The sequence below is a fragment of the Anomalospiza imberbis genome, chromosome 1 (assembly GCF_031753505.1).
Source record: "Anomalospiza imberbis isolate Cuckoo-Finch-1a 21T00152 chromosome 1, ASM3175350v1, whole genome shotgun sequence".
Lineage (NCBI taxonomy): Eukaryota > Metazoa > Chordata > Aves > Passeriformes > Viduidae > Anomalospiza > Anomalospiza imberbis.
In genome coordinates, this window is record NC_089681.1 from 129,274,619 (window position 1) to 129,346,707 (window position 72,089).

The window sequence follows — 72,089 nt, forward strand, 5'->3', positions numbered from 1 at the left end:
CCAGGACTTGCCTTTGATTTAGCAGGTGAACTTGGGGGCAGATCCGGTTTAAAATGTATAGACGGGTACCTTATTCCTCACCACAGCCTCAGGAGGGGTGTTCATGTACTCCCTATACTACTCAGAGAGGCTTTAGAAACTAATTGTAGCTCCTCCTTGACCAGTTTGGCTGCCCTCATGCCTGTAGCTGTCTTCCAGCTCTGAAGGTCAAGGATAGCTCTGAGAAAAACAAACAAAGGGAATGTTTTGTTGGCTTGTAGTTTAAAATAATTGCTTTGCTTAGACCTTGTAACAACCTCTATCATTAACTTATGGGAGTGGGCTTTTTTCATTAAATTCAAACATGTGCTCACACACTGCCTGGGAAATTCATGACAACCCACTGAGATGGTATGACCTTGTTCTGAGACGAATAATTTTTCAACAGAAATTACAGTGGCACTGAGTGAGCTGTGCTGAGGTCACACACATGGTGTTACTCATCATGATAACAGCATCAAAATCCTTATCGTTACATCTTTGTGTTCATAAATATTTTAGCAATGATTTGAGGCATTTTGCACTCAGTTTTTCCACACATTCAGAAACAAAGATTGCTAGTAACAAGCCAGTGAAGCAAAGGGCATTGAAGCTGCCATTCCCCATCTGGTATATGCAGTTCTTGATTTTGTCCAGTTCCCTGAGTGTCCCAAGAAATGGGACTTAAGACTTCTATGTTAAAGTCACTGTGAGATTGGGCTCAAGTGGGCTCCTTTGGAGACAAAGATCTATCACACAGCATTCATAAACTACTTAAAAATACACTTCATAAACCTTTCTATATAAGAAGGCCCTAATTATAACCTGCTTACCTTAGAGCAGGGGTGATGAGAAAAGCCAAAAAGACATCAGAAAATATCTTTTGACTTTCTGTTAGGGAGGGGAGAAATCAAGAACAACACATCAAGAGCAAGAGCATGCCAACATGCAAGAATAGGATGTGGGGAAAATGTTACTTGACTAAGATCATCTAGTAACCTTTGTGTGCTAGCTTTATTTCTAATTTGTCAAGCAAGAAGTTGAAGCTTTTCTACTTTCAACTACTGTTCTAGTTTTCGCTAGGATAAAGTTAATTTTCTTCCTAGTTGCTGGTATAATGCTATGGTTTAAATTTAGTATGAGAATGATGTTGATAACACATTGATGATTCAGTTGTCACCGAGCAGTTTTTACACTTAGTCATGGACTTTGCAGCTTCCCTCACTATCACACCAGGTAGTAGACTGGGGAGCACAAGAAATTGGAAGGAGACACAACCAGGCCAGCTGATCCAAACTGGCCAATGGGATTTTCCGTGTTATATGGCATCATGCCAAACATACAAACTAGGGGCAAAGTGGTAAGAGGCTGATGCTCAGGAACTGCTGGGTATCAATTGCTGGGTGGTGAGCAATCACTTGTTTACTACATTCTAATTCTATTATTGTTATTATCTCATAACAGTTCTATCAAACTGTCTTTATCTCAACACAAAAATTTTACTCTTTTTCCCCCAATTCTGTACCCCAACCCACTGGGAGCAGGGGAAAACGAGTGAGTGACTGTGTGGTCTTTAGCTACCTGCTGTGATAGGCTTACCAAGAAAGTTGCTTGCCTAAAAACAAACAGAGAAACAAACACAACCTGAGATTTCTTCTCAGCTCTAGTCATCTTCATTTTCTTGTTCATTTTCACAGCAAAACACTCATGATTGTTGGTAGATATTTCATTTGGCAGTAAATTTAATATTTGCATGGTCACAAGTCACATCCAGTCACATTAAGCATTATGTGATACACCACATGTCTGTAGAGCTGACAATTAAACAGAGACGGAAAAAGGGTGGCATACAAGTGAGCTAGGATAAGACTGCAGCAAGGAGCTTTGGTGGCACATACCTGCGGTGCTGCTGCTGTTCTTCACAGTGCCTACCCATAACAGGGCTTTACTTTACTACTCTACAGTACTGAAGTGATGACTTTTGGGGGAAGTTTTGTTAAGGATGCCAGCTTGGCGTCACTGTTCCTTACGGGAATCTCTCTTTTAAATGGCTGGTGTACAAGTCAGGAATAACTTTGGTCTTGCACCTTAAAACTGATGTGAATATACAGCAGTAATTTAACTAGAGGAGAAAAACCCAGTAGAATATAATACACCTGAGGCATTCAGTTAAAACCAATTAACAGATCTTAGCTGCCACTTTGTTGTCACATGCTTTAAATTGCTTGCCAACAATCTGCAGCCTACTTGCATGACTGCTTGTGGAACAGTTTTGAACAGAGAGAATACCCATTAAAACTCCAGCGAAAAAACCAAAGCACTCAAAACCGAGGAGCACTGAAAACCCTAAGAGCACTGAATATACCATTTGTTAGGAAACATTTGCATTTTATCTTTAAATTCTGCAGATAAAACCACTCCTCAGTTGCAGTTTGCTAAGAGCTTTGAGCTAAGAGTTTATTCTTCTTGGGTGACTGCTCAAGCACATGCTTTTCTCTGTTACAGGTTTTAGTCTTGCTAGATTTCAGTGGAGTAGCCATTAAAGATCCTCCCATTTTATTAGCAATAAAGGAATGGATTAAGTAAAATATTTCATTTTTATAGCAGAGAAATGAAATGCAGGAAAAAAGAAGGGGTGCAGAGGCTATGATCCTGATTGTGAGTTCCATAGGCTGTACTGTGGGTCTTGAATGGCACTATAAAACTCTGTAAGACTCTATTTCTTAGAGTTTTCCATATCTACAACCACGATAGCTGCTTTAATCTCTGATTAAGGAACAGGATCTACAGAGCATCCTACTCTACCAGTAGCAAAGTAGGCATATCATTCGATGACAGAAAAGCATCAGCAGCATATTTGGGTCAACTTCCCACTATTTCTTATTAAGCCTTTTATAAAATAAAGCTCAAAGACCTTATTAATATCAACAAGGTGTGTTATAGTCACTCTTAATGGCAGGGATTAACCTTGTCATGGTTTGCTGCTTTCGTTACAGTGCTAACAGTGAGTTAGGCTTATCATTCTGTTCCCTATACTGTATCTTTACTGACTGCAGCAAATAGCTGATTTGGTCTTATTCACTGAAGTGAAATGATATTTCAGGATTTTAACTTTCAGGATATTATGAATTTCTTCTGCAAAGCATGGATCTAAGCCTTGAGATACTGTGGCTAATCAATTATATTAATTTCTTGTTGAAGCAGTGAAATAAATTTTCTGACCTCATGTATTTCTCTAGTTGTGAACCAGCTAGGAGAATTGTGGGGACATAACAGACTTTTTAGTTAAAAAATGAAAGCAAAACTTGAATGTTGAGCTAATGCTGAGCTATAAATTCAGGGGAAGATTCTAATCTCATCTGAGAAAGGCACAGAAGATTTATTTCAGTATCCTTGAAATCCCTATTAGTGGTATTCAGTATCTCTGTTAGTGGACTGTGCTGTATTAAAATTGGGAGAGCACGAAAAGGACTGGAGCAGACAGTGTTTTGGAAAAGTTCTACTGTTCCAGAGAAACAAACTCACCCCAACATTTATCTACAGATTTTAATGATTGAAAGAATGCCCCTGTTTATTCCAGACATTAATAAGTTTGTCAGTATGGAGTTGGTCAGCTGAAGCACACTATAACACTTTAAAATACAGCTACAGCTTCCCAGAAAAGAGACTATGCTCCCTTAAAATTTAAGAGATTAAAGTATTTGTGTATCTGTTATTATTTTATGCTTTTCACCTGTGAATCTTTCTTCATGCCAGGGGAACATCTTGAGCCTGATTTCTGCCTCCATTAGAATAAATGGCAAGTTTTCAGAGGACAGGTGAAAAGACCTCAGAAACTCAGATAATACATGCCTTTTTTAAGTAGACTGGATAACTAGAGAGAAGAACCTGCCACAGCAGTGTATCTTAACGACTCTAATGCACATTATGTTGGAAAGTAGGACAATTAACAGTTTAACATAATGACAGAACATGCATCCCGGTCTCAAGGATGGCTCAAAAGATTCACTTCAAAGTCAGGCAGAATCCACATCTGGGAAGAGGTAATGCCTTTGTCTGCAGCTTTCCTGAAGTGAGTGTTCAAATAATTTTTTTTTCTTAACAGCTGGGAAAAACCTCAGGAGACTTGCTGCGTTTGAACCAAATCTCAAGGTGAACTGTTTCAATGCAGCTAGTAAATGCTGCCATAAATGCATGGAGGGGATTAATGTGTCTTTTTATAAAGGGGGCAGGAGAGGTAAAAAGGTGTTCCCACTGCTGGAGTTCTTCAGTGGAGTCTGCCAGAATGCCTTGAGGTGCTTAAGACCTCCAAACATGCCCACAAAGTAACCCTCCATCTTGTGGGCTCACCCCAGGATCCTTTTCTACCAGGCATGAGTACCTCTGCATTTCTATTAACTTACAAATTACTTTACTTACAAATTATTTGGGCACAGGGTTTCCAAATTGAAGCCTGAGTATCAAAGGCAGAGTTATGATTCCATATGGCGGACAAAATCCTATCTCCGTGTTCATGTGTGAGGTGTATGGAGATACAGATTGTTGCCTTTAACTCAACTTGGAAATGAAACTTGAGATCATTTTAGTAGGGAGGTAATATAAAAGGTAATCTTTATTTGAAGGCCTTCAGAAGCAGTTATGGAAAGATATCCACAGAAGCCCATCACCCCCAGGGGTGAGTATATTTTTATAGGAAATTAGGAATTTTAGGAAACTAGTGTAATTGATAAAAAGTACCAGTCAGGAGGACAACTGGTGATGCAATTTTCTCACAGGTCAAGCTCCTTCTCTGGAGTCCCCCCTTCAGCACTAGCTGTACTTTGTCCATGAAATGTATCTCAAAGAGTTGTTCTCAGCTTTTGCTTAGGAAGAACTAAGATAGGACAGGGGCCTTGTACCCCCCAGGGCTTGGAGCTCTGGGATTTGTTTTGTCTTTCTGCTTAGGGAAAGGCCATGGAAAGTACTGGGAAAACTAGCTACTAATACAATAGGTGAAAGAGTTACAAATATATATGTGAAGAATACAGAGAACATAGAGAAAACAGGCAAAACCTAAACAGCATCAGGATGACCAGCTGGAGTTCATGCGGTTCATGCTCTGAGCAGTGCAGAGGTCCACACACAGTCAGAAATGTGCTCTCAGATGAGGAGGGTATGCTCCTGGACGTTCACAGGAGCTCCAGAGAGGTGTCTCCTGTGGCTGAAGATCTGACAGCTGTGGCTGGATGAATTAATGGCTCTGGTCCTGGCCGTGCAGATGAAAGAGCTGCAGCCCAGTTGATGGAGTCTGCAGTGGTTATACTGGTTTGCCAGGAGGCTCAAAACCACTGGTACCAATTTCTGAGCATGCTCCAAGAAACATCTGGATCTTCCAGAGAACTGATTGCCTTCAAAGTTACACACTACCTTCAAGTGCTTTGTTTTGGTAATCCTAATTACATTTATCTACTGGCTATGGTTTTATATATGGTTTTATGGTTTTGTTTTGCCAGGTTTTTTTTCCTTTGCTGTTCCAATTTGAACCACTTTAGTGGAGTAAAGATGTGAAACTCAGATCTGCTTGCTCCAGCTGAGATGGAAAAACATCCAGGGAATAGAGGGTGTTTCTTGCAGTTCTTGTGCTTTCAACTCCAGCTATACCTTATTAATACTCAAAATGTTTTCATCTATGCTGGGACAAGTGCCAAAAGTTAGAGTTGGCCTAAATACAAGGAAACAGCAGATAAACTGCCTGCTCAGCTCTCTCATACATAAGCAAATTGTATCAGTGGACCTGGTCCTATTTTCTCATTTGTGGACATTTTTTTATGCAGATTCATCCTGTTTGGACACCACAGACAGGAAGAAAACCTAATGTGCCTTTGAAATTTAACACACTGCACTTCAAGAGGGATATGGAGGAACGGCTTAAATCCCTTGCAGAAACAAAGGTATTTAAAATCCTGGTCACCATGGACACAGAGAAAAGTGGCATGATTTCCCTTTTGTTTATGTTTCAGCTATGCTGTAAGTTTGGGACCATGGTGTTGAGGCAAAGAGGAACACCAGGGCAGGTAGCTGCCAGTAAACCATGACGATGGTGATCCCCATGTCTCCTCTGGAGGAAGGTCTGAGGTTGCAGGATCATTTAAGAGGGCAGTTTGAGTCCCAAGTCTGCATTCTCCCTGAAGATTCAGGTTTCTAGTTTGAAACCCCTTTCCTCTCTGAACACAAATGAGGAACTAAACTAGAAGTGAGTAATCAGAGATGTCCCCAGTGAGGACAAAGTTATTTTAATGTAGTCCAGAACACTGTGAAAAAAAATTGAAAGCATGTATGAGCTGTGTGTTGAATATATCAATAGAAATTTTAGGAGAAATTACCATTGTGTTGGGATGTAGCTGACCCAAGTAAAGGGGACTAATGGAGCAGAGAAACCAGCACATCTTGAGTAGTTGCAAAATCTTTCTGCACTGGTTTTGGATTGGCTTGGTTAAGGGGTTGCTGCTAATTGAGCTACTTTTGTTCAGCACTTCCCTTGAACAGATTTCTACATATTTTCCTCCAAAGAATTCGCATATAGATCTGCTGAAGGTGCCAGGAGAGCTATAGCCTCAGTGGCATTGTGGCAAGTGATGACCCCCAAGTCACAGATGCACTGCTGCACTGCCTTCTCTCAGTCCTGCTGCCAAGCAGCCCTGAGGGCAGAGCCTGCGATCTGCCTGAATAAAACCAAAGCACCAAAGTGTATCAGCAGCCAGGACTAACAAGGGTGAAAGGAAACCTTTTGCTTTTCCTTCATGAATAGCAGGTAGACTTAGAAAGTATCCTTCAATGCATGTCTACACCAGGACTAGCTTCCCTGGAGACCTGCAGGGAGGAGGACAGGCAAGACCTTCTCTCAGTGATTGATTAAGTTCAGGTTGGCAAGTTGGAGGGTGAGTGATGGTGCTGTCTTGTCTGGAGGGCTCGAGAGCTGGTTCCTCAGCATGGGTTCCCTGGGAGACCCAGCAGGCAGCTGGGCTGAGTCATCCCCGCTCCCACCTGGTGTGCCTGCTATCAGGCAAATCTGCATCTTTTATGGTTTCAAAGCCCAAAACTTGGCATCACAGCAAAACTAAGAGACCTGAAGTCCCAGTTCATGTTTAGCTTAGTCTACAGATGATTATAGCTCCAATTTCTGTTACTTTATTGTGCTGCTGAGCTTGCCCAGACCTGCTGACAATGAGACCAAGCAGCCAGGCATTGCTTCTGTGACCACTCTCACACTGTGGTCATGATGTTTGACATCATGCACATTCCCATTTTGTCTGTGTCCCTAACCTTTTAAAATGAGGTTAGATATTACTTCATAGAGTGAAGCTATTTCATCACAATAATGACTAAGATTTTCCTGTTTATCCTTGCCTTATTGAAAATTCTGAAGAAATCTCTACTATGACATTTTTTTACCAGGGAAGCAGTAAGTACAGCTTTATTTCTTTTTCTTCTGAGTAATTAACATGATTACATGAATACTCTTCTATGCGTATATAGTAAGTCTTATGTGCAATCCCACTTCTTACTTCTAGTAGTCAAAAATTACTATAAATTAAATAATTATGTGTGTCCCCCACATTACAGTGACTGCATCTTGAGAATTTCTCTGTGCAGCCTCAGTACTGCTGCACAGAAAGAGAAAATGAGGCACAGAGAAATCAAATGGCTTGCAGATTTAGACAGAGCCAGGCATGAATCCCAAATCTACCAAGTCCTAGTTAAATGCCTTGGCTGCAAAATAGGTCTTCTTTTATGGACATTACAGCAGTGATTTGCAGTGGAGCTTCCAGAATCTACTTATGCCATCCCATAAGATTTGAGAACCTAACTCCTTTAGTACCTTTGAAAATACATTTGAAAGTATGTTCTTATGCTTTTTTTGTAAAAATTATTGTCTTCTCTATTTCCCATTCAAGATTATACCTGTAATTAAAGGTGCATTTAAAGTGTAAAAATCTGTTTTTTTCTGACTTGCAAAAAATCTTGTAAGTTCCAACATTTTACAGTTTAGTAGACTATATTCAGCTGTCTTTCCCTGCCACCACATTGTGTAATAACTTTTGTTAAGTCCCGTATCCCATCTCATTCTTATATAAATAACAGTGTCACCTCCCCAAATGTTGTGTTGAAAAATCTATGGTGTGAGTATTTAAAGAAAGGAGTTGGGATCATTGAGAAATATGTCTATTATTTACCCTGCCAGTGTTCCAGCAGAGAGATGCTGAAAGTAACTGCTGTGCTACATAGCTGAAAGGAAATGGAGGGAACAAGTCATCCAGCAAGTCTAGATACTGCAAAAATCAGATAGGAATTGGCTGGTTTGTGTTTTCCCTTTTGGATTGAGAGCACATTATTTTCTGGGTTGCAGTAGGTGGAAGAAATGTTACTGGGGAAACACAGCAGACCCTGTAACCTCTGTGAATTTCAGGGCAAACTGCCAGGGCCCAGATCCTTCTCCCCCTCTACGCACAGTCCAAGCCAGTTTAGTAGAACCTCAGCAAATGTTACAGCCTTTCCTGCTTGCTTTGCACTGCTAATATATTTGTGCGTTGAAAAACCTTGCATCTTGAAAATATCCTTCAGGGAGGGGAGTGGGAAATCCATATTCCTCTGTTTGGCAAAATCTCTTTGATGTCTTCTCTCCTCTCCTGTCATGCTTCTGTCTGTGTGAGGATAAATGCACTGCAACTGGGAGAGTGAGATAAACAGCGTAAGGAGAAATCATTATAAACCTCATGCTTCAGCAGTGCATTCTCGGAAATGTGCCAGTCATAAAACCTGACCAGGCCTGAAAAATAAAAATCTCTCAAATAATAATACAGGATCTCCATGGACCATTTTCTTATGCCTCTTCCCCAAGCATGGAGCATTAAAAGATTGAAAACTCCTTTTTGCTTCATTCCATACAGCCTGAAAAACCACACAACATACTGCACATGCATTTGCAATAACAAAATGCGGAATAAAAGAATTTTCCTTCTTGGGACTGTCTACAAAATGAACCTTGTCCCTGCAAAATTAAATACAAATAAAAGGAATAGGGAACAACCATGGTATAAGCCTATGTATTCTTCCCACTGCTCTTCTGAACGATAAGCTGGAAAAGTGCTGTAAACAGATACCTTCTCCTGTGTTCTGTGGGCTGGTGAAGATGCATATGTACATTTATATGGAATTGAAGTGCAAGTCATATCATTTATGTGGGGAGTAAGCCTCTTACAGGCAGGCCCAAAAGCTTCCTTTCGTTTCTGAGAAAATTTCAAGTGCACAGTTGTTGCGGGTGGTTGCGTCACACAATAAATGTGAAAACAATGTAAGAAACTTTTGGCCACCCAAGACGTCACGACCATTGTTCTGCTGGGCTTCTGGCCTCATTGGAGCTGACACACAGCATAATGAGTAACAGGACTCCTCCCTGCGGTGCCCCTGTAGGCAACTTACAGGACTTGTTTGTGAATCATTCTTCCTCACTCTTATTAACAGCAACTGCTATAAAGGTTTTCTGACTGTAGTTATCTCCTGGAGGAAACCTTGCTGATGCAGGGCTGTACTCATTATGCTGTGCAGGCTGACTTCATCAAACCTCACCTTTTGCTTTGATGCATGAATCTCAAGCATGAGAGGGATGTGCTTTTTTTCCCACAGATTATTCAGTGGGCTGTTAGGGAAACCACATTTTATAAATGGGGATTGCCCTGTTAGAAAAAAAAACAATTAACACGATGAGGATTTAGGAGCATTCCCTTGCCAGCTGTCTTTAAAATAATTCCAAAGTCATAAAGTAGATGGCTCTATCATGAGCAGTCTGCCCTGGCACTCAGGCCCTGACTTATGCTGTCTTGCCTGACCGAGATTACCGCTGTGCAGGACGTGAGGTGTGCAAGGCAGAAAGCAAGACTTGCTCCAACCTGCACCCTCCTGAATGGCTCACAGCAAAGAGGAGGCTGGTGAAACCTCTCCTCCACACCTCTCCCTCCTGCCTCCTCTGGCAATGAGCCCCAGGGCTTGGGGAGCTCTCTGCCAGCTCCCCTGTCTTTCACCTGGTGGTAATTTTCACCTGGCTGCTTGAGCACTTTTTAACAGCCAGTGAAATAAAAGGATTAAAATTGATTTAATATATTGTCATATTTCTTCTAAAAGAGGAAATGTAAAGCAGTGAGGTTTTTTTATTACAACATTTTTATCTATTTATTTATCCTATAGGTAGGGTTTAATTACTCCCTAATTATGTTTGCCCCAGTTTCTTCCTTCAGATGAACACTATTCACATCACATATTTATGGATTTGCTACTCATGACATGACCAGTCTGGCATTTTCATTATCCTTCAACTTGATCTCTCCTCCTAAATCAAGGTTGCTGCCATTAATAGTTTTTTTACTGCCACGGTTAACTTCAGTTCAGGATTAAGACTGCATTTTTCTCCACTTGATATGACCACCTAAGGAAAAAAGGTCTGTACTGAGGAGATTATCCGTTAAAATGACCTTTCAGGGCCCTCATTCTTTTAGAAATTGTTTCTGCTAAATTTATTTATTATTTTCTGCCCACATTTGAATCTCTGAAATTATATTATTTTTTGTCCTCATCCTTTTGCTTCACTGCTAACTGTGTTTATTGATACTGCACTTCTTGGGTCATTGCCCCAATAAGTACTGAGCTGTAATATTACTTGCAGACATTATTTAGCATTCAGAGACTTCACCTGCACTCATCAATCCTGCTTCACCAACCAATTTGATTTCATGTTTTAGGTAAGGCTCTGAGAGATATGCTAAAATACAGTCAAGTACTCAGTATCTCTGGTACATTTTGCCTCTTTTCTTAAAACCATAAAATGTTCTTTCAGTAGGCATCACTTTATATATTCAAGCACAGAAGCATCTCACTTCATTACGTGTTTTTCATCTCTCCTAGCTCTTGCCAGCTTCACAGGCCTGAGTAGGTGGCTAACAATTAATTTCCATTGTGCTGGAAGCTCCATCTTCTGTCCCCCCTCAGTTACCCATCTCTGCTGATCATACACTATTGGACTTGCTCAAGTTTACTTTGAGACACCCAGGGACTTTTTCAAATTAATGGTTCAAAAGCACAGTAAATTTGTTTTTTAACTTTTTGCCAGGTAGAGGGTATTGTTTGTGTAAGGACTGCCAGAGGTTCCTCTTAAACTGTTAGTTAAGATGGTCATATATTGATTTATTACTTGATTCACACTCTATCATCAAATTTCATTTGGAAAGAACAGAGAAATTATTATTCTGTCTCACTTAACAAGGAATATAAAATTACCTTCTGGCACAGATGCAATTACTTGGCATTTGATATGTTTCCCTTTAAATAATGAGATAAAGAGTATTAGAATAGTTCAGGATTATTCTTGATTATTAATCAAATCTGAATGTGAAATACTTCAAAAGGTCACTGCAAGAAATTTGCTTCCATTTTAAAAACATACTTATCCACCTATCTACTGTGTCCATCCTGACTGTGCAAATACTTTAGACTGAAGTTAAAAGAAGGCCATTTTCTAAATTAACTATGAAAAACCTTATACATCCTTAGAATGCAGAGACCGCCACCAAACTCTGCTGTGAAATGCTGCTCTTCTCAACCTGTTTTTTGTGAACAAAGAAGTGGTGGGGTATGTGATGTTTGGAGGCCATTTTGGACATGATCATGAAATGATAGAAGGTTTGATTCTTGGAGAAGTGCAGAGAGGGTCAGAGAACTGCTGCCTTAGACTTCTGGAGGGCAGAATTTGGGCTATGTAGGAGCCTGGTTGACAGAGTCCCTTGGGAGACAGTCCTGAAGGGCAAAGGAGTCCAGGAAGGCTGGACATTCTTCGTGAAAGAAACCCTAAAGGCACAGGAGCTGCCTGTCCCCATATGCCTAGAGACAAGCTGGCAAGAAAGAAGACCAACCTTACTCAGAGTTGGCTGGAAATCAGGAAAAAAAGGAGAGTCTATGACCTCTGGAAGAAGGAGCAGAAAACTCAGAAGGACTACAAGGATGCAGTGAGGTTATGCAGGGAGAAAATTAGAGGGGCCAAAGCCCAACTAGTATTTGATTTGGCTATTGCTATAAAAGTCAATATAAATGTCTGTACCAATACATCAGCAACAAAAGGTGGGCTAAGGAGAATCCCCATCCTTTATTGGATGTGGGGGGAAACATAGTGACAAAGGATGGGGAAGAGGCTGAGGCACTTAATGCCTTCTTTCCCCAGTCATTAATGATAAGAACAGCTGTTCCCTGGGTACCCAGTCCCCTGAGCTGGAAGACAGGGACAGGAAGCAGAATTAAACCCCCACAATCCAAGGGCAAATGGTCAATGACTTACTACACCATTTAGAAGCACACAAGGCTGTGGGGCTGGGTAGGATCTAATCAAAATGATTCCACAATTTTATGTTTCTAGCACTTATTTTTCTTTTGTCCTAAGGAACTTTTGTTTTCAAGATTAGCTTTGTAAGATTAAATTTTAAATTGAAAGACTTATCTAATTAAAAATATTCCCTGCAGAAACTAATTTTGAAATAAACATGGACAATCACTGAGGTAAAAATCTATGTCAAATCAACTTAATTAAAAAAATTCTACCAAGATAGAGCCAGGAATCAACATTTATGACCTGATTCATACAGTGTAGACACAGTCCTCTTGGATGTTTGTGTCCTGATTTTGGGAACCCCAGAACTAAAAAGCCTAAGTAAAAGTTCATAAAAACAGAAAAGAGATGCATATAGTAGTAGCAGGGTTGGGAGGACTAACGTGAAGACTGCAGAAGAAAGCAGAAGAAGCTGTGGAATCTGTGGAATTAAAGGTCAAGCCAGTCTAAGTACACAAGCCTTTTGCATGAGCTAGGAAAAGAATTCCAATTTGGAATAACTTTTTAGGGCATAATAACTTGCATAATGTCTAAATGGTACATCATTGTATAATAACTAAATGCTAAGGGAGTGATGAGTCAGTGCAACAAATACCTGACCATGGTGGTACATGTAGGGTCCTGTTTCTCCTCGATAGCCACCCTAAGTGAGATAAGACCCACCTTTGCTGGCTCTGAACCATGTTATCCACCTTCTTGTGTTCTGTAGAGTCTTTATTTCCTGGGGTACAGCAGTGAACAAGCATGCAGCTCAGGTTCTAGAGCAGCAGAGTCTGACCTCCTATGGGCCTGAAAGCAAAGTAATATGCTGATGGACCACAGTTATCTCCAAATGAAGGCTGCTTGGGTACGTTCTCACTTGTAAAGCAGGTGAATTTTGTGAGCCAGGCAATCTGCCTGTGAATAATGGAAAATTAGGAGCACACAGTTATGTCATGTCTGCAGCACACAATGCCTTAGGACAGGATTCAGCTTGCTGATTATAGCATTGACATTTGACGTGTCACACTGCAACACAAAATAACTCACAGAATCAGGCTAGATGTAAAAGGAAAGAAAAAGAACTCAAAAAAGCTAGCTTTATTTTCTGACTCCACTATATATACAAAAGCAAAAATGACGGTGGATTGGAGGGTGAAACTGACACATCTCCAACCACACTGGTCAAACTAACAGTCCATCAATTCTCTCTACCCACAAAGAAGAATGCAAAAGAATCATTATTTACAGGAACATGCATGAGAAAACTCAGTTGAAATATGTAAATATCAGAAGGCATAGGAACTTTTAGAAGAACTTTAAAACTCTCAAACAGGGCAACATCAATGTCTGTAGACGATATTTGATATACACACTAACTCTCATGAGACCTGATAGAGATCAACCCAAAACAGTCAGTGCAGTCTAAAGGATGCAGTCCATTCTAAAATAGCACCTAAATTATGAGGAAGTTACTGAGAGGTGATCAGTTTTGTAAAAAGTCATCCAAAATAAAGATGATGGACCACAACTTCTAATGCAGCAGCATGATATGGTGTGTAATGTCTGCTACCCCCACACAGGTGTCCTGGGTTACTCTGAGCATCCCACTTGGTACCATTTATATAGGTTTTGGTACAGATTTTTGCTACAATGGCTCATCAGCTGAGCAACTCCTTAGAGGCTGTTGACTGTCCTGACCAAATCTCTGTGGAGCATAGTTAGAGCTTGTTTTCTAGATGACATGTACATGGCTACCTGCACATACCTGATAATTTTTGTCCTAAGCTGTGATCTAAATCCTACCCTTGGTAACTGCATGGTGCTCTGTAAAGCACAGCATCCATTCCATATCTCCCTGGTCTAGGGAGAAACACTGGGTGGACATCCTTAAGGCAGTGAAAGTGACTTTCCTATATTTTAATTTTTGTTGCAAAGACCAAATCTTTAAAAAGTCTCTGGACTTGACTTTGTCTCTCTGTGTAAGCAAAGCCCATGTTCTTAATTCCACACATCTGTGACCCTGGTAAACTGATTTCTTTTGTAATGGAAGGGGACATTCCTTTTGATCAGAGGAGCATAAGGTGCCATTAATGAGTCATTACCTGTAGGTGTCATGATTCAAATGTAAATGACTTTTTACTTATAATCAGACAAATCCTGTGGCTTGAAGGTGAACACTCATATCTGAGGGTATGCTGAAGCAATTTATCGAAATTTATGCACCTGTAGGGTTGCACTAAGAACATGGCTTCACTAAAACTAACCTTCTTTACAGAACAATGTTGTGCTGTGGTTGGTGTAAATAAGAAAGACACTGTGAATTTAATCTCATCTTAGAAAAGATGAACTTACTCTAGCTGACATATCCAGCTGTGCAGAGAGCAATATGGAGTGATCTGTGTTAACTTTACTAATATGTGAGTTTTAGAATAGAAGCTGTGCTAAATATAAATTATTCCTCTGCTTCTAAGTAGTTGAATAGTACAGAAGGCAGAGAGGAAACAAAAGGGGAGCATGAATTATTTCCCTGGCTACTATAAAATAGGATTGAAAATGGTACATTTCAGTACCATTAATTCTTATTCATACCAATACCAGGCTTTTGGCTTTCTTAGGCAGCATTTCCACAATATGGAAATTTCCATAGTGTATCAGGTGCCAGGAAGGAAAATTATGACCATGCCAGAACCATTTCCTCATTCCTGTAGCACAGAGCTCCTAGTAGTCTAGTGCTGTTACTCCACTTGAGTGATGGATGTCACCAGCTGGATCTTTACTAAAAGCACAGGGATCTCTTCTTTAGAAACTGAGAGTCTGCAAAAAAGTACAGTCAGACACTGGGGAAGAGACTGTCCCATGTTCACCAAAGCTTTAGGGAGAAGTGGAATCCTATTTTCCTGAACTATTGTCCACTCAGTGACTGTAATGCAGGCCTCTACAGTTGTTTTGCCTTCCAGCTGCTATCCTATGTCACAAAAAATCAAAGACCAATACACAAGCAATCAAACAAATAAATATTCTGTATCATTAACTGCATATAGTATCATATGTTCTCAGTGCTGTAGTTGCTTAAGGACACTTTCTAACCAAGGTATCAATGGTGGACATGGAACATGCTGCTTCCACTAGAATTTCTCCTTTTCTACAGGGCTAAACCACTGTTGACATCTCATTAATTCACCCAGCTCTGACTGTGCTGTATCAATGTGTGTAGCTAACCTTTGTGTTCAGACAGTTTGCTTTCTGAAAACATTTTCTTGTGCTCAGCACCATGCTTCTTCTTGCTGTTTTTTTTCCATTGCATCACTTTTTTCCCCTTCAGACCGAAATGTGGGAGACCATTTTCCTTTGGAACATATGGCAGTGTTCAGCTGCTGAAACAGCAGGGGAGGTTATAAATCTGGACAGGGAACTGCTCTTCATCCTTAGTAGCTGAATGCTTTGTGGCCATTGCAGGCAATGCTTTCTCTAACCCTGTGACCTTGTCTGGTCTCACACACAGACCTTTCACATGGAGTGGAGAGCAGCATTGTGTTAAAACAGCTCGGAGCCTGCTTTTACTGAGTAGCTTTTTTAGACAAGTGCCAAATAGTTATATTAATTTGTGATTTTTCAAGTGTGTCATTACTTTTTTGGACTTCTTCACCTCTACAAACACAGAAACAAAAGAAGAATAAAGCCAAAATCTTGTCTGAATACAATATCTAACTACAAGGATTTATTCCAAAATTTTTAGCACTAAAGCAACTTGAGCCCTCATTTAAAAATACCTTGTTGCATTCCTTACCATAGCCAAGTATATAATTCCATTTTCCTTCAAAACATGGCTACCAAAACCAAAAAGGTTGAGTCACATTTTCAATGCCTAGAAATGTTACAGATGTAACTCCTGTTTTTTCACAGCAAGAATGGGCAGAAATTTATAAATTACATTTTCAGTACAACTTTCAGAGTTAACTCTGGAAGAATCTAAATTCCTGGACACCAGAGGTTTGATATTTAAAGAGTTTAGATAAGTTCATTCTGTGCTCTTTATAGTAAGTACGTGCCCATGGACAACAGTTCTCATTAAATTATTCAGATTTCCCTGGAATAGGTGAAAATGAACTGATTTCCTTAATTTTTGTTGCTTTTATAACAGATACAGAATATAAAGTGAAATACCCAATACAAGAGGGTCATTTTTCTCTGTTTTTTTCCTTTAGAAAAAAATACTTAGATTAAAAAGTTTCCTCTTTCTCGATTAAGTTTTCTTTTTTATCAAAACAAAAGGACTTCTGACTTCACTTTCCCATTTGCAGCACCTCTGAATCTTGTTATAGAGCATCTGTCCTTAGATTTTTTTTTTGTGCTTTAATGAGAAGGGTGACACTATCCACCATATCAAGGTAGAGAGATCATGGTGGGATAATTTTAAAGATGAAATCTTGAGCTTCCCTGGAAAGATTAGGGAAATATTTTAATTTGGGTTTATTTCTGCTGTAGTCTGAAAAGGGACAACTATTATAATTCTCATAGTATGTAGAGATACTCCATATCTCTAGTACTTCTATTATGAATTTCTTGCAGTAGTCTTTGGTTACAGAAATGAAAGCTATTCCATGAAAAGAGATTAAATTCTTTGCTGTGCTGAAGTCTCAGCAGCATCAGTCAGGGTACATCATAGTGCTCCTTCTTGTCTATGGCCATCCTGTCTGCCAGTGGCTCTGCTTTAGAAGGCAATGTGGATTATTACAAATTCCCATGGCCTGGCAGCTACAGAAATCTTTTGGGACCAAGAAATGTGGACTCAGTGAGGCTGAGAGCAGTTTATCTGTCATTTACTATGTGCCAAATAGTAGGTGAAAGACCCTAACAAAGTATTTTTCCTCTTCAGCCATAGTGAGGAAGTCTACTGAGACTCTGTTTCACTAGGGGGTGAATGGAGCAGACAGAAGTATTAAATCTTTTTTGTTTCCTATATGAAGTAAAATTTTCAGGTAGTGGCTCTGGATTAGTATCTGGAGGTTCCTTCATTCTGATACAGTCAATGGAAAGAGGGAAGCACCTAATCTGATATAATCTAACAGTATCTTTACCTACATGTCTTCAGAAAAATTTTTGATTCCTGTCATCTTTACAGACAGTGCAAGTAGTTAAACTATGCAGTCTGACACATTAGTTACCTAAATTTCATTAAGTTGGAGGTCTGAATGAGTAAAATGGAAAATTCTACACAAGAGTGGTGAATTTCTAAGTACTGTACATGGTTCTGTAAGCAGGTCACTAGTGCTTAACAGATCAAATCCAAGTTGAGTCAGTGGAGAGATGTATGTATGGATATGATGGTGATGGTGAGAAGCTCAGGAATTACATGGCTGTGTCTTGAAGAAAAGCTGTTTCATACTTGCTTTTTGGTTCATCAAATATCTTCTTGATTAGATACATCTCCTGTGCCACAAGATTGTCTGCTGCAGCTCCTGCTAACAAACCCAGATCTGAGCATCATTGTGATTCATGGGAGATGGATGTATTCTTGTACCCTATTTTCTTTTTCTCCTATCAGAATTACTTTCTTTCCAGCTGTTACCTTTTTTGGTATAATTGTCACTACAGTGATTTCTAATTTTTTGTTGCAATACCTAGATGACCTAGATGACTTTTCAGTTAAGTTCTCACTCTTTTGTTAATACTTTCCCCCGCAGCCCTCTGGAGTTACAAGGCTAGCCCAGATCTGAGAGAGCTTTGGGGGAAAATATTACAGGGTTAAGGCAAAAGATTCCAAAAGAGGCTCTTACTCTTGATATTGTCCAAGATGTTTATTCCACAGGAGGAAGAGGGAAAGAGGGAAAGAGCGTGGGCAAGAGTGGGTAAGAGAGGAAAGGGAGCAGGCAAGAGTGGGCAAGAGAGAGAAAAAGGGAAAGAGTGGGCAAGAGAGCGAACAATGGAGGAGCAGGGCATTATCTACCCTCCTGTTCAGGAAGAGACAATTGGCTCCCTGCCAATTGGGTCCAGAAAGGAAGAAAGTGTTAGACTAACAAGGTTACAGCTCCAGAACCATTCCCCAGAATGATGCAACACTCTTTCTTCTGGTTTGGGTTGTTGTCTTTTTTTCTTTTTTTTTTTTTTTAATTCAGTTCTTAAAGTAGAGTGCTTTCATATTGCTTTTGTTGTGTTTTGGTTTTAGGGGTTTTTTTTCCCAAAAACCCTTTGTTGGAGGTTTGCAATAAGTATCACTGTGGGGTTGCTTGGATTATAGGATTTGGTGTGTCTCATCAGATGGATAAGGATGTCAGTTGAACCAGGATGATCCCTGTGGTGCCTCAGAATTTATGCTGATGATTGATATGGTTGATTTATATCATCCCACATATTGCCAAGTATATCAAGCATGTTTAATATTATTACAAGATTATTTCATGAAATATACTGAATTCTCATGGACAAATATCATACCAAACATATCTCTGTGTTGGAAGGATAATTGTGGGTTTTTGCAAGACAATGCAAAGGTCAGTATAAATAAGTATCAGATTTTACTATGTCATAATTTCCAATCAGCATATGGCTTGTATCTTTTCATAAATGTATGCCATTGGATATGCAATTATCTAATGGTTATATTGATGTTTGAGCTAAATGATTTATGATGATGTTATGTATGACAGAAATCATGCCAAATTTTTGTTTGTTGTTTTTGGATGAAAGTGCCATCCAAAGACTTTACAAGGCAGTGTTGTATGGTGTTCATTTCCCTCAGGATGATGAGCTCATCATGCAGTAGGACAGATGATACCCTTATTTCCAGCTGCAGATTGAAATAATCTTTGTTAGCATTTGCTGCTTCTTCAGTGGCATGCTGCATGTCTACGCAGAAAATTGAATCATCTCGCATATAAAATGTTACCAGATAAAGAATTTCACATTAAAACTGATTTCACATGAAGCATGGTCAAAGGATAAGTATTCCATTTATTTATCAGGATTTCAGCAGGCCTCTGTCCTCCATGAGTTATTGTGAATTACTAATGAACGTACTCCTGATTTTTCTGACAGTTGGGATATTGTTCCTTTTCAGTTCTTTGTCCCAAAGTTGTCCCTTTGTCAACAACTAATCTTGTTACCTGGTAGAATGTTTCAATTTCACAACCATTCTTAGTTCACCTTTTTTTCTTGCAGAGTCCTACGCTTTCAAATCTATAGACTTGAGAGTCCAAGCTCAACTGTTTTCACTTTAGCTGCCTAAACCATGCACATTTGAACTTTTGGATTGCTCCTGTACATGTGGCTCTAGATCTCCCACCCAATGACAATGGTTGGTAAGTTGCCTTGTCAGGAAACAAGAAAATTAAATATTTAAATGTTTCTCAAGTGTAGATGTTCAGGAAAAAAGTGGCTGTTAAATCTCTCCCAGATTTAACAGATTTAACTGATGCTGCCTTCACTGAACAGGGAGTGATGGTGCTTTTGCCTTTATGGATCCCAAGGATAATAATTTAGCTCTGGATGTGTTCAGTCTGAAAAAAGTTAATGTGCAAATAGAATACTTGTATGACATTCAAAATCTGCTGGAAACCTTGTTAGAAATAAAAAAAATTGGAGCCCCCTTCTAAGCACAGTAGGGCTGTAAGATTGCTGGCTGCTAAATCATGGAAAAGAAGAAGAAATGAGAAACTCTTTGGAGGATAAACCTGTTTAAGAAGGATTAAATATATAAACTGATTCATTCAAATGGGCATATCTACCAGCTCTGCATGTGCTCATTCTATGTCTGTTAACTATTTCTCGCTGTAAGAGACGTATGTGCTGTGCATAGGCAGTGATAATGTTAGCTCTGCATTTTGTATGCCATATTCCCTGCTCCCAGGAACTACATCTACATTGAACCTGAGACTCCATAGGTAGTACTTTTGCTGTACCTGGCTGGTCCTGAGAATAATCCAGGTTTTAGGATAATCCCCGAAACCTCCCTCCCATCTGCTGTCATTGTCCTGTTATTTAGCCTGCAAATCGATGCTCTTAAATCCTCTTTCATCAGTGACAGATGATGCCAGCTTCTAATTGAGATGCTTGGCTGACACTGTGAAATGGAGTTTTATGGTGGTTAAAGGGCTGGCCCCATGACTTCAGTCTGTCCAGTCTGCAGGCTAATGTCCTCTTGGTGAATATTCCTCTGGCATGTCCCAAACCAAGCCCCACAGACACTCTTGAAGATGAAAAAATGAGACTGTGCATTTGCCCTTGCTACTATGTAATTACCCTCAAAGTGCATGAAATGTGCCTGAAATCCTTTTCACATCATATATTAAACATCAGCAATGAAGGCCAAAGGTCGAGGGGCAGCTGAAACTACCAGTGGATGTAGATCATTAATAGATTGGCTGTTTCTGGAATTCAGATTCAGGTTAGTGTCTGAGGAAATGGATGACTCCTGACTGACCTTGTGTCCCAGAATGTTATGGAGACCAGGCTGACATGATTAATGAGAAAAAGAAGCACAACACTTGATCTTTTTTTTTTTTTTTTCCAGAAACTGGGAGTATTCAAACAAGTTAGGATATATAAGGTTATTTCTTGTCCCTCATGAAAGCAGATTTAAAAACTGTTGAAATGAGTTCCCTAAGGCTATTATCCATTGCATACTTGGGGAAAGGAACTGGATGTAGGCAGGATTTTAGGTATTGCTCTCTTGAAGCACAAAGGCCCTCCTCATTCTTGAGGGAGAGGAACTAGAGGGAAAGATGGTAGGGAAGGTAGTCTTCACATGCCTTCTTTCATGTGCAGACTGCCAGGAGGGAGGTCTGACTATTGATTTTGATGGAGGACACATCATGTCTTGCTCATGGCGTTCATCACTTCCTAGACATCCCTCTGCCCCTGCTCAGTCCCCTTCTATCCACCTCATTGCAATGGTCTGGAGGCAATTCACTCAGTCAAGTCATGAGGAGTCACTTTAGCCTCATCCTGTTTTCTTATTTTATGCCAGTGTTCCACCACCACCTCCGAGTTGCAGTTTCCTTCTAATGTTCCTGCTGATGTTCAACCATGTCTTCTATAACTGTGGCAAAAGTGAATGCAAAGTTTATTTAAAGTCTGCTATTCCCCAACAATGATTTTGACACTCATTTTTCTAGATTACTCCATAAAAAACAAGGCAAAGAAGAACATAGCTCTTTAATCTAAATAGATTCTCCAGATTTGCATCAATGAAGTTGAGTGGAGAAGCAAATTCTAGAACATTATTTTTTGAACCAGTACAGAGACAGAAACCTTAGGCTGTGAGGCCCTGATTCAAGAAAATATTAAGCACCTGCTTAACTTTGAGCACTGATTTCAGTGTATTTAAAGTTAAACAAGTGCTTAAGCTTTTTCCTCTATAGAGATTCTTCTCTGCATAAGGGCCTAAGAGAAAATAGATAACTATAAAGAGCAACTGTAATGAGCCTGCATATGGGCCAAAGAGAAGGGGATTATTAATGCTTTCAGGTTCAGTGAGGACTAGGGTTTAAATATCAACCTCCTACAGTGAGACATGAAAGAGTCTCATAAATGTGTTAAATCGCATCAGGTCCTTTTAATATCATTATATTTAATAGAAGTATCTTTGCACTATAATAATCAGTGAGGACAGTAGGTGGACCAGTGAGGCTGCTCAGGAAGCAGAATATATTTCTTCTGCTGGAGTTATCCTCCTTTCTGCTGAACTCTGGAGATTAGGTCTCCAATAAACAATAAGCTTCTGATTCCTTTAATCTCTGGGAAAATCTTGGAATTGTCTTGAGGATGGTAAAAACACAGCTTCATGACACAACTGCTGAGCTAGGAAATTAAGAATGAGGTTCACTGAACCACAGTGGTAGAAATGAGTGTGGGAAAAGCTCTTGTGCAACCTCTGTTTTATTGGCAATGCTTCCAATAATTGGTAAAGCAGACCACAAAACCGCCAATCAGAATAAAAGTTAGTGTAAAACTGAAACTAGGGCTTTTATCAGAACGACCTTTCAACAGTCTTTATTGTTGCTCCCTCTCTCTTCCTAACCCTCTTGCTGGGGACAGAGAAAAAACACATCTCATTTTGGTTGTTGATCACTCCAGAGGGCAAAACCTAGTTGTTGATTTAATTGAAGCATTTAATTCTAAACATAGCTTATGATATGTAAATGCTGCAAAGATCATTTGTTGAAACAAGACCATTGGGGAACCTTGACCCCAAACCTCAACATCTTTTATTATAATCATGTTATGATGCCTGAACATCATAGCAGTATCTTATACAGTGTGGCTAGAATTTGTGTGAAGTTTGAGGACAGTCAACAGCAGCTTTTATGTTTTACAGGTTATATGGGATTTTTTAATTTTAAATAGGTCAAGGACAAAAGCACTCTGTGCAGGAAATATAAAGGCAGAATTTCAAATAGCTTTGTATTGTATTTTACAGATTCAAAATCTAACTGATGAACAGTTACAAACCTAATTTGTGTTTTCTTGTCTTGCAGAAAGTTTAATAAAAATGATTGCTGGGTATTTGGTATGAAGATCTACCATACTGTCATGCTTCAAATGAAATTGCTTTTTTTGGAAGAGGGAAAATAAGCTTTATGCAGTTTTGCAAAATATAATAGGAAATCATAAGTCTATTTGAGACATTTGAAAATTGTATTGCCTGTATAATATTAACTTGTGTTATTGTTTCTATTAGGCAACAAAGACTGGCCCGTGTGAATAAAATATAATCAATTACATTAATACATATTATGACACATTTTCAAGCAAAAAATACATCTTTACCTCTACTGTAATTATCTTCTTTGATTCCAGAAACTTTCAGGTCCTGATCATTCTACAAAACATATAATTAACCCCTTGAACTTGCTACTGCAGGGTACCACGGTATTTCATTCAGGAAAGCAAGGAGTCAAATTAACAGAAGGAAAATGTTAATCACCTGAAACACATAGCTATGAGATCTGGCTCTGAAATTCCCTGAACTGTCCATTGTGAGAAGCTGGAAGGACATATTTAGAGAAGGATCCCTTTATGCCTGGTCCATTTTTCTGCTCCTTCCATAGTGTCTGTGTCTTTGACTATTCAAAGAGAGGTGGGAGATGCTGAATCCCTAGGAATATTCAAGGCTAGGTTGGATGGGGCTCTGAGTGACCTGATCTAGTTGATGATGACCCTGTTCCTTCCAGGGGGTTGGATTAAATGACCTTTAAAGATCCCTTCCAACCCAGACTACTCTATGGTTTTATATAGGCCATGGATCTGTCAGTAAGACACAGGATGCATTCAGAGTCTTTTGCCGCTGCATTCACTTTTCTTCATATTTCACTTGCAAGTGGTGTAATGGAATTATTTCTCATTTCACTGACAGACATCATAGAGCTAGATGCAGAGGAGAGATGTGTAAGACATCCTTCCATCCCATCAGCACATCCCATCTAGAGTTTAGATGATGAGAACTAAAAGAATTCTAGAGTTCTAGAGTTTAGATAATGTGTGTCTGAGCACTTTCAAACCTCTGGTCCTCTATTCTGGAAAGATGTAGAAGTGAACTCTGGCTTGGAGTGAAATACAACATTGAGTTGTTGCATCTTCAGGATGTAAGTTTCTCCTTACACAAGGCTCTCAGAGATATGCTGTAAGCTGGCCATCATTTGTTAGGGAAGCAGCTAATCCCTGGCACAGTCCATTCTGACAGGAGAGCCACAAGCTAGTGTTATAACCTGGAAAGGGATCACATCTCTCCAGGCAAAAAACTCCAATGACACACACACACACACAAAAAGCAAACAAAAAAACCTCCCAAAAAACTCCAACCAACCCAGTCTTAGCCCTTACCGAAAGGTTTATCTGTCACATGTATGTTAATTTAGACTTCATAGCTTGTTCTACTTGAGGACAGAGTATGAGAAGAGGAGACTGTGTGACAAAGCGTATCTGTTTTCTCCCTTTTACTGCAGACAGTGTTGGTTCATTGACCCTATAGAGGAACACATAGTGCATTGTGCAAAAATTCTGTGAAAGGCAATGAACATTGTTTTGGAGCGGGAAACATCATCCATCAGGCCAAATACAGGAAAGGATTTTCCCTTGTCATGCCTAGGTTCATGCTGACTAAAATAGTTAGCATTTACAAACAGTAGTAAAGAACAGAAGGCAAATCCAATAAGAAGCCTTTATTCCTTCCTAGGCAGTCTCTAGGCAGATAATATAAAAAATTACCAAATTTCATAGGATTTCCATGCAGGTTTTATTGAAGACAAAAGACAGATACAAAACAGTTGTCTAATGCCTCCTCAGTACTAAGCTAAAGTGATGTTTTGCAATAAAGTGATGTTTTGTAACAGGAGCACAATCCTATTAGGTAAATAGAGAATTAGACATCTGGACACCTGAATTTCTTATATAGGTCTGAGAGTACAGTTTTATCAATGATTGATACTGGAGAAGAAATAAGAATGAAGTGCAAACCACAATGCCAACTGCTCTTTTATGCACAGCACCCACTGTTTGCATGTTTTGCATGCTCACCCCTTTAAAGACCTGACAGGATCCAGCGCAACAGAAATACGATGAGCACATCAATAAAGTAGGGAGATGATACCTTTTGACAGATGGACTGAGTAGGGACCTCTAGATTCCATCAAAGGGAAATGTACAAAGACAGCAGGAGAGAGGTGAGCAATGCCCTTGCAGAAAGACTGTCTAGGTCAAGAGCTGCATTTTTAAAATTATTTTTATTATTCTATTATTAAGGGTTTTTTTCTTTTTTTTTTTTTTCTTTTTTTTTCTTTTTTTTTCTTTTTTTTTACGAACAAAGTATCTTTCTTAAGACTGCATTATGAGCACAATGTCAAACATGGTAGGGTGCCTATCTACAATCAGGGCCAAGAACCCTTAATAAAACTAGGTCAGCCTCAAGGGTTATATCAAGTAACATCCCCTGGCTAAGTTGCCCTTTAAAACTTTACAGTAAAATATTTTCTATTATTCCCCATTTTTTTCTATTTTGTGATAGATCCCCTCCCTCCTCCAGCACCAGCACAACTCTTTCAGTCTGTACTGTGTGTGTTCTGTGGAGAGTGGCATCAGAAACAGAGAAAAACTCAGAGGACAATAGCTGTCTGCTAGGAAACAATACAAAGCATCTTATTTTCATTTTCATTTTTAGAGTCTGTGCTCCAAATTGTCTCTTTTCCTTGAAACAGGAAAAAGCATATAATCTAAACAGCACTGGCTGAATGTGAATTTTTTGCAATACTCTTTCAAAACAAAATAATCCCTATTCATATTTAATGACACCTTTCCCCACATAGCCAATGAAAATCAGTTGGGGAGTTGCTTATCCTAAAGGAATACAAACAATTAAAAAAGTAATAAATTAGGCATATTCCCCCAGGATCAGGGCATATTATCAGTCAATAAGCAGGATTAATTTAGATTTCAATATGTTATGTTCTCCATAATCTTTGCTTGTGGTGAATATCAGAGAGTATTTTGCCCCACAAGCTCAGTCTGCAATAAGTAGACTTTATCGATGTTCATCTAGTCTCTGAGAATGATTCAATTTTCTCAGTACTTTAATAATGAAATTATTTTTTATCTGTTTATGTATCTAAAAGGTAATCCTCCCATTTTGAGTAGATGATTGTGTTCCCAGTTTTAAGAAAAATTAAATACGCAATAGGATGAATCACTTTAAGATATTGCACCATGCTGGTGCTTCTCAGCATTCATATCTGGGAGAGAATAAATATTTCCTTCACTTGATTATTAAAAGCTTTTTAGATAAGGTTTTCCTAAGACTTCTAGGACATTTCCCAGAAAAATATATTTCCTCAGATTTAGCTTCTTTGGTTTTTCCAAACCAGAGATTCTCATTTGAATGGATTACAATGATTGGTTCATTCCTATCACTGTGCTCTAATTTCACTGTATTGAGGTGACAGTCTATTTTATTTATGCTTTATGGTTCCCAAAGGATGAAGAAATCTCTCCAGGTTCTCATGGGAAGTCAAAGTCAGAAAAGGCAGTAGAGGCCAGACAGAGAGAAAAACTATCTGTAGCCTTTGTCTCAGTAAATCTGGCGTTTCCATTGCTTCTAAGAGGTGTGGCTTTGCATTAGGCTACCAGCACAAACCTCTTTGGGTTTGTCTGGACTTGTCTTGGCCCACCTGGAGATTTGTTTCAGCATGTAACAGCAGTTACCTATTGGGGGGTGGGATGTTACATACTTGGCTGTAGCTTTTGCTTAGCTTGGAACAACTCTGAGTTTTAATACCTGTTAGCACAGGCAAAGGCAGATGCAGAGGACCTGAGGGCTATAAATTGCGGCTAGCTAGTGTTCAGCAAATAAGTGTAACCTTGGATATAATGTAAATCAGTCTCAGGGGTAACCATAAGAACCTAGAAATGTCCCGTGTATGTAAAATGCACCATATATAGAGAGTACTTGGAGAAACAACATGGATTGATGACAGAAGATCAAAGTGCACAGCATGTCAGCAAACATAAAAATGCCACCTAGCAAATCTCAGAGATGGGGGAAGAAGCGTTCAACGCCAACATCATATTCCCTCTAGCAAAGGATTTGGGATACTTAAGACTCACGTTAATCCTCTCTGTGCCCTGCACAAATGGACACCATCAGTTTTTGGACATCAAGTGTCAGTGGAAGGCTGAGGGTAAGACCAGAGAAGGGGATAAATAATATAAAATTTGTGCCTACATCACTTTAATTGTAATATGCAACTTGAACTGTGTCATATCACTGTAGCTGCACTAACAAAAATACCCTGTAAGACTGTTAAGACTGTAAATACACCAATATTGAATTGCTGGCTTTGTGTATATTGTCTATTCCTTTTGCCCCTCACAACCATTTTTTTTAACCTCACAGTGTTGGGATAACACTATATGGTTTGAATTTTCTGTATATAATTATAAATTAATACTGGTACTAACCAAGAAATCCCAGAAAATCCCAGTGCACATTCTGGCTTATTAGTGCACATCCATGAGTTTCCCATTCCTGAGGTAAATCCTCTCTTACCTTCTTGAATACACAAGCTACACTCATGCTTCAATCAGAGGACATTAAAGCCACAAATAGCTTTGTGTATACAAGGGTCTGCACAGAAGACAAAATATAATGGTGGCCATTCCAACGCACAGCAAGATTACAATATTGGACATACTGGGAGATATAATTTAGTCTCAGACACATCAAGGTGGTTACATGTACAATAGTGTGCTACTTCACATGCAGGGCAATTTTTAACTCACTCTTCTTTGTAAACAGGCTCTGACAAGGTAGGAAATTCTGCCCCTGCTGTGCTGATCTGCAACTGTCTTCTTGCTCCTTATAAATCTCTTTTCCTGTCTATTTTCAAAATGTTATCTTAACTAGGATTAATAAAGATACTCTGGGGAGCTACTTATCTCTCATAGGAATTATGTTTATAATAATAATAATAGAAAAGCTTTAATCTCAGAAGAACAATGGAGGGGGAGGGAAGTTAGAAAGAAAAGATGCACATGTAAGAGAATTGACAGGTAGGAGGTGGGCACTGGAAATCATGGGTGGACCCCCACCAAAACCTGAGATCCAAATAGCCCTGAACATTGAGAACATCTGAAGCCAGATCAAAAAGTTTTGATCTGAACCCCTACGTTTCTCTCTGAATTAGGGATGGATAAGCTGGCTCTGATAAAAGAAGATCCATCCTGAGACTTTTTGAAATTCAAAAGAGCTCAGTTTACCTTTTAAATTAAGTTCTGAGCAGCTTTCCTACTTCTTGCATTCAGTCAGAAGATGGGAAAATATCAAAACACAGCATGAAAGATATGTCTGCCCAGTCTGAATGAAGGTGTACTGAAAATCTCCTCAGGGAGATTGATCCTCTGAGATTTCCAGAGCATAGAAGCCTGGATGTGCTTCAGAAAAGGAGATGAAGTTTTAGGCAATTGACTGAACGAAATCACAACATCAGACCAATTGAGGTTCACTATGGCTTGCTGTTTAACTGGTATATTATTAAATTTATTTTAGATATATAGGATTCTCTTCTTTGTAACCAAAGACCTTCAAAGTTCACTGGCTTTGGTGGCTACATCTGTACTAGGTAATGAAGCACATCCTGCCTTTTCTCTGGCCAATTGAAAGGGCATGGCTCATGCCTATAGCAATGAACTCTCCTGCCTTCCAAACCTCAATGCCTGCATCCAAACTGACTGAACATGGTCCTTGGCCCATGTTCACTTGTGAGCCATACTGAGGATCTGCTGGAATGTGCCAAAGGCATGACCAAAACATCCAGATACTGTGATTGTATTTAGCAGTATGGATAATCATGGGATAACAGCAGGTCTGTGTCCTGGTGCTTTTAATGTCAGTAATGAAGACTGAGCCATCTTGATGCTGGTTATCTGCTGCTGGGACTGCAGTCTCCCTTCCTTGTAAGGTGTAGTGCCCAATTTTGCTTATCATCAGTCTTTCCTGCAACTCTTCTTGCTAAGTTTCAATATGATGTTCTTTATGAATGAGCTCATTTTTGTCTCTAGTCAGAGATCAGATGTCCTTGTTTAGCCCACTTGATTTTGGCCCTGTTCGTTATTAAACATTCAGTAACATTCACTTTTGTGGAGGTGTGTGTATGTATTGTCAAAGTTCTCTTGATGTTTTGAGAAATTAAGATTGGAAATTGCCATTAGTTTGTCTGGCAGTGATGTATCTCTAAGCAATATAGATCAGAGAAAGCATGTAAAGATAATTAGTATAGTTGCCTTATTAATTCAATGTTGACCTTTAAAGCTTTGGAAGGCAGCCACTGCTGGTGCACTATTACACCCAGCTCAGGTACAGTGTATATCACTGACACATATTAAATCTGTGTTGAAAAGAGACCTGGATGAACAGACCTAAGTCTTGTGTCCCGATTTCACCTTGGAAAGAAGCCTAAACCGATAGATCAAAGTCACCTTGCAGATGACACCAAGTTAGACGTGAATGCTGTTCTGCTTGAGGACAGGGAGGTTCTAAGGAGGGATCTGGACAGTCTGGATAGTTCGAAATGCAATGAGGCCTGCAGCAATTAGTTTCTGTTTCAAGAGGTCTGTGCCTGACTCTGGTGTAAGATATATGTCCAGCATTCAGGCTTTCCATGTGTTCCCACATTGGTATGCTGATCACTTAATCTTTTCAGGAAGGCATTGTTATCCCAAGAATCCCATACTGTTTCAGAGCCACCAATGTCCTCAAATGACATCCAATTACAATCTACTTTAACTGTATCCCGTGATAAGTGAGAAACCAAAGAAGAATGATAAGGACCCTCTGATGACTGACTGTTTTCAGAACAAGGGATGAAGCTTTTTCATTGAGTACAATAAGCTGAAATGGTTAAGCCTGAAGGTGATTAATACAAGGACATCATTTGCTGGAGATGAAAATATTTGGATAGAGCATGGCTTCATGGCTAAGGAACTATTTCCTTCCATACAATAGGAATTGTCCTTATGTGTATGTATTTTTCATTTAGATAGATGTTTGTGTGAGCATCTGTGTCTGTGTTGAGGAGCACAAGAAAAAAAATCCAAGCATGCAAATGAAAAAAATGTGTTATTTTATGAAGAAAAGGGGTCTGCTCTCTTTTGGTTACATATTTGTTAGTTTAATCTTTATAATAAAGTTTTTCGTATTTTTTAAATGTGTAGCAAACTGAAACATAGGTAGAAATAACATATTTGGGTTACAGGGAAAAAAAAAACTGGCCTGACTTTAAAGGCACACATTTCATAACACCACATGTGCAAAGCATTATAATAATTGCACTGTGCACATTTGTAACAGAAAAAGTGAACAATGAATATTAAAAACACATTCCTAAAGCTGGCCCAGAAGCTTGGAGACTGGTACTAGAGCCAAGACTGGACTTCTTCATGCAGAGCTGGTGTGCTTTGGTGGCAGCTAAAGTGATGGGCTTGGGTGCAGGTGAGGGCACTGGGGAGGAGCGTGCAAGGCTGGTCCATTTGCTATTGCTTTTTTCCCTGGCTTTCTACCCCACAGAAAGTATTTCACTGAGAAAAATCTGGCTGGAGCCCTCAATGGCTGCTGTTCAATACTGCTGTAGAGCCAGAAAGTGAAGGAAAAGGGGTGGATGTGGAAGCAAAACAGCAAGGAACAAATGGTCTGAAGGCCATACTGGGAACATCCGGCCCATTGTCATGGTGAGGAGACACTCAGGTTTCCCCATATACACTCCTGGCAAGATGGACAATATAAGTACTCACACAGAAGTTGTGTGGTCCTGGTTAATTGATGATAAATCCCATTTAATTAGTGGGTTATGCAGCATGTTGAAGTTGTTTTATGAGGAAAAACAGTGGGATATCATTCACTTGAAACAGTCATGCAGACAAGTGGAGAATGCAGTAGCCACCTCTCAAGGATTGGTTCGTCTTTCCAGTAAGGAGCAACTCCAGAATGGTTTGAAGATTCCGATATTGCTCCATTAAGCAAAAAGCAGGAGATCATGTTTTTCATTTTATAGCAGCAGGAGACAAGCCATGAAAAGCTGCAGAACTCAGATGCCTTTCACAAGCTCAGGAGGATAAACTTCCTCTAAGACTAAAAATAGGACACATGTCAAGATGTCCCAGCTATGAATGCAGGAGCTTTGCCATGAGATGGCAGCTGTGCAATCAGCGCCCAAGTTTTTATTCGGTCCTATAGAAGGAGGAACATGGAACACTTGGTCTACAGGTCCAAATGGTAATCATTTAACAGGGGAATGCTCTTCTTTCCCCTTTTCTCTCTTTAACTTGAGTTCATTCATCCATCCAAATAATTTTAGTTATTAGAACCTTTTTCTCCCCTTCCTTTTCCTTCTTTTTGCACCTTAGAATTTTTCTCTTTGGTTGCCTACAAAAATTACCAGTTGTGATGTTGTTGCTGTTGTGCCTACCACACTCACTGTCACTATTCCTCTGCTGCCTTTTACTTCTGCTGTAATCCATCTGTGTCATAGACTGAGAGTGTAAGGTTTTCAGAGGAAAAGCATTCTCATATAATGACAACCCGACCTATGATTAGTGTTCAAAAGTGCTATGATAATACTTCTATTATTACCATTACTAATTTATCTGTGGTTAAATCTTTAACAAGTACTATTTAAGATGAGGTCACATATCAAATGAATGTTTTGGACTTAAAAAAAATAACATCCTCATTTTCACAAGACAGATTTAAAAACCATGCTATTAAAAATAATAAGTAATTAGACTTCTGAGGCAATGCAAAATAGATGTGCTTTTTTTTCTGAAAAGTGGGGATTTGCCAGCAATTCTACAACATTAAGAGCAGAACTTAGAGGAAAAACAAATATTAAGAGATTAGTAATAAAATCATAAGAAATGAAAACATTGGATATTTATAAGCTAACAGTCACAAAAATCAGACATAATAAATTTCAATAGTAAACATGCCAGTCATCCAAAAAATATTCATAATCCCATTTTCTTTTCTTTTCTTCTTTGACACACTTCTCTAATTAAATGAATATAGCAAAACTGTGGCTTGCTTAGCCCAATCATGTAATATCTTCAAAGACAATTAACACCATGCAGAAAGGCCCTTTGATGTGAAATTAGAGAATATTAATGTATTAAAAATTGTGTATTTGGATTTTGGTTAACAAACCCAATAAAGAGACATTCTGAGGTGGAGAGTTAGAATTTTTACTCCTTAAACAGAGGAGTCATTGTTTGCCTTCACCCAAGCAATAGGTCACTGTGCATTACAATTTCCAGACAGTTACATTGACAAAGTACTACAATGCTATGTTAGCCATCTTCCTTATTAAGAAGTCACATATCAAAAACTCACAGTGATCTAGATATTATGACAGCTAATGAGACATATGAAAAATTAACAGTTCTGATGTATGATTCAAAAACTACTGTGATGCTCTTGAATTGTTGCAAAGAGCAAGAAAGCCAGAGGAGCTGAAGGAATGTGCTAATTAAGGAATATTTTTGGAATGTAAACTCAGGTAGGTTTCCAAGAGGCTGTGGGAAGAAGAAATCTGATGCTAGCTATCAGGGAAGAGGGAGTCATACTTCATGTAAATCTTAAACCTGCACTCCCAAGGGCCAGAGATAAGGATAAAGCAAAAGAAAAGCAAGAGAGGTGGGAAGGCATCCATCTTGGACAGAGAATGCACCCTTGAGAGGTGCTGGAGTTTTCAATTTCTGCCTTTCTTTCCTTCCCTCACATCTTCCATTAATGCTATAAATCTGCTTTGCAATACGGTATTAAAGAGACACAGACCTACTTAGCTGCTGCCTTGGTTATTGAGGCTGACTGCAGCCTCAGAAAATATGATCTGAAATACAACCTCCTGTAGAGGCTTGACATGATCTATTGCCACCTGTCATAGCTAAGTAACATCTCAGAGAAATAGTGAATGGCAGTTTGAAGAAGAGATTAATCACACTATTTGAAGCTGTTGGAAGAGTGTTGCTTTTCAAGGATCCACCAAACTTAAGAATGGTCCAACCCAGTAAGTGGAAACCAAGGAGGCCTGCATGGATGAACAAGGAGCTCCTGATGAAACTCAAACATAAAAAGAAATTTTATAAGTGATGGAACCAGAGTTGGATTTCCAAGCAGGAACATAGAGATACTGTCTAAGTGTGTTGGTATGAGGCCAGGAAAGCCAAAGCTCACCTGGAGTTGAGTTGAGACAAGTGATATGAATGTCAAGAAGAAGCACTTCTTTTTTACTGTGAGGATGATGAAACAGTGGAACAGGTTTCTGAGAGGGGTTGGGATGTGTCCATCTCTGGGCATCTCCAAAACCCAAGTGGACATAATCCTGATTAACTTGCTCTATCTGACCCTACTCTGAGCAGAGGGGCTCAACCAGATGATCTGCAGAGATCCCTGCTGGACTCAATGATTTTGTGATTCTGTCATTGTGTTTACTTCACTTTTCTTTTTAGTATTTTTGATCAATAGTTTAAATGTTTTGTTTGTGTAATGCTAATTGATTTGGCTTCAAATTTGTCATTGTGATTTGGCTTCAAATTTGTGCCAGTGAAAATTCAGGTTAATCTAACAGGCAATATGTGCACATAAATTGAGGTATCCATGATGCTAGCCAAGTTTTGATATTGGCATGTGTCCCATTAAAGTATGAATTAAAAATCAGTATCAATTTTGGTACTATCAGGTTCCAAGTGAAATGGAATGCGCTGTCCCAAGTTGACAATTTCAGGGCCTCTCCAACAGAAGCAAACTTCAGTTAGAGCTACCCCTTATGTCCTCATAACATCTAAAATGTTTGTCTTCTATACATCTTGGATGTGGATAAGTAGGTGAGGTGGACATCATGAAAGGTAGAAAAATTCACCTTTTATTTGCCACCACTTGTTCTCATGCATCTGAAGTGTTGTGGTTCTATCTGTTGGTCTGGAAGTGCAGGTGTTGTGTGAGGGTGACACATGGAGCTATAAAGCTTTTACCAGAAGCTTCTACGGCAAGCAGACAGTATCAAGGAAGTAGTGCAGCTTGATATGGGGTACTGGAAATTTGCCACAGTACAGATTTGCAGGAACCAGGAAAAAATCAAAGAAGCACTGGGCAGGGAGCTTAAAATGCAATGACCAATCATCTTCTTAACCTAGTTTTCATAATGTCCTGAACAGATTTGCAAGGAGGACTTCCAGTACAGTCCTGTTGTAAACATGAAGCTGTAGAAGCCTTGGAAAGCACATTATCTTGCACTAATAGAAAGGTATGTTGATGCAGCCATGAAGTATTAAAATAATTAAAGCATCTACATGAAGTGTCACAAGATGCTGTATAAAATCTCTTCAGCTGTATCAAATGGTTTTCTTTTAACGAAAGGAAGCAAACACATTTATATAGCCTTGGGGAACAGTTTGCAGAATGTTGATGTCAGAGGGTTCACATAGCAGGTATCTAGGATTTACCTAACAGTAAATGACAACTTGCTAACAAGTCTGTCTTCATTTGCATACATAAAGTCAGGGGAAAAAAAGTTAGTTGTACAAATTTTAAGGCATGCTTAGTTTGAAAAGAGTCTTAGATGTTTTAGCAATATAATTATGTGAAAAATTAGCTTGACAATACAATTCAATGTTGCTATCCTTTTTAGAATAGCTGATTTCTTTACAAGGTCAGATAATGTAATCTGTCTCTATTCAGTTGTTGGATAACCTTGAAACCTCATTTGTGACATGAGGGATGCATGCTAACTTTAGTTAAACTCCCTGATTACTATTCTACACAAATTATTTTAATCTTAAGGCATAAGCCTTTTCCTCCTCCAAAAGACAGAATTAGTTAATAAATTCTATAGGGAATAACACAGTGCATGAATTATTATTTACCATGAAGTGTTACAGTTCATAAAATCATATAAAAATGCATATCATACATATATTCACCTCTGTACTATGAGATACAGGGCTAGATTAAGATTTTACTGTGGTTTTATTTTGGGTATGAAACTCCATTTTAGGGGAGTTACTCCAGGTTTACTCCCAGTAAAAACAGTGATACAAGTTCAAATCATAATGCAGATATAGATTTATTGATAATTGTGATTTTATTGATTTGGATGCTTAGAATTGATTTTGCTGTTCTTGTTGTTTTTGTTTGAGTGTTTTTGTTTTTGTGGTTTTTTTCTGTTTTTGTGTGTGTGTGTGTGTGTGAGAACATTTCTTAGAAGAGTAACAAAAACTAGTCATAGGATTTCTATGAGTAAATGTATCTCTTACCATCAATAAATGTAATTTGTCCGAAAGGTGTGCAGAAAACACTTTCTGTCACACTGCCATGTAGAGCACATTGCAACCACAGTGAATAGAACAGAAAAAAACCCCTGAATTGCTCAGAAACAAGTCACTTATAGCTCAATTCATGCTTCACTATAGCATTAAAAATCTTGTCGTGGAACATCTGAAAGCAAAATAAGTGGATTTACCAGAATAATTATATTATTGGGAAAGGTGAAGGGTTAAAATCAGATTGTTTAGACATGTGACAATAACCATACTTCTGTGAAAATACACAAGTAAGGACTAATTTGGGCTGCCAAAAATTCTAGCCAGAAATAGAATTCCTTACTTTATTTTAATTCTGTGTGACAAGAACTGGTGAAATTATTACACAGGCTGGTAAAATACAGGGAACAGTTTGATATGGTCATGAAGCATGCAAGCCTGATGCATGTACTGCAAAATACTGCTAGGAATTGAAGAGATGTGCAAAACAACTAGAAAACACCTTTAATTTCAAAAATAATGTGAATTTTTTGAGGTATAAAATTTCCATTTCTAAAGTTGCAGATTTTATAATTTTGCAGGAAATAATAACTCTTTCTATCTGTGTTGTTATCTGAATAAGGCCACAGCTTTACTCTCGACAAATTTGATTTTTATGAAATGAAAAGTGTGCTGCTTTTATGGCTTCATGTTGCATTGTTCACCTGCTAGTGAACCCTATCATATCAGAGAAGTGATGGAGAGCACGGACTGGTTTTAAAGGAAAGACCCTCATCCTAGGAATAATTCTTCTCCTTCTTTAATATTTATATTCCTGTAGTGCTCAAAGTCTTTGTTGCCTGAGATACAAACACAGTGATACAAGTTGACTCTTTTCGATGTGCTTGCAATCAAAGAATCACAAAAATGAAATAAGCAGGGAGACAGAGAAAGAATATTTTAAAAAGTATAATAGCTTGCAGAGCTTACAAAAATGCTGCTCTTTACTCTCAGTTCTGACTTCATACTTTAAGGGGTCGCTGCAGCAGATGGAGGAGACATCTTTAGCAGCCTAAGCAAGGATAAGACTATAGGAAATCAGAGAATTAAGACTGATCTGGAAAGAATTGAGGCCACATAGCATAAAATCTGGATTTCGCATTGTGATTATTATTCCAAGTTAGCTGTCAGTTTAATAGGCAATAAATCTAATTGATCAACATATGGAATGCTTCCCATATGGAAAAAGATTATTTCAGATTAGATAACAAGTTGATAAGAGAATACCACACTATAAGTCCAGAAACAAAGGGATTACTGTATAATTTACAGCTAGTTTTGCACAGCTGTCTTAGAGAAAAATGACCGAGGAGAGCAGGAGGAAGCAAACCAAATATCTGCTGACATATAAATGTGAGAACTAAAAAGCATAAGAAATTAGGTTAACCTTCAAGTCAGCATGCAATATAAAGTCAAATCTGTACAGATGCATTCATTTTGGTAGTAGTGAAACTAGGAGAGGATTTTTTTAAGGTAAACTACTAGATTTTGCAAAGGAAGAACTAGATGGAATGTGAAAGAGGCTTTTTCAGAGGTGGTCTCAGTCTGGGGCCCGCAAAGAACTTTGAAATTGTTTGCAAAAGGTACCTGTGGAAACCAAGCTCATAAATACTCTGTAGCAATCCACACGTGTTAATTTTCACTGGGGTTTCCACTTCTCCAAGTAAATTAGTAAGGGGTCCACAAATCAAAAAAGTTGAAAACCATTGGGCTGAGGACTAATCTCTGTCCTCAGATATGCACTCAGTTCCCATCACAGGCCCTGGGAATGGCTCTTGTGGCTGAAGAATTGGCCCTATTCATCCAACAGTCATTAAGAACGAAAAGTTGTCCCTGGTTGAATACTGAGCAGGCATAGGTACATGTCAGATAATGGAGACCCTCAGCGTACACAGAGGCTGTAATTCACCCATGGGGTCCTGGTGAGTGCATGTGCTTTAACTGCACAGCAGTTTGAACTCAGCCCACAGCCATCTGGTGCTATTTAAAATATATACTTTTGAACTTTCACCTTTTAATCTTTCTGGTTTGAAAACATACACCAGTTCAAAGGTTACCTCTCTTAAACCTTGAGCAATTCCCTTTTAGTAACAACACTGAAGGTTTATTATCATTACTTTTACTGGTGTTAATGAAAGGGCAATTCTCTACTGTGATTTGTACACACATTTTGAAATAAACCAAAACACAGTTGTTATACATTTAAAAATACATTTTCCATAAGTGCCATGATTTTTAGGTGCCTCCATTCTGGGAATTTCAAATGAATGGCTTTCTTAGGAGTCTAATTATCAGATGGGCTCAGTACTTACAACCTCTCCACTGCCCCCAGAGTACCAGAATCAGAGGCGCTCAGGAATGAAATGAATGATTTAAAACTTTGGCCATACATGGTTATGCAGATGCATGCAAATCACTCTTGAGACTATGTTCTATTCTGTCTACGATAGCAGAAAAGCATAAACTCACCCCAGATATGTTTTCCACCCCTCTCCATGGCACCCAAACACCTTTATCGAGTCAAGAGAGCCTGTAGGTAAGCATGGTGCACTGATAGCCGGTTTTCTCAGTGCTCATGCATTAGCCTAACACCAGTTTCATCTCTTCTTTTCAGCTGATTACTTGTATGGAATGTCACACAGATATTTTAATGTTCCATGGAGATTTGTGTTAGGCAAACTGAAGCATTCACACTAAGGACCCCATTATCTGGACCTGTTCTGTATGGAATTTGAAACTTCTATTTTAAAAGAATGCAATTAATACTATTACTTGAAGAGAAATGGTTTCCTGAAGAAGTCTAAGAAATGGAGATGTAACTGGCTCTGTAGGTAACATTTGAAATAGCTCAGACCTTGCCTTCATATGTTCTTCTCAGTCTTAGGTTTACATTTCCAGAACTGCAATACCTGTTACTGATTATTTAACAGGGCTCCAGATTCCCTGGGACTAAGGGCAAAGCATGAGAAGCATACCTCTCATTTGTTCTCAGTTTGGAGCCTAAGGTTTGAGTTTTTCTATCAGGATAGATGAATTCATATTTCTATCCTACTTAATTCTCAAACACATTTCAACATCAACTTAAAAATTATATTGAATAACATGGGATGGAGTCTGTAAGTTTTACCATTGCACAGCAGATTTTAAACATCACACAGAATATGAGAGGAAATGATTCTCTCCCTTACATTAAAAAAAAGTAAAAATTGGAACTCCTAAAAAGGATTTACACATATTGCTTCAGGCTGCTAGCCACTCGCTTAGAGGTGGGTGGTGTTTGTTCAATAGCTGAAATACTTTTTGACTTGACTTTCTGTTTTTCTTGTTTCCCAGGTGATTGGTTCTGGTGTTTTTAGAACTGTCTACTACATCCTGAACATTTTCCATGCGTCACTGACTGGGAACATTTTAAGCTGGCGTCAAAGATAGAGTCTGTGGGGAAGTCTGCACACAAATAATACTTCTTCATTGTTCTTGCTCAGCAGCAATCATGCCTTTTGCAGGCTGTTATACCCAGTGAAGCAGAAGAGTAAACTAAAAATAATCAGTCTGATAATTTTTTTCCTAAGCAATCCATATTCTCATTTTCAGAGCCAATGTACCTCTGGATGGCAGAAAGTGTTCAACTCCATTAGCACCAGCCATCCAGTAGAGCCCAGCATGGCAGGCGTGTGATAGCAGCCATGTAAGGAAGCCTAGGAGAGGCCACACAGGAAGATTATAAATGAGAACCACAGTTGGAGATGAATGGTGAAGTACAATGAAATGGGCTAGACGATGCTGAATGTCCTTTGGCATAAGGAAACAATCTAATTTCTGTAAGCTTTTATTCAGGAAAAATGCCTTGACATCAGCATATGCAGACCACAATCTGCAAGAGTGGCATAAAAAATAACTCCAAATCTTGAAGTAGTCTCCTAAACAGATTCTTGTGAAACAAGGGTCACCTTTGAAAGTGCGGTGACTCACAGCTCCCATCAGAGACGAACCTTCAGCACCTTATTTTATCAGATTTATCTGCGAAGTAGGAGGAGAAGGTGCACAGTAAGGTTTTGTTACAGTGTTTCAGCTTACATTTAGGGTCATTAAAACTGTGCAGGGTGTCTTCAGGGGCCAGAAGGGAAGCAGTGTGATGTCTCTGAAGAGGCATTGGCAGCTGCCCTTGCACTATGTGAGCAATGTAGTTCTATATCCATTCCATCGAACTGGAGCTGGAGGCATCACAACAACTGTGGGAACTACCCCTGGCCACCCATGCATGCTCTGCTCTGCAGCGTGTGCCAGCAGCTCGAGGCATGGCCCCAGGCAAAAAGAGCTGTGCAAGGCAAGGAACAAAATGCTAATATTTGTCAGTGACTTTCTCCCTCTGCATTTGGTCTGGGTGAGAAGTGGTAGAAAAGGAAAGGAGAAAACAAGGCAAAGTAATAGGGAAAGACACTGAGAGTACTCTTGACTCACTATATAGAAGCTAGAAGGAAGACAGTCATCCAGAAGCAAGGCAGAGGAGGGAGATTACTCATGAGTGAAAGGTAAGGAAAGAGGCTAAAAGTCTATAAGGAACAAGATGTTTAGTGAAAAACTCTCTAAGAATCAGTTTCCTTGGAAAACAGTAAATTGCTGCATTCAAAAGATTTTGACTGTCTCTAGGAGCTACCCCTTGGATCACAAATGGGTAAATTCCACTTACCAGCCATGTAGGAAATCTGAGGTGTCAAAACCAAGAAATTCACATAGCAACCAGGTTTTGAACAGGAAAAGAGTGTAAGGCCCCACAAAAAGCTCATTGTGGATGTTTTTTTGGAAAAGGAAAGAGTGTGCACCTTTCGGGCCTTCAAGCAAATGCCTGAGAATTTCAGCAATGTTACACCTTGATCCTGGAGAGAGACCTAAGCTGAAGCCAACAGTAGTAGAGAAAATGCTCTCTGTCCCAGTAAGTATTCATACAATTGTAACTTAGGGTTCATAAATTTTGGAAATAACTTCTCTGATGAAAGGATAGTTGGGTGCTGAGTGTCCTGCATGTCCTCCATACCTTTTCTTTTCTGGAAAAGACTCTGCTGCCTGTATTTGTACATTTTGCAAACAAGATACTTCTGCTTGTCCTCACATTTGAATTCTGAGCTGGAAATTCTGTTTACCAAGTTATCACTTGTCTGGGTAAAGGGCTTCTTTACTAGTTCTTTATTCCTGGAACACACAGAGCTCTGAGGAAAAAAAAAATTGCAACACATAATTTATTGGCAAAGTTAGGCTTTTGCTCTTATTTCCATGAGCGCAGCAGCAGCATGGCTTCTTGAACGTACTCATTATTCAAATATATTCTCTGAGTAAACAGCCAAACACTCTGTACTGTCAGATTTTGCCATTACATTTTGACTGGTGATGCATCTTTCCAAAGGCTTGGCTGATCACCCTGAGGTTGAGAACAGTTTTGTGGAGAAAATATCCTGCTGTGGTTTGTAATTTGCCACTGAGCCCCTCTCCTCCAGTTCTGAAAGGCTGATCTGTGTGATTATAAAGGCCAAACTTAGATGCAGGTGGTGGGAGGGGGTATCAAAGAAGAGCCTACTATTCTGCAGTTATGTAGTGTCTGATAGCACAAGCAGTCTCATATGAAGGGTGTTTTTCTCTATTTCATTATTCAGAAGGAATTTCTTAAGAGAGCTGGAGGGTGAGAAAAGAAACTGAGTTTTGTTCATCCCAGAGCCTAGCTGACTTGCTCTGGTGGTGGTGGTATCTTCTACCTAGGTAAGACTTCCTTGTCTGTCTGCAGCTCAAGTCAAGCCACTGTGGCATCAGTTCAGGGTGGGGAGAATCTGCTGAGGATCTCTTTGGGCAGCGCAGGCAGAGGTGGGAGGGCCAGGGTGTGTGGGAGGAGTTGGCAGAATGCAAGGGAATGAGGTATTCCCATCTGCACGAGGCACAGGACGTGGTGAGTGAGAGGAACCAAGCTGAGGCTGGTTCTAAAATGCATGGTGTTTCCTTACCCAGCACTTATGCCTTGGAAACATGGGAGGCTGTGCATGAGGCTGTTGTGGTGGAAACGTGGGCAGCCTCAGTGTCATCATACTTCTGCTCCATCACTTAAACCTTGCACAAAACAAAAGCCTCAAATATGTGTGGGATGTTCCCCAGCTGGGAGATGTCACTTGCCTGAGCATACAAACCAAAGTCATCATTAAGATAGATGCTTGTACACAAGCTGATTTAACCTCACTGTTCTGAAAGCAAATACACATTTTACATCACAAGCTGAATTTGGAAAAAATTGCAGATAGCTTATTTGTGCACAGAAACTACAGTATTTTTTCCTTTGATGAACTTTACAATAATGCATCACTTCCCCTGCTAGCTAATGTAATTATAATCAAAGACAGGTCTTAAACTGGTGAAAGTGAAAGATGCGACCAGAACTCAAACTGAACTTGGCATGTCAAATGTTATCACTTCAAATCATCGAATTATGGTTACCAGTGTTCAAATGGGGTCTGCATCTGAAGAGCACAAAGTAGCCAAAACTAAGGAGGACTTCCCATACAGTAGTTGCAATTTTTTTCTTCTCTCTAAACTGTGTCCCATCATAACAGGAATCCATGGAAGGAAAGAAAGGGTTTGTTATTCCAGTGGCTGTTTACAGTCTTTAAGTGAAAATCCAGCGTAATATAAATGGCTTTCTATATCAACCGCAAGGATTGCAGAGGGTGCAGATTTAAAAACCCCTCCTTCCAAGACATCTTGATTGCAGATGTTACTAAATGATTCTCTGGTGCTGGAAATACTCATCCTGGCTACATATTGATCATAGAATACATTCCGTTCTCATGGTTTTCTGACTAGAAGAATGGAAGAAATGCCTCAGAATGTAAGAAGGGAGAAAAATACTTCTGTCTGTAGAGTGATAGTTCTCCCTATCTTTTGGTCTGGGAGTCAGGTTTCTGCCTGAGGGGAGCTGTATGAGGGATGACGAAAGTAATTACCCTGTCAGGTTAAATATAATTTTCTTCTATGTGTCTGCTTCTCATGATGTCATTTGATTAACCTGTCAGTCATCTTCCCATGGCATGTGTCCACGTGATGTCATGCGCTAAGCTCCATGGTTTATTGTGCTAGTCTAACATAAACTTGAAAAATCTTTGATTTAAAACTTAGTTTTTCACCAATGCTTTGTATTTTTCTTTTGCTTCAATCTTACATGTTCTTTTCTTGTCTCATTCCCATCTTATCCAATTTCTTTTTTTGCTTCCCTGACTCAGTTTTTCCTTTAATTTCCTATCTTGGTTCATCTCACTTTTTCTCTCCCACCACAATTCTGTTTCACCCTTTTCACATGTCTTACATCTCTTCATTGTTTCCATATCAGGGTACACTGCAAAGACCATTTTGCCTTTGCCTCCTTTGCTATGTGGTGCACCTCTCAGTCCCCCTAAGATAAATGTAAGGCCATTCTAAAACTTTCTCTTTTAAAAAGATGAAGATGTGTGGTTTTCCTTTTTTTTTTTTTTTTTTTTTGAAAAAAACACCTCTTAACTGCCCTGGTTATCTCAGAAAATCTGGGGACAATCTAGACAGTACTACAAGTTGTATGTAAATCCTCCTTGTACTGGGGATGATTTAATCTTCAAGGATTTCACCTGAATATTGTCAAATTATGGTAAAGTCTGCTTAATTTGTCAACTCATTCTTCCCCCTGTTTTGATGTTAGAACATAGAATCTCAAGCAGACTATTTTATTTATAGAAGAACATCTTAGAGCCCAGATGGATGGCAGAAGGATTAAAGATTAAGGTTTTGCATGAGAAAAAGGTTGCAAATCACTAAGACAGTCATCATATTCCTCTGACTGCAGCCAAAATATGTATCATACATATTTAGTTAGCTTGGGATGCGGGGTGTGTAAAAGTAACAATATAAATTATTTTGCTCACATATGCTTTGAGGCCCATGGCAAGCACAAGGTGGCTTTGTGAGAGAGTTGGACATACAGTGTTCCTATGTCAGAAATTAAAAAATCAGGTGCAGTACACATTTGCATTAGCATACCCGGGATGGGATTGTGGGAATGCATTTCTTACATAGAATGATTCTTTTCTTAAAATTTCATAAGGGCAGAGTGCTTTCCCATCCAGGTGGAGGACAGTTCTGTATGAATTTTGCCCTCAGTGACCAGGAGTGGAGACATAAAAAAAACTATTCAATGTCTCTGGTTGCAGAGATAAGTGAAAGAGTCATTGGCAGCAACTCTGTAGTAATGGCAGCAGTAAGTACCGGGCACGATTTGAATCTCTTGATAGTGATATGGGGATGCCAGAATATTTATCAAGCCATTAGGAGAGGCTGTGCCTAGCTGATAAGATGACTACAGCTGATGAAGTCCACCTGAAGACTCTGATGATGCTGGGACACATTTGCAGCCAACAAGGGAGCATAGCAGGGAGTGCTGCCCTCAGAGCAGCATGTACAGTTCATCAGCAAAATTATACAGTCTCCTGCCTGGGGCAAACTTGTGGAATCTTTAATTAGAAGAGTTAAGAAACATCCTGATGTACATGTTCCTCATGGCTGGGAGCCACCAATAGCCTGCCCTGCTGAGAAACTGTTTCAGTGAGTTGGTGGCAGAGGGGAGGGAGCTAGGAGAGATCATCAGAGAACCAGTTCCGAGAGTGATTAATACAGGGCCATATTTTAAACTGTCCCGATATAAAACTGCCAAAATTGTTATGGTTCTCTCTTTGGAAGATGAAATTGCCCAATTCATATCACTTAATGTCTCTTAGTGTCATCAAATCAAAAAAATGTTTGACTGGAACTAGATTGGGAACAGATTTTTTGCTATAATCATATGTAAGCAACATGAATAAGGAAGAATTGATCACAGCTTTTCTGATGTGGAATCAGCACATGTGCCACATCATGGATAAAATCAGGTGCTAGCACTTGTATGTATGTTGAGAAATGTTTTTCTCTGAGTGGCTTTTGTTAGTCAAGGCTTTCATAGCTCTAGAAGGATGTTGTTACCTACCTTACCTCAATTACTTATCACCTGCTCCGGTAAGGCACTGAACTTAGGCATTTGTTTTCCCCTCCTGCTTTGCTGTGAATTGTCCTCTCTGCTGATGATTAGAGTCTTCTAGATCATGGAAGCTAGTGTGGCCATCAGGTCATGCAAATTCAAAATACGTTTTCTGTATTTCCCTCTCTCTAATGTGTATAGGTAAAGACAGAGAGCTCGACATAAACAAGCAAGTTTTTCCTTGAAGAAGTTTTAAAGATCATAACCATAAAGGATTAAGAAATTAAAAAGCTTTTTTCTGTTTGCTTCCAGTAAACAGAAAGTGGTATAAAGAGAGGAGGAATGGAGAACAAACTTGTGTTGCTTTTCGCAATTAATTAAGTGTATAAATGCTTAACAATGAATAAACACTATTGACAGAGAAAAGTAAATATGTCTTAAATTTTCTCTGGTTTTTAAAACAAAGAATATCAATAGCAAAATTGTGTTTTTGAATGTGTTTTGAATTTGACAGTGTCTCTTTGACATTTATAAAGTACAGTGATGAGTATGTAATTAAAGTTCTTTGCTTATTTTTCAATAAAGAATTCTCAGTCCTACAAACTTCCTTTGAGCTATGGAGTGACTGAACAAAGGAGGAAGGCTTGCCAGCCTGTTCCCAGGCACACCATGCTGTGCACTAGCAATGTGCTTGCCTTTGAACCCAATGCTGAGCCAGACCATGTGCATGTGCTGAGGAGCATCTCTTCCCAATGTTCTTGGGGGTTTGTTTCAATTACCACAGAAGTCCTAAGTGAGGAATAGAATGTTTTCCTGAATTTATTTGCCTTTCCTTCTGTCTAAATATGAAGTATCAGTCTTTTCGTGCCAAAGAGAGATGTTTTCTTGGGAGCTCACATATCTGGTTTGACTGCAGATAAAATACTGAACAGCATGTATAGCCCTGGAACATTAGCACTGAATCCACAGGTAATGAATTTTGCTGTAGGCTGTTTTTCAGTTGTTGTTTTTGCTCCTCACTCTCAGAGTGTGCTTTTCACCAGTAAGCACCCTGCTCAGGATTACAGCACTGATGCCCCAGCCTGCCCGGGTTGGAGCAGGCTTAGCTGTGTCAGTAACACAAGCCCTCAAGCCAGCAAACTCCCGCTTGCGAGCACACAAAAAAGGCACAGACCAAAGCTGTCTAAATGTTTTCACTCTTTCCGTATGAAAATGCTCATTTGGCCCAGACCATATGTGGAGATGCATGTTTATCTCAAATTACACATAACATGCAAATTACTATCATAAGGCTGAGCACTGCATTAAATCGCCAGTGGTCAAAGTACATAGGCTGCGGGTCAGGGACAGGACTTTGGGAGTCCCCCTTACTGTCTGCTTAGCTCCAGAGTGATGTTCCTTCCTGTATACTCTGACTGCCTGCTTGATTGTCATTTAGCTGGAGATGGGACATGTTGGCTTGAATCCTTTCTGATGAAGGAACCTGAATCTTATCCATCTCTGAGAGGGGCTGGTGTCAGTAGAGCTGCAGGCAGGAGCTGCTTGGACATTGTTTTGAACAAGGGCTCCTGTTCCCATGCTCTGGATGATTTTGCAGACATATGCCTGCTGTGGCTTGAACACACCTCCAGGCTTGAAGCCTTCCACTTCCCAATGACAGACTTGGCTGTCACACAGGTGTCAAATTGCAGTATGAAATGGCAGTAGCAGGTGAAAGAATTCACAGCATGTCCATACACAAATTAAACAACTGGGATTTTGCTGGTATATAAACCTTTACGTTATCTCTCCCAGTCTTCTTGTGGATTCATTCTTCCTAATTCAGTGGCTAACTTCATATGGAAAATCATCATCAGGTGATGGAATTGTATGCATCTCTCCACAGACCCAGCCCAGAAGCCTCTGGATATTCTTTTCTGAGGGCACCAGGGGTTGGATACCTGAAATGGATGCATTAAAAATTATTTAGGTTTTCAGACATTAAAATATGATGCAACTATTTCAAACAGATGGCAAATCTGTGACTGAATGCTGAATGTCTGCTGCAGGAAAAGTCTGACAAGATTGCTAAGGGCAGTTGCTTTAGGAAAAATAGCGGAAGGTTACCCTGAGCAACTTGTAGGTGCTCCTGGAGATGGTGAGGTTATTGCAAAAGAGCAGCCAAGTGTGGCAGAGCATGAACGATGGTGGATAGAAGCCCCTTGTGCACTGAAGTACAAGATCTCTGTATCATGTGAATGTCATGCCAGTTCTATGTCAGGAGGAAAGCAGAGCATGGGTCCCGTCTCTGTTCTCTGTTGTGTGCAGTTGGTTTACCCTCAGCAAATATTGTTCTAACAGAGCCAGCTGTCAGATTTGCATCTGTTGAACAGATTTAAAACACTGATTTCAGTGGGAGGCAGGTACCTACTCTGCATAAGCACTTTTGCAAATCCCAAAAGGCATTTTTCCATCTTCAGGCACTTCAATATCTTTGAAATTCTTGCCCTTTGTGCCTAGCTTTGCCTCTCTAAAAAACAGAGAGAAATCTGCCTCCCTAGGAAGTGAAGCAGAGTTAAATGTATTCATATTTGCTTTAAGCTTTGGAACCACAGACAAGATGTATTCCACAAAGGTGTACTTCTTGTTCAGCATACTACACAATGAAACACCTGTGTATTCAGTTATTGTCCATGCTGTCATTGGCCTCATTTTGAAAGATGTATCCATGAATCAGAGGAAGGCAAGGTGTCACGCTAATGAATGATACCTACAGAAAGATAAGTTACAGTTTTATGATGGCCCAGCAGTTCTTTTATGAAGGACAGAAGCAAGGTTTCACTGCTGGTATCCTCCTGTGCTTGAATGTCTTGCAGAAAAGAGGTAGAAAACTACTACAGGTGTTCATTGTGGTCATTGTGCAAGACGTTTATGGATATTCTCAGTTCAGTCAGAGAGAAAAGGAGAGATTTCTACCAAGCTGGGCCTGGAAAAGAGTTTGAAAAGAATGTAAATAATTCACTATCTCTCTTGTTGTTCACATTGTTTATAGATATGTTCTACCACCGTGCATCATTCACAGTGCACCAATGGTGTGAGATGTTTTTACTTTAAGACAAATGAAATTGGTCTGCACGATGTTCTCTATAAAAAGAGAGATGTATTTGAAATAAAGCAGATGAGTTTAGTTCTCATCTTCTGAACTGGAGTCTCTGTTCCCGTCCTGCCTTAACGGCAACAGACGTTTGGTGAGATAAAGACAGCAAAGACAACTATATGTCCAGATCTTCAATTATGATGTCTAAAAGAGCTCAGTTTTTCAAAATTGTCCCATGCTCCATGTGCTTAGACCCTTCTGCAGTGAATGACGTGGTGGCTTCACTGGGGCTTTCTGGTTGCAGAGGTCTTCTTGCCCTTGCTCCTCTACATCTTGCCCTTACTGTGATATTTCCAGAGTTTCAGAATCTGTTCCTGCACTCTTTTGATAACATGAACTAAGCAGAGGTTGTGTTTGAGCCCTGCAGGGTCTTTTCACCCTAGTTCCCCCATGGACTGCTTGGGGTGGAAATTTCCATCTGACTTGCTTGCCCTGCCCTCAGATACAGGAGTTTACTCAGGCTGCCCAGTTACTGCTTATCTTGCCTTGGGGTTTTTAACCTCTTTCCTTTTGCTGGGCCAGCAGCTATCCTACCAGTGGAGCTATGCTGGCCTCCTTAAGACTCAGCCTGGCTGTGACTTCAATTGCTGGCTGATCCCTGCTTCCCAGGTAGTGGTCTGTCCTCTATATCTGATAATAGTCACCTTCTCCAGGGGAAATTCAGAGGAAAAGGCTCCCGCTCTCTGCTTCCTCTTTGCTTGTCTGCACAGACATGCTGTATGAATGTGATGGGTTTTCTTACTAATCATCTACTTTGGCTATATTGGGTTTGACATTATTTTGATTTATTTATTTGGTGGTTCTTGATCTTTCCCAGTGGCAAATGCTATGGAAAGCCAGATAAGTACTTCACCCTATTCTTAAACAGCAGGACAATATGTCTTAGCTTTCAATAGCTGAGCATTTTGATGGCTGACAGGGCAACTGGAAGACAATTAAATTACATGATTTGAAGCCAGGGTTCTTTGTTTTAGTGTCTGGCCTGTCCAGGCATTCTAGTGTTATGTTTGTAACTTTTCCCTTTACTTCTATGAAGACAGAAATATGATCAAAGAAAATAAAAAAGGAGAATCTGCAGAAAAGTTATGCATTACTGAAGCATTCTATGTTAGCAGCGCCAAAGGCTGTGAACTCTCTTAGTGTATTAAAGCCTTTTAATAATTTGAGATCACATTATAATCCCCTTTTCCAGAATCCTTACAATTTATACATGGTTTAATGCTTGGAATAAAGTTAGAATCTCAGTCTCTCTTCCTTTTTTTTCCCCCCACTCTTATGCCACAGTCAAGGATAATAATTTTATTTTCTCAAATGTGTTAAAAGCATTAATTGCTCTAGTTGAAGTATTTTATTTTGAGTTAAAGTCACTCAAAACTTTAATATGACACAGAAGATACAGCACAGTAATTCTAGCTGTGACTCAAAACAGGAAAAAATCCTGACTTTGATCTGAGTAATAACGCTTCTCTCCCTGACAAGACTGCTTTCATGACATATTGAGCCTTAGCACCAGAAGCACCCAAGAGCTTCTGGCTTCCAGGACAGGGAAGGCAGCTGGCAGCTGGCTGAAGCTGGAGCTTGCCCTGGACTCAGCCACACATCCTGTCCATGCGGGTGGGAGATGAGAGGAGAGGACATCTCACAGCACCACAGGCACCATGCAGTAAAGTGGAGCCACTTGCCTCAGTGATCTTAATCTTTTCCAAGATAGTTGTTTAAATTTGCTTAGACCATTCTTGGCATTAAACAAAATGTGTTACATCTCATTATACATAGCTATGTAAAGCTGGAGCATTTTATGCATTTGGTAGAGTGGTTAAGCCAGCAAACAGATGTAAGGCAGCTGAAATCTCTGGGGAGAGAGAAGGGTCAGCTGGAACAAGCACATGAAGGGCAATATGGGGTGACAGTGGGTCAGCTCTCCCTCACAAGGAAAAAGGCTTGATTCAGCTCCCAGCCCTGGTGGAGAACAGAAGGGTTAGTGCAGTGATTTAGGGCAAAAAATGTGCATGCTAGAATTTATTTACATAGCTATGCTGCTGAACCCATGTGCCAGTTCACCTCAGGCCTGTTAAGCACCTTTGGTGACACATTGAAGCTATTCTGGGATGGATTTCTAAAAGCATGAAGGGCAAACTGCCATGACAGTTCCACTGGAAGCCTCCTAGGGGGTGACTTGAGTATCTAAACATGTATGTCCAGCACAGTTTAGATGCCCTAGGGTCTTGTGCTTTACTGTAGAAAGTCATGGGTTTCCCATACACCTATCAGAATCTCACCAGAAATTATCAGCTGACCAGAAATTATCTGAAATTACACTGGTTACCTATGTTTAGGCACCTGAATATCTCCCCTAATGCCATGTTGTGCTTGCAGCTAATCCAGCTTGTCATAGGAAGAGAGAAAATTTTCTCAGTCCTTCAAGCTTATTTCAGTAGGTCCCTTCCACCTATTTTATAAAACCACGGTGGGCTGGTGGTCTTCCAGTTCACACACATTTTTCTAATTTTTTAATGTTTTGATTGGGAAGAAGTCAGACTTCAAAATTTGTGTTTAAGGTTAATCTAGCATTATTGGGTTTCAGAGTTAACGTCCATTTAAAAGAACCTAACTTCTTCACCTCGGAGGCCACCATCCCTACTGTGCCAAATATTTTCAAGGAGTGTTGGTCTTGGCAGTGTGTTTGGAAAGTTACAGAAATCCAGTTAAGCAGCATCATAGAGGAAAAGTTTTAGAGTTGTCTGACTTTAAAAAAGATGTGCTACCAGAAGTTCTTTTCATCCTGAGCCCCTCTGGTCATATGGAGGGATGGATAGACATGGTCAACCTGGTTCCAAAATCTAAAAGTCTTATGTTTCTGATAAAAAAAAAACCCTGCAGGGCTAAATACTATGACTCTTTTGAATTCAAACTTGTGCTCCAGGCCCAATTACGTGAGTAGTATGCACTCCTGAAGCTTTTCCTCCTTGCTTGTGCCTGCTGTGTACCTGACAACATGAACACCTTCCCAGGGCTTCCCAACAGAAGTCAACCCTTATCTCACAGTTTCTCTTTATCTGATCTCTCTGCTGTACCTCCACATCTCAGTCTTCTCTGGCTCTGAATCCCAGAAATTTCCCCTTTTTAGCCACTCTGCTGCCTGAGCATGTAAATGCCCAGCTTGGACAAACATTTGTGCCACTTGCCTAATTTCAGGCCTCCCCATTGCAAACCTTCCTGCTCAGGCTATCTTATAGCCCTTTACCCCATGGAGAGCATCTGCCTCTCTAGGAAACTTCTACCAAACTAATTCTGTTGTTTCCTCATTCTTCCCAACTATTTTCTGTATTTATTATATCAGGTATAGCACCCACTCAGCTGTTTTGGATAGAAAAAATGGCAACAGGATACTCTTATTTGATTTAAATACTAATGGACTTGTACATTATATAGGTTTTGGATAAAAGGATTCTGTGTGGCAATGCCAGGAGTCACCTTCTCTGTCACTTGGGTAAAAGCTACTTAGGGTGACTGGCAAGCCTGAGACACTCATATATACAAACAATGCAAGAAGGAAACTGCCAGATGATGAGAGGCAAAAGCTCATAATATAGAGTCTATACTGTGAGAATCTCAGATTCTGTGTATTCAACTTGATTTTCCTCAGATGGCTTTAAGATGCCAAAAATAGTGGACATCTGATTTCTGAAAGGCAGAATCATTAGCCACTTAGGGAAATCAAGACCTTAAAACTGGAGTTGCAACAATGTATATTCATTATGTGTATACATCCAGAATATATATTATTTTTGAAAGAAGACATATAAACCTTCAAGTTTCAGTCCATTAAGTTAGAAATTACCAGAGGTTATGAATAAATTTTGTCAATGAACAGGTTTAAATTTCAGTGACTGCTTAAGGAAAAATTGTATATTTGACTTGCTTTAATTGCCAAAGGCTACGGTTTCAGAGGAAAGAATGACTGGCTAAGTAGTAGGCAAAAAAAAAAATGATACCATTAGTACATGATATATTGTGCTATTTTCTGTGCCATAGGTTCTCTTCTGTGTTGCTCCATCTCACCCAGATCTCACAACAAACTTCAATATGTCTGTCTGCAACCTAGCTGTTATTCCTGCTAAGATCAATGCCTCCTGGTTGGTTGCAGATATTTAATTATCCCCAGACGTGTAGTGTACAGACTGGAGCCTTACGTACACATAACGTTGAGGATGAAGGGTCTGTGACCAAACCTTTCTCTGAGCAAGAGTCACTTAACACATTTTTGCATTACAAAATATCCCACAGTGAGATCTCACTGGAACCAGATGTTCATAGCAGAAAGCATATGGCAAGAGGATGTAGATCCATTTTTCTTAAGTCCTCTTGAAAAGCCATTGTGTCATAGCCCAAATTCTGCTGAAATTCATGCTTATAATCCCTAAAGCCTTTGCCCAGTTAAAAAAAAAAAGCACGTCTCTGTTTTCATTGCTTGTGAATCACTTCCACATCCATTGATTTCTGATGGTTTGCAGAGAAAGCGGCTGAGAAGAGAATCTGACCCACAATGAACAAGGTGTGCATGGAGCTTGAATGAATGGAACATGTGTGACAAATTAGTGAATGAGTGTTTGTCCCAGAGAAGCAGAGACAATAGTCAAATAAAAATCAGCCTTTGTGTGTTCCATAAGTATTTAATCTCAACCTAAAGAGATAGAAATTTCCAAACAGTATGTATGCTGTTTATCTTATCTTGTCATCTCATATTATACAATGCCTGCTGGTGCATGACAGCTGCCTAATCTGTTTATGTAGCCGGGCTTAACCAGGTGAGTTTGTTCTTATTGAATGGATTAGAGTGTCTGACAACAGACCGCTTTTCAAAGAAAGTCGCTGCCAATACAGAGAAGTGCAGGGCCTTAAAAAACACCGTAATCCAATGCCCAGGGCTAATGAAGGCTGAAACCGTCCTTCAGTTCATTTAACCCCCTTGAGCCCACAGATACTGCATTTATTAAAGGGGTTAATTGCTATGTCCTGGCCAACTACACCCAGCAAAAGCCTAGTTGTGTGGCCAGATGTGTGTCCTTCATGCCAACAAGGCAGCAATCCATTTCTGAGAGGAGCCTTGGGAAATGTGTGCCAGGCAGGCACCCAGGGACAGTAGCAGTGACCAGGACAGGAGCAGTGTGTGCTCCTTTTGTGCTTCCTCTTGAAATGGCTACAAGAAGGATGAGGCTGAGGGGTTGCTTCCTTGGTGGCCCACAGGTAACCTTCCAGTGGTCACTGCAGGTCTGGCACTGCTGCTAGCACTGCTTTGGAGCGTGGCAGAGGGACTGCAAGAGTCCACCAGTGTCTCAGGAAGCAAACAAAGAGTCACACTTTGGATCTTTTAATATGCAATGGCCATAATTTGACATCCTTAGGCACAATCTGAGTTACTCACTGTAAAAATGTTGTTATTTCTTGACTGTATTTGACCCTGCCAATAACAGGAAAATTGCCAACCACAGTCAGTTATGTCTCCCATTCTTTCACTTTACTCTTCACCTGGGATCTTTCAGGTAATTACAATTCTTAAAAGCTATTGAAGGTTGGAAACACTTTCAACAGTGTTTGCAGTACATAGGAAATTCTAAGCCAGACTAGACATTCTTGGTTTGGTATAAAGTCCAAATATATGAGTCATCCTACAAAACAAATGTCATATGGCAGCCTGTGCTCATGAAAATAAATTACTGATTTGTTTTTTAGGCTTTAAATAAATAATTACATGTTTTTTTCTGATCTGTCTCTTTTATGTAAATGAATAAATGTATGTTGTCTTCCTGAATTTCCATGTTCATAAAGAACTAGTATGTGCCATATGTAGACACAATAACAAGAAACTGAAATACATGAAGAGCTGGTCCAGGATGACAGAAGAAAACCTGTAAAATCATGGTGACAATTAGAAATGCTCTTTAAAATTTTTGAGCTGAGAAATGTGTGTCTTATAGGTATTACACAGATTTATGTTTGGTTTTTAACAAATTAGTAAAGCACCATTTTCAAGCACTCAACACAGTCACTTTTTGTTTGCAAGCCAGAACCATTTTTCATTCCATGCTTTTATAAAACCATAAACACTTGAAAGAGATTATACAATATTGATATATAATCCTTTATGCAATCAGACTTTCTCTGCGATGATCTGAAACCACTTCTCATTTACTGATGACTGAACTGTCACCATACCCTTTTTTAGAGATGTTTTCTACCATTTTGGAGATGAATGACTGAAAACACAGGCTGTACTTAAACTGGAAATGCTTTACTGGTAGAGGAGTTCCTGTACATTGTGGGAATTAAGTACACTTAGTCTATTGGACAAGCAGGATTGCTTTGCACTGGTATAGTAAAATCAGTTTACCCTTCAAATGAAACAAGCTATATTAGTAAAAGCCCAATTTTCCTGATGTGAATGCAAGCCAAGGTCTCCTGGACTGGTCTCCTTTATCTAAAAGAAAATCCAGTCAGAGCAGATTTTTAGGATTTTCTACCTTTGTCTAGACTTTCTGGGTGAGTGCCTTGCAGCCCTCGGGTACAGCTGAGCACAGCAGCAGCTCTGGCCGTGCTGCAGCAGAGTCAAGCCCTCAGGAGATCCCAGCGTGTGCAGCAGGTCCCAGGTCAGACGGGGCTGCAGGTGCACTGTGCCCCAGGTGCCACTGTCCTGGATCCCTGCACCAGTGACAGCACTGCTGGGCTGAGCAATCAGTGCAAATCAGGGGCAAAGCCAGTAGCAGAGGTTTATCCCATTAAAAGCCAGGCCATACAATGAAAGGCCCTGTGAGTTCCCTTGGCATTAATAAGGCAGCTTCTGTTCACTAGGGCGGCTGTGTCTTTGCACAACATTTCTGGGGTAGCAAAGAAGAGTCATGGTACATATACATGTGTGTGTGTGTGTGTGTATGTGTGTATATATAAAAAAATCCATGTTCACATAGTTGCTTGTACTTCCCATAGTGTCAGATATCACTCATGAGCGAGTCAGTGATTTCCATATGGCCTGCTTAAGTAGTAGTAGTGTCTGGCTTGAAAGGTATCTGGTAACTGTAGAAATTTCAAGCAAATACAAAAAAAAAGTCCCTGCATCTAGACAGAAAGAAAGCGGATTGCAAAATCTGGACATAGGGTAGTATTAGTTTTCAGCAATTTGAAAATATGATAAATGAATTTTGAAACACCTTCTCTAGACTCCATCTTATTTTCACTTATTTTCCCATTGCATTGGTACTAATGGAAACATATTTATCTGTTTTTTTATCTTAGTTTCTGTACCAATTCTTTTAGTAATCAGACATTAATTAGAGTTAGAAAATCCTTTAATCCTAGAAGCTTGTAATTCCATGAGATTGAAGGGAGTCAAACAGAAAGTGGATCCTTCCATGGAAAACAATTAGCATGGAAATTTTAGCATGGAAATTTTAGCATGGAAAACTGAGCCTCTTGTTTACCTAATGCTAGTGAAAGACCAGAAATAAATTACATAGAAACTAGTATAATAGTTACAGACTTCAAAATGGGGAGCCAAACATTATGCAACCTGTTTCACTGAGCTCATGCAGCATTAGATCACTGTAACCATGGAAAAAAAAATATGAAAAATGGGTTTATCATGTTCTTTTCACATTTGCCAGTTTGATTCAGAAGAATGTAAAATCAGTGAGACCTTTCAGGCCAAGTTGTTTGTGAACCATTATCTGTCATGTTTTATGTCTTTCTCCCACCTACGACACTCAAGGGGTCGGGAGTGCCTGGATCCTGAATCGTGGTCTTGGGCACTTTACACAGCAGGGCAAGAGAATGATCCTGCCAAAAGGATTTCACCAGCCAGATGAGCACACACTTTTGGCTGGGATTCACTAGCCCCATAGCCCCCTTCCTGAGGACTGTGTTGCTCAAGACAAAAATCTTATTTAGCCAGAAAGAGGGGAAGGAATGAGCTCTGAAAATAAGCACTGGCACATTCCTCTGAAACTTTAAATAAACCTTCCTAGAGGTAAGTTCAAAATAGGTTATTTTCAAGGTGGATTTTCAGTTACCAATAAACTTCTCTCTGACTTGGAATAACTTTTGTAAGAGGGAAGAAGCATTTTTTGTGGTTATGACCCAGAAGATGTATTGCTGAGATGTTTTCTGGGGTCTCCTTGCATGGTCAAGTAAAAGTCTGTGTCAAATGTTTTAAAATGTCAATGCATAAAATTACTGTAATTAAAGATACTTTGGGAAGCAAGTTTGAAAACAGGACCTTTGATCTCTTTCTACTGGATTTTGCTTCACTACGCACAGGTCTATTGGGAAGTTTAATTAATGTCTTTTTGGTCCTTCAAGAATGATCCTATAGAAATGAAAGATTTTATCACTTCTAATCCTCTTTGTCTCCAAAAAATAATCAGCACACAAATTCAAGCAGCCATGGCTGAACAAGACTTTCGCAAGATACGTGCTGTGCCTTTAGGGTCGTATCTGATAAAATACAGTGTGGAGCATGCAAAGCTCCATAGGAAATACTCAAAGGAGATATTATCTACATCCTCATCTAACAAGGGGGAATAATAATAGATATCTTTCTCCCTTCTCCTCTCCATCAAGAGCTGCCTGGACAACAGTTGTGTTATAACCTCTGAGGGAAGAGGATGTTTTTTGTTTCCCCTTTACTGTTTGTCTCCCCTGTATCTGCACCCAGAGACCATACCCTTCTCTCATCTCTGAAGTCAGTAAAAAAATCATCTCTACATGAGTAGAGCAAAACACCGCTTGTATTTTAACATTACCTGTGGTACACAGCCCTACGCACAAGTGGGGAAGTGGGCCTGGAAAGCTCAGATAACTAATTATCTTGACTTTCTCTGAAACAAAAACATGGAAGTTTCTGTTGCTTAATTTGTTTTGGTAAAAAGACAACTAACACACGATAATTATGTTATTGAATGTAACTTCTCTGCTTGTGGTTGTCTTTTCCAAATTACCTCTCTCAAATAACAGTCCTTCCCTGAGGTCTTTCTCAGACGGAAAACTCTGGAATAAGAACCAGAGAAAAAAGCTGGATGCTGAATGACAGGACACACTTATCCCCTTAGCAAGGCTGTTGTGAAGACACAAGACAGCCCTTCCAGCAAGCAGAACATTTTGCAGTGGCCGTCAAAGCCTTTCTTGAAAAATTTCTGATGACAAAGGAGAGATTTGCTGTCAGGATGTAAGATCTTGTCTCTACCATGGTTTTACAGTAGACAACATGAGCTTTACCTTCCAGAGGTAAAACATCCTCCACTTTTTTGTCAGTGAAAACATGGTATAAACAAAATGAGGAGCTCTATCCCATGTTTGCCTCTTGCTTTTGCCAGACTTGATTCCTCCATGAGAGCCTGATAATCAACACAGGAAGCTGAGAGAAATGTTACAAGTAAATAAATGCCATCAGGATGATTTATTTATTTCTCTTTCTTTCAGCTTAAAGGAGTTACTGTTTTGCAATACAGCCCAGTGAGATTTAGCTCCCCTTGGTACCCTGCAGAAAGCCTTCTAACATCATTGGGTATGTATTACTTTGCCATTTAGGTGGTGATATCCCCACTTTATCTTCGTATTTTTGAATTGGTTTACATTCTGGGGATGCTAAAATAAACATTGCTTTGTGGTTTTTGGACCAGCACAGTAGAGGCCAAGGGCCATTGTGGAAAATAATATATGATTAGAAAATCTCTTTTTGCCATGTGATGCCTAGTTACATAGGAGTAATGAAAGGTGAGAAACAATAAGTATTATAGGTATAACCCAGCATTCCCTCTTTATCCACCTCACTAACTGACCTCAGGAGATTTGGATATTCAGTGAAGTCAGAGCTCCACTCTCAGGATCAGACAAAGGTTTCTGATATATACATGTACATACATGTTGAAAGTGGCTAAAGAGGCAAATAGGACCTGAGGTACCTCTAAAAATTCTATTAAGTGCTTTAAATATACCCAAAATAATGCCAACATGTGACTACATGCCAGTGTTTTGGTTTTCTGTATATATACTTGAGTTAGTTACCTAATCTTTTATAATTAAAACAGGAAAATAAGCACTTTTATATACAATTAATTTCAGTTTAAAGTAGTTCTCTAGTAAGGAGCAGATGTTATAAAAGTGTTTATTTCTCACTATTGATGGTGCTAGAAACTGAGGGCCATGAGCTCAGGTAGAGCTGTCTAAACCACAGGCAAGTTGAGCTGGACAAGACAAATCCTGTATTTGAAGAGTTATTGTAAATATTGCTGTGGTTTCCTGTGTACAAAGTTTACTTGCACGTGAAGTTTAGTTTTGGGGAGAGGAGGATATATGTATGGCATGTAGACATTCTGGTGGAAGATGATGACTTGGCAGAGGCTCTGGGCACCACTGTGGGACTGCCACTAGCATCACTGTGTCAGTGTGGACAAAACTAAAGGTTAATTGCCCAGTTCACAAAGGAAGATGGCACCACTGTCTTTACTCTGCAGGGAGGCCTCCCTGCCCTGTCTATATGTGAATAAATGTGCCAAGCTATCATAATCAAAAGGAAAATGGAAAAACTGGCTCTTTATTTTGCTACATCTGTTCACAATTTTGAAGATTGTTGCTCTAAACTTCCATGTGTTTTCTCATATTCCACTGACTGCCCATTAGCTTCTCCTTTGTGAGCTGGAGCCTGTGACTTGCATTTGATTTCACTTGGACCTGTGGCAAGCAAGCACTTTGTGTTATGGCTGATGTGTTTGGAGTTTATTAGAGTGGGTTTGGACACGGGACTTTTCTGAGCAAGAAGGTCCAGCCACTCTCTTTCTCATAAATTTACACTTGAGAATTGTTTTTCTCCCTCAGTTGACTCCAGATACTTCTGCATTTCAAAGTACTTCTTTATTTGCCTAAGCATTTCATTTGTCAGTGTGCTATCATTATTACATTTAATTGAAAAATTCATTATGATAATATGCCATAAAACAATACAGACAAATTTGTAACTGCTTCTTTAGATCACAGTAGTTTTAAAACCCCTCTAACACATCCAGTTATTTGAAGCATAAATAGTGCCTGTGTATGTGAAAGAAAAAAGGAGAAGTATGCAGAAACTCCTACAGGCATACAAGTCAAAACACACTGTTACACATTTTGTCTCCATGGGATAATGGTGAGACATTCACAATATGTGGCCTACTTTTAACACAGAAGCAAGATTAAAGTTTTGAGAACTGAAAAAATGCACCAAATATTTGCTCTACATTTCCTTATCACGCTCACATGAAGATCCTGATGTGATAGATACAGACCATCTTTCCTCCAGCAGCCTACAGGGCAATGACATGGTGTGGAAATGCTCTGTGGGGGTGCACTGATCTGTTTTTTAAATGAAATTATAATGAACCAGTTATTTTGAAAATCCAATGGCTATTAGAGCAAGTGAAGGGGGAAGAAAGCCATCCCCATCCCAAAAACTTCCTGCAGGATGTTTAGGGTTATGCGTCAAAATAGTAATATTTTTTGTAGTGGAAGTTCACTTGCTGTAAGGATGTTGTAAGGACTTCCCAGTTGCTGGTCTCAAACAGTGCTAAGACCATAGCAGGATTTTGCCATGAGATAAGCATGGAATGGAGCAGCAGGATGGCTCTGGCCCCAGGCCTGGTGAGGTCTGGCTAGCAGTTCCTGGGAATGCATCCAGTCAAGGGCTCCTGCTGTGGTAAACTGTGGAGGGGCAACTGCCCATACCCATACTGCTGATCAAACAGAGATCACCCAAGTTATGGGACAGATGGCATCTGTGACCACCAAGGGCTTCCCAACCCTCTCTCACCTAACTCCCCCCACCCCAATATGCCTCTGTGGATTCCTGGAACTTGGACTGTACAGTTAAACTACCTGATGGGAACTTGAGATAAGATAAAGGGGATACTATTGTCTGAGCATTATCTCAGGCCCAGGGGGAGGTAAACAGAGCTGGGGGAACACTGCTAATGGACACAAAGAATTCACAAGGAAAGTCAACTCAGCAGCTGTGCTGAAGTCAGTTGTGACTTGGTAAAAGGTAGTTCTGGCAGGGGTGACATCTGGCACAACCCACCACCTTAAAGTAACCCATGGACTCAGACAACCCGCTAATTCAAAAGAACTAATTAGCATTAGAAATGAGGGAATTATTTAACCAATAGAATAAGATAATTGTGTAAATAAATAGTGAAAAGTTTTGAATTGCCTCAATACCCCCCCCACCAAGGAGACCAAGGTGAAGAAGGACCAACAGGACATATCCGCAGATGGTGACTATCTGCCTAATCTATCCTCTCGTATCATCTCTCCTCTCTTTTCTACTTCTTTCTAAGTTTCTAACTCACATTCTGCTGTTAAATAAAATCTATACAATTGACTTTGGCATATGATCTTTCTTGCACCTTAATTCAAGGTGAGGCATCTCTCCATAAACCAGACCTTAAAACATATCCTGGTCAAATTCCAGTTCAGATAACTTCATTTTGCTGTTTTACAGTAACCCTTTGTTTCTGTAGTAGTATAATGCCAGCATGGATCTGTAAGATGCCTGGATAAATTTTTTCCTGTCAAAGTGTTTTTTAAATCCAGTATGATTTCATATTGTGTGCACCACTAACTTCCAGTGAACTTTTAAGTGGAACTGACTTTATCCACACAAATATTTGAGGAATATAATTTCTCTATATAATTTGAGTAGGCTAAGGCAACCTATTTTTTATGGATCCTGTCACAGTGCTGGGTGGATGCTGAATGTTAGATTTTGATCTCATGTGAGACTTTGCACACTCTTGCCTTGTATTTGAAAAACAAAATAAAGTGAAAAAAACCCTCAGGGCAGTGGTTTCCCAGACACTGTTGCTAGGTAATATTCCAAAACTGAACGAATTCTTACTTTTCCTGCTCCAGGCACCTGACTAATAACCAGTAACCACATGTTCAAATGAAAAGGGAGCATCCCTGCTTTTTTGATTGCTTCCTAGTTTTGTATCCTTACACAGACTGAGACAGTCACCAGCTGTCTTGGTTTTAGCTTTTTCCACCCTTGGAAACTGGTCAAGGTGTTTACAAATACTATCAAGATTAGATTAATTATCTGGGTAGAAAATCAACATACTTCAGTACTTCTATCTGCACCTCCTCAATGATTCTTCTGGCAGCTATGTATGTGACAATGGTTATGTTAAAAACATGCATCTATATGAATAAGTGTTCACTCAAAGATACTCATGAATGCTAGAAAATCTGGACACCTGTGTTGGTAGAAAAAGAACAAATAGTCAATTTTTTAAAACAGCAGTTGAATAAAAGTACAGACACTGCTGAAACATGGTCAGTTTTAAACAGAATTTAACTCAGAATTGGTTTATTATGTCCTTTAATACATAATGCTATCTTGAGCTTTCCTTCAGATCAAACTTAAAGTCCCCCTCTTTTATTAGGCTTCACCAAATATGTAATTCCTTCACAAGGCTTAAGTCAGCACAGACTGACTCTGCAGCAAATGGCCATGTATGTTAGGCCTTATGAATAGAATAGCAAATATGCATGCAAGAATTTTTTGTGTGAATGTGATATAGTGAAATAAAAAGCAGATACAGCCAGTACATCTGCTTTTCTGTGGATTTGTTTTGACTTCCTTGCTGCTAGGAGGCTCCCAATGTATTGCAAACCCATTGCTTCATTTGTACTGACAAAATTCCTCAGGAAAAGGAGGAAAGGTCTAGCTCTCCATAATGGCATCAAACTTCCTTATCTCTTGACAAGCTGAAAATCCTCCTCCCATCTTCCTCCCTGCCTCATTCAGAATATTCTTTCACATACAAAAGACAGTTCCCTATCTTTCTCTAAGCCAAGGTCCACACTCAGCTGCTGAGCGAGGACTGGTCAAGGCATGGCAGTGACAGCAGGCTGTGAGGACAGCCTTCTGAGAGTCCCTCCCTTTGTCTTGCTCCACAGGAGAGGCTTTGTGAGAAAAACTCCAACCTTTTTTTCTGATATCACGCCAGGAAATTTCTAGCAGTGTCACAGAGAGCTGGTTACTTCACCACAAAGTAATCCATGAGATTGTGTAAATAAAGGCTATCATAATGAAAACACACCAAAGAGGCAAAATTAAGCTTGCACTGGCAGCTTCAGTATTCACACTGAATTACTGAAATTTTCATCTTGATAACAGTCTTTTAACTTTTATTCTGTGTATGATTTCCTAATCTCAGTAAAAACTAAATTTGAAAAAAATAAGACTGAATCATCCCATTATCTAAGGTCTTCATTACTTCTATATGAATTATTAAGAGTGCTACTAATGGTGAGGAAAGACTAAAAAGTAATTTGTCAAAATATTTCTTAGAGATGTTTCTCTTTGCTGCTTTCACATAAGACCTCTGCATGTGTCTGTTTGAAGCTTGACCTATATTGGGAAACTGCTTTCATTAGCTCCTTGCCTGTCCTGCTCCTGGGAGCCCATTAAGTAACCTAATGCCATGTTGTGATCCAGAATGGGAAGGCATTCTCCCACAGGCCTGGTTTCTAGTCTTCATGGTAAAGTGTGGCAGAATGAGATTATCCTAAATAGAGACTTGACAGAATAGTTTTCCACATGGGCAAGAATAATTTCTCCCCACTCTCATTCTTACTTTGAGTTGGTAAAAATGATGTTCAGAAATTCTTGAACCTGAGGCTCAAGGCAGATTTCAACCCAACTAGCTCAAGTCTGGCATTTAAAAACAATGTCTCTACAGCACTGGCACACAGAAAGTACCCTATGAATGTATGGAATGAAAAGGTTAATCTTTGGCAGGCACCAGTTAGAGGAAAGTCAGGAAAAATGGTATGGATAATTCCCCCGGTGAGGAGGAAATGAGTATCACTGGTGCAAGAGTTTTCTGTTGCTGAGGCTGACCTCCTCAGGCAGTCCCTCTGGAGACAGAAGGACCATGCAGGCATCGTTGCCATCACATCCTCACACATTGTAAGAACTACAAGGGGTCTAAGGCCTACAAAAACAAATTAATAAACATTCTGAACTGTTAAATAACACCATCAGTGGGTCTGCGTGTTTTAATAAGAAAAACTTCTGTGGTAGGCAGGATAGCGAGAGCAATCCCTTCCAATAGAAAAAGCTCTCCCTTAGGAAAGAGAAGAATACCTTCAGAGAAGAGAGAGAAGAAGGAGTGCAGAGTGGGATATGGGTTCATTTCTTGTAGCACACAGGTTTTGGTCCTCAGCAGTTGGGCACTTAGGACTGTCTCAGTGAAGATTTGGACAGCAGAAGCTGCAATTAGTTCTCAGTGGTCCTTTATCTGCATTGTGGATTTTTTCTGCAGCGTGGATTACCCATGGCCTGAAAGCAGAGAGGCTGAGGTGACCCCAGCAGTGCCACCCAGGCGCACAGCCAAGCTTATTTTAGGAGTGAGTTGAGTCACAATCCCCCTCAGAAGACCTCACCCAAAAGAAAACAGTGCTGTGCTGAGGCATTAACAGGGCCTCAGAAATTTGGGAAGAGCAGTTCTGAGACACCTCTCTAGGGCTCTGAGTGCTTGCTTGCTCAGCACTGTGGCATTGGAAGTCCACTGCTGTTACTGCTGACAAGTCCTCTTCCCCCAAAGGAGCAGAACTAAGAGCAGGTCTTGGCCATGCTTGGTTAGTTCAGGTCCATCTGGGAGCTCCAGGTAAGCTCCAGAGCCAGCACTCTGGTGCTTTGCTCTCTCTAACCAACATGGGATGCCCTGTTATGTCAGTTTCTGCACAGTCTGCAGCAGTTCGTGGACAAAGCACAGCAGGTTATGAAGCCCACAAAGGATTGTGAGTAATCAGAACTCCTCTTAAGCACTGTGGCATTCATTTTCTAAGTAACTTGAGAAATATTCTTTGTTCAGCCAGGCATTCAGGGCAAGATCCAACTCCCTTACTTCTAGTTATCTGCAATTTAGGTGCCTAGTCTAAATGAATTATCTAGTCTCTCTGGATGGAGTCTATATGAAGATATACATCTTTACAGTGTTATTCATCCCACCTACTGTAAACATTTACATTGAAATAGGATGATATATACTGTGGAAGAGTCTTTCTCCATTGCTTGTCAAGGAATTCTGATGAAAATTTACATTAGTCGCCTACCTGGTAGATAACTAAATTTAATTAATCACACTTGTGTGTTTTAAGGCAAATTATCCTTATTTCTGGGTGGTTGTATGTTGACGATCAGATTTCTTCATGTTACATATCCATTGGTAAATAATGATTTCTCTCCTTTTCTTTGGGTATAAGTATTCTCAGTGTTTCCATGCCCAGAGAAGATGTCGGAAGCTGGTTTCTGTTTGAATGGAGATGATCAGATGATCTTTGGTGCTGTGTAGCCAGCATTAGTACATCTTCTGGACACAGCCCCCCCCCAAAAAAAAAAAAAAAAAAAAAAAAAAGAAAATGGAAACATAAGCATTTATTTAGCCGTTTCCTTTAAAAGAGATTAATAACTTCAGGATCGAACAGAAAATGGCTGGTATTTCTGGGATGAAGTGCTTTGAGATAGCAGAAGTTTCATTTTTAAACAAAATAAAAAGAACTCAACAGAGGTGCAGTTGAGGAGAGGATATTTGAAATATCTCAGCCTTAGAAATTATATTAAGAACACCAAGATATATTTTGTAAGCATTAACTTATGAGTTTTGCCCTCAATGCAAGAAGGCCAAAGCATTTGTGATGTTTTTTTGGATAATATTGCTTGAAGTAAGGAAATTTTCAAATGTACATAAATATATTTTCCTAATCAAGGATAAAACAGTGCCAATACCACCTTACTGCATACTATAGGCCTTCTTATGAGTCATAAATTGTCAGTAAACATTAAAAAAACAAAACACCCCCACTCCAACCTCCATAAATCCAACTCTCAACCAAGTTTATGGAAAACCAATAAGGAATTACCGCAATTTTTAACAGTTTGTGAAAGAGGAAATTTCCATTAACAATTTATTTACTAAAAAATAGCTCACATACCACTTTTAAAATGGTTTTCTATTGTTATTCCATTTTCTTTTATCTAATTTCCAACTTCTAGATCTCAGTTTTTGGAATTTTAGCATTCATTTCTGACCAAATGATAGTGACAGCTGCCCTGATTTATTTTCTGAGTTCTGCTGTTAGATCATGACCTTTTAGAGACATTAAATTTTTCTTAAATGTAGAGGTTGAAAGCATAACATTATTCAGATGTAGATTTCAGATAAGCCTGAAGGCTAGGACACACACATTGTGTATTTCAGTCTAACATGTCAAAATAGGGATCTTTTGTAAAGGGATCTGAATTTGAATTTTTGAATGTAGATGCAGGCATTTGTCTTAGACTTAAGCCTTTTCTTTGGGTTGACTATTAATAAAATTGCAGTTAATGAACACATTTAGAATGCTGGTCAATGCTTACAAGTGACAATGAACAGGATTAATATTCAGAAATAAAACAGAGACCAGTGTCAGATCCTTCTAATTACTATAATTGCAGTAAGCTTGAAAATGTAAGCTCAAACTATACACCCTCATCTCAAAGTGTTTGCTGTGCAGGTCACATTGAGCAGAACCAAAACCTCAAAGGGGAGGAAATATTTTCAAGCCTCCCACAGGACCAGCTTGGTATTTTGACTAAATGTTGAAGCACTGTTACCTCCAAGATAATCTGCTATCTGGAATAGATCTTTTAAAGACTGGGTTTATGTACTTTCTTTGTGGTAGTCAAATTAGCCAGCCATAAATAACACTGAAAAGAGACCAGAACAGTAGCTTAAATTACCATGGGGAAAGTTCACTGACAGCCCTGGCTTCACATCAATTCTCTTGGAATCAGTTGCCTATTACAGATGTTATTCAAGTAATTAAGTGTTATGGGATAAGTTCTCAGATAACATAATATAGCCCTATCTTAAATTAATGAAGACAGACCAGTGCAGGCCATCTGAAGTCTTCATCTCATACTTATTTTCTTTCTTAAATTATTATGCTTTTGGATTTAAAAAGCAATAAAGCAAATATGCTTCATCTATTAAACAGCAGAGAAGTGAATTGCTGTGTGAGTAACTCCATGGTGAAGCACAGGTATTGGTAAGACTTAAGATCCTGCTGCCTCTCCTGCCTGTCTTCCTGCTGTCATTGTGTAAGAGAACAACTCTTCTCCGTGGCCCTGTGTTATGCATACCAACCAGTGCAGCTCTTAGCAATTTCAGGTGTCCAAAATGACATCATGTGCCTAAGTTTAAGCACTAAGTGATTATTTAAAAAGCAACATTTTTAAGATTGAGATCATGCTGGGGAGATAATGATAGCCAGCAAAGTTCCATTATCTGTGCCACACACATGTATCAAAATCTCTGACCTTGCTGTGCATCTTTATATGATGCTTTATTTTTGTGCTTATTTGTGTCTGATATTTAATCCTATAGTGGATTTAGAACAAAGACCTTCCTTCTATTCTTGGTGCTGGCTTTAGTCACAGGAGCTGGAATCTTAAAAATTTAATCACCATAAGTAAAGACAAAGACATGATGGAGATACAGGAGTTTTTTGTATGAGTCTACAATTAAAACTTAAACTAAAACTAAAACTGCATATACATATATATATATATATATATATATATATGTATATATATATATATATGTATAAAATCTCTAAGGACTAAATTATTGCTTCACTGTCTAATTAAAAACCCCTGTCCTGCCAAGCAGAGGGAGAGCAACTGAAGTGAAACTAACTGGGAGCCTAAGGCCAGGGGTGTTGTAACAGAAATCTCATCTGAGCCCTCACACAACACAGGGATAGTGCCATCAAGGCTGATTCTATTTGAACCTTTTTTAGAAAGACATTCTGCCTTGTTTGAAAGCCTTCAAATGAAGGACAATCCATAGCAAGCAGTTTCAATAGTTAATTGCACATACTGTTAAAAAAATAGTGTTTTATTTCCAGTCTTACTCCTTTTTTGTTTAAAGGAAGAGATTAGAAAAGAGAATGATTCATCCATAGATCTCGTCAGGCTTGGTGTACGTTGTTCACTTTTCTTCCCTCCAGTAAGTGCTCTTGCTTGCTGACCAGTTCAGAAATGAACTGCAGCCTTAGATGAGTCCCCCACACAGAGACCATACTCTTATCTTTACACTTTAAGCTGTATTAAATGAATGATAAAGTCTTTGCACAGGATGAAGGCACAATCAGAACCACCTCACTGGGAAGAAAACAATTTCAAACAGAGCTGGCAGCATTTTCTGTCCTATTCAGTTCCTCCATCATGCCTATCACCATGTATATGAGCACCTTTCAGAGAAAACCCAACCCCAACACATAAAAGTTCACTTTCCATCTCTTCAGCCATGGGTTATGCAGGCAGTACATGCCTCCAGGGACATGGGAACAAAGAAGTCCTCATTCACTGGAGGTGTAAGAGACACAGAATTTGACAAGAGGCAAAGTTTCTTCAATAGTAAATTCCTGTGTCTTGGTGTGGCTGCTGAAGACAGCCTGTTCCCCACATGCACAAGGGTGTTCCCAATGAGCAGCAGGGCTCTATGGAGGCAGTGCAGGTACCTTGTCATCATGCTGGCCAAGAAGCAGAGTTTGAAGCAGAAGATGCTTCCTTTGGATATTTTACTACCAGGCATGATTGCCAGATCAGCTGATGTGAAAGCCCTCCAAGTGCAAAAGTTACACAGAGCTCCAAGGAAAAAAGAAGGCCTGGTTTTGGTTTGGAACTGGTTGGCAACCCCTGGCCTCCCAGGTAGGCTCAAATGCTGAAAAATAATCACGTGGCTGACTCTGTAAGGAAATTACTCTTCCTTAGCTTCCTACAAGCCTCAAAACAGCTCTTAGGATGTCAACAGAGAAGACTCGCCAAGGGAAGGCACCAAAACCTCCAATTCCAAACTAAAAAGAAAAGTGAGATGTTGACTGAAATATTTTGTGATTTGGCACAAAATTCACTCTCTAAATCAGCGATCTCCCATGTTCTTGTCCTCCTGATTAAATTATTATATTTGATTTTCACCCTTCCAGTAGTTTGTTAATTGACAGTTACAGTGAAACTTCCTCCATCTCTTCTTAGTGAGTGAGTGAGTGAGAGCAATACAGCTGTTGTGGTTGTAAAGCCTTTCCATACCAGAAAGGTGGAATTTTATACATGCCCTGGATGTAAGTAACTGCAAGTCATGTGGAACAAGATTAAATCAAGTTTGCAGTAATGCCTCAGCCTATAAAGAGGCAGTTAACAAAATGTTTCTTCTGTAATTAAGTCAAATTGAGAGTTTCCCATGGGCTTTTTTAATCATTACAGCGATCTGTTTTATAGCATGGGTCTACAAAGGGTTGCACTGTCACAAGTGAGGGTGCAACATCACAGTGAGAAGAAGTAGCCAGAGGCTAGGAAGTGAAGACAAGAAATTTTTATGTTGGCTTTGTAACCTGTATTTTGAAACTTTCAGAATCTTTAGAACTTCTGGGAAAATATGCAGAAAACCTATCCCTGGTATCTATAAAATCAAGATTGAATGTCTGTTTAATGGGCTGTGCTCCAGTTCAGCCATGAGTTTTTGAATGGGTATTACTGGCAGAGGTTGTGAATCTGTGCCGGGAGATGAGACTGCCTTTGTGGCTCCCGTCCCTCAAACCTGTGAACCCTCATTAGGGTTTCTCAAGCCTGGATTCAGCCAGCCACTACATTTCAGGAAGAGCAGGAGGCAGGACAATACTTTTGATACTCACACAAATTCCACTGTTTATCTGTCAGTATTACATCTGTGTATTCAATGGGGGTCAGGAGCCTACTGCAGAATAGCTGTGGAACATCACTTGTTTGACCAAAGGCCTGTTCAGTCAACCGTTTCACTGCTCATCTGTCATTGAGGCTGCCAGTAATAACAATTAGCTTGACTTAATTGTGTATTTTAACAGCTGCTTAATATTACCCACATCTTTCCTTCACTCATAACATCAGATACCTTTCCACTGAATGTGGTTTTAATTAAGTCTCTGTTCACAACTTTTCACAAGCTGTTGAAAAATTCATGTCTTGTAAGAAAAGTGATGATGCAGTAAATGCTACTGGGGCAGAGACTAACTTTTTTATTAGATGATCATTGAGCCCTTATGAATTTATGTCTCCAGATTAACTGACTCGGGTGCCAAAGGAAAGACTGAATAGATTTAACTACTGCAGTAACATAAAAGGTGTAAAATATGCAGGCGCTGATCCCAGCAAGGTTGAGTGTTGTGAGGGAATGTGTCCTTAATGGGCTGGTAAAGCCATAATCTGCTGCAGAGCACTGTACCTGTGGACTGGATTTCCATGTGCTTGAGAAGTACTAAGCTGATGAAGAGCACTGTGACTGAGCAGTGCTGTGGCATTGCTTCCGCTTAAAGCCTAGAATTTTTTGCACAACAAAAATAAGCAAAGTCACATATTTGAATATACAATTCAGCATAAGAAAATCTCTCACTTATCTGTGTCTGTGACAAATGGATAATTCTTCACAAGACAGTAGTAATGGAGTTATTAACCCTCACCTTCACAATGGGAATTTGAATTCCAAACTCTCCTTAAAAGCCAATACTGTTACACTGACATTCCCCTCCATATACCCCAAATAATTTCTTGGTAACTGGAAAAAAAAAAAAGTTGAGGAAGTGGTTATATATGTGGAATTGCATTGTAAGCATGAATTACTTTCATCTGGAGCAGATGTCATGTGTCCTTAGCTTGACTTCTACTCAGACATGAAACGTATGACATTTATGTAACATTACAAATGGGCTGGGATTTGGGACTGAGCAAACTTTTGGGTTGCAGACATTCAGAACTACAATCATCACCCCTTCCTCCTTTTTATTGTCCAGAAGCAAACATTTTATAAAATTCTCTTCTCATATTCTGCCAATAAACATTTTAGTTATCCTAGCAACCATTTTTAGATGTGCTGTAAATATACTTGATAAGTTAATGGATGCCTTTAGCCATTTTAAACAGCCACTTTCCACTTAGTTAATGTATTTCACACATGTAAAGAAGAGAGAAACAGTGTGGAACAGCATTTGCAGGTCCCACAGTATTCATGCCTTTGGTATCTAGGAAGGTGTTGCCTTGTAAAGGCTGACCTAGAACAGAGACTAGATGGAGCTAAACAGTAAAGTAGGCATTTATTAAGAGGCCTCAATGGATCCACCTTGGGCAGCTCAACCCAAAATGGCCACAAAATGGACGACAGGTTACGGGGTCTCACACTTTTATAAGTTTAGGTCCATTAGCATATTGGAGCTAATTGTCCAATTACAGCCCCAGCCCATGAAGTCCCATCCTTCTTGTTTTCTCTCTTTGGTCCATCGTTGTTTATGCTCTTGGGCCTGAGATCTGGATCGGTTGGCCTTGGGTCCCCAGCTGGAGAAGGAATTGTTTTGTCTACCTATTCTGTGAAGGGAGCTTACTATCCCCTAATATGAAGCCTAGACTTCCATACTAAAGCAGAATAGAATCTGAAAAATATAAAAGCTAAAACCTGAGGCATCAGTGGAAACTCCTTGCTTGAGGAATTTTGTCAGGACTCTGGCACAGTCTCTCTTTTTCTTTTTTTTTTCTTTTTTAATTTTTTTTTTAATATAGATTATTTCCCAATTAAATTACTTTGTAGGCAATTAATGATCTTTGAGAATTTACCCTGTTGTGAACTTGGCTGAAATATGAAACATCTTGAAAAATTGTTTTGGCAAGGCATGGGTCGACAGAAACCAAAGCGGTGGCACAAATAGCAATTATCCCATGGCTGTGCTTCTTTAGGAACCTGGGCTGTATATCAGCAACTGACACGGAGCAACTGATACAGAAAACTGCCAGAGCACAGAAGCCACAGGTAGCATCTTCTGCTCATCATGGGTAGGATAAAATCTTACCCATGGGAAGAGATTGCTGGGCCAGGCGGCTCTGAATGAGTCTCCAGCAGCTCCCAGTTCCTGAGGTTTAAGATCCTAATGACTTGCAAATTGAACTTATTAACATAGCATTAAATATTGCCCAAAGAAGCAGGCTGCTCTGTGAGCAGTGGATAAACCAGTGATGCTGCCTTCACAAGGGTCAGTGTCCCACACCAAGATTCTGTGGCATTTCATCAAGGAGAGGACACTCAGAGATTCTTTTTCCTCACTATGGGCAATAGTATCTTTCTCACCCAGTGACTAGGTGTTGTCATTCAGCTCACAGAAATATAGATCTACGTCCAAGCCCAGAAGACAAACAGTCAAAATGTATGCTGATGGAAACAGCAAAGCCATATGAATCTCATTTTCACAGGAAGACAGACTAAAAATTAACCCACATCATGCCCTTTCATGCCAAACATGCAAATATGTCAATTAAACCAAATAAACTCTAATGGTTTGCTCTCACAGCAGAGTGGTTTGCTTCCTGTTAGTGAAGGTTCTATGCATACCCCAGTTTCCGCACAAGTTTCCCCAAGTAGTCCCAGAGCAATCTTTTCTCATAATGGTCTTTCTTGATTTAAAGACAATAAAGATCACAGGTTCACAGTAGAAGAGATTGTTCCTGTCCTGAATCTTCAGAGAATTCAATGCAATTTTTATAGAACATTTTTTTACACAGGTGAAGGTGAGCCAGTTACTGTGTTAATAATCCTTGCTGAGTTTAATGATGAAAAGAAATGACTGGCAAGCTGGTGCAAAGGACTGAAACATCTGAAAGTCTTCCTTAGCTGCTTCCAAAGCAGCAGCTTGAGTCCCTTCTTTGGGAATTTAACTGCACTAGGGAGTTGTCTTTGCTGCGTTTTAATGTCACTTTGACTGTAGCTGTGAATGTTGGATCAGTAGGGTACCACTGCTTCTGCTTACTCAGAAATGAGCCTAAACTACAAAAGGTGTGTCCAGATCTGGATCTAGAATTCAAGTGTTGGAGAGCCTGGGGATGTTTGGATCTGCTCAGTGCTATGGCTAGAGGAGCAACTTGAAGGAGCCACTCTCTTCTTCAAAGAAACATCTAAAGCTTTCATCCAACCAGGCTTCCCATGGTGACCCATGCTGCTATCATCACAGGCTGCCTGAAACATTTGCCTGTCCCTCTGTGCCTCAGCTCCTGCATGCTCAGGACAGACCAGACAGGACAACAGGATAAAGGAGCCAGGATGCAGATGTGCTTTTTTGGGGGGAAAGCCCTACAGGAGTTTGCACAACATAACAAGTCCAAGCAGGTAACAGGAAAACTAGTATTTTTCCCTGACATCATGATAGTCATAATTACAGTCATATAAATCAATATGATGAAAGAAAAATCACATATTTCCAGATGTCCATGGTAGAACTACTTACTGTAAATTAGAGCCAGAGTTAAGAGTGTGGCAAAGTCCTATAATTTGGGCCACAGCTGCAAGAAAAGCTGTAAGAAAAGGCTCTGAGCTGTGACTTTGTTTTCATCACAGTATTTTGTTATGTCTCTTGTTATTGCTTTATCAACAGCAAGCTGGTGTAGAAACATTCCCTTTTACAGCAGGGCTATTATTCAGTTGGAAAAAGAATTTTAAAAAAAATTACACTAAATGATTTGAATGATTACCTTTAATTACCATTCACTCACTAAGCTATGTCAGATAGAAAGATTCCTGTATTAAAGTGAATGCTTTTGAAAAATACATCAAGTGCATTGC

At 39.6% G+C, this 72,089-nt stretch overlaps 3 long non-coding RNA genes across 6 annotated transcripts in view; 2 read left to right on the forward strand and 1 right to left on the reverse strand.

Moving 5' to 3' along the window:
- The first annotated feature begins 1,303 nt into the window (after positions 1 to 1,303).
- On the forward strand, positions 1,304 to 39,311 carry LOC137486140 (uncharacterized). 3 transcript variants are annotated; one of them, XR_011005595.1, is made up of 4 exons: positions 1,304 to 1,424; positions 5,832 to 5,948; positions 18,645 to 19,704; positions 22,882 to 23,025. It is a non-coding gene; the product is annotated as an uncharacterized lncRNA (long non-coding RNA). The 3 variants fall into 3 exon arrangements; XR_011005597.1 differs by lacking the exons at positions 18,645 to 19,704; positions 22,882 to 23,025 and adding an exon at positions 38,573 to 39,311; XR_011005594.1 differs by lacking the exons at positions 18,645 to 19,704; positions 22,882 to 23,025 and adding an exon at positions 11,905 to 11,947.
- Positions 9,041 to 10,146, forward strand: LOC137486148 (uncharacterized). The gene is made up of 2 exons (XR_011005598.1): positions 9,041 to 9,663; positions 9,904 to 10,146. It is a non-coding gene; the product is annotated as an uncharacterized lncRNA (long non-coding RNA).
- Positions 39,312 to 66,381: 27,070 nt separating the features above from the next.
- The window catches only part of LOC137486232 (uncharacterized), a 7,405-nt gene continuing 1,697 nt past the window's right edge, over positions 66,382 to 72,089 (reverse strand). Inside the window, exons 2-4 of one of the 2 annotated variants that reach the window (XR_011005623.1) lie at positions 68,953 to 69,047; positions 68,718 to 68,809; positions 66,382 to 67,083 (exon numbers count right to left, since the gene is read on the reverse strand). This is a non-coding gene — a long non-coding RNA (uncharacterized lncRNA). Of the gene's footprint in view, positions 67,318 to 68,717; positions 68,810 to 68,952; positions 69,048 to 72,089 lie in introns of both variants that reach the window. The other variant, XR_011005622.1, reaches the window with a different exon arrangement.